This window comes from Mus musculus, chromosome 7 (genome assembly GCF_000001635.26).
Source record: "Mus musculus strain C57BL/6J chromosome 7, GRCm38.p6 C57BL/6J".
NCBI classification, from domain to species: domain Eukaryota; kingdom Metazoa; phylum Chordata; class Mammalia; order Rodentia; family Muridae; genus Mus; species Mus musculus.
Window position 1 is genome coordinate 138,088,082 of NC_000073.6, and position 72,089 is coordinate 138,160,170.

The following is a 72,089-nucleotide window of genomic DNA, read 5'->3' on the forward strand; positions in this document are numbered from 1 at the left end:
ACCTACTTCCTCCAGATATGCTCAACCTCCTCATGGTTCTGTAGCTCTCCACTCAGCACCGCCACTCTGTGGTGTTCAAACACAAGAGCCCGAAGAACTCGTTACTTCCAAACCTTAATACAAGGCTACTTGGACTCCCAGTGCTGCTTATTAGACTGCCACTTGATCAAGAAAGAGAATGTGGCATCAAGCATGTAGGGCTTGGGGTATGCTTGTCACCACATTGACCTATCTGATGATGTGGGAATTCATAAATGCACAAAGGGGAACTTTCATTTCTTCAATTCAGCTAGAACTTCACTAGAGAGCCAACTGCACAGGGAATAGTGCTGGAGCCTCCATCACTCATGATGCCAATGAAGGCTACTGTTCTCAGGTTGACAGATGTGATAGATATAGGCTATACTGAATGTTAAATAGAGGCTTTGATAGACCATTGGTAAAAGTTCTAAAATCATATTCCATTTAGTGATACACTAATAAGAGAGACAGACATTAGCCAAAATTAATTTAAATGTTAAATTTAAATTAAATACAACAAAATAATTAATATTTATAGCAAAGATCGAGGAAAGGATTGTTGCCCAAACTACACCACTACACATGTCTTAGTCTATTTGGTGCTACTATAACAAGACACCTGAGGCTGGACATTTCATCAAGGAAGAAAATGTCTTATTTCATTATAGTTCTGGAGACTGGAAGTTCAAGATGAATTGCCCCATTGATGGGCTTCTGTTCACTGATGCTTCCAGTGACCAGTTCATTCCTGCAAGATCTTATCCACTTGCTATGATGATAGGAATGACCCCCCCACACACAGTGGCACTCATGATGCCTCATTAACTTCTCTAAGTCCCACGTCTTTGAGGTCTTATAGCCTCTTACATTGCTTTAATAGAGACCAAATCTCCAACCCATGAACTTTGGAGACAAGCCACATATAGTACTGCAGTGGTCCAAGAACAGGGCCAGACCATGAAGCCAAAGGAAGCACATGTAATTATTATATAAGTTGGATAGGGGAGGACTCTGCCATGATGAGCCCAAGGCAGAGGCTCTGCCTTGGTGCAGACTTTCCTCTGGCCTAGGATGGCTACAGAGTATTTGTTGCTGAAAACAACCAGGACTTTTAACAGCAAGGTCTTCCAAAGCCTTGACAAATGCTTACTAGCAAAATAGATTACTGTTTGCTATGCACAGAGCTGCACCTCCGGGAACACAGCTTCTTGTTGCAGTATCTCATTTGTTATGTGATTGAAATATGGAAATCATTTTCCTTGCCTACATTGCTTCTGTATATTGATATTAACTATAAACAACAAATTCCTTCCACAGGCCAAACAAGCAGATGGGTTTTAAACACTTTAGGAATATAAAGAGGTCACTTAGTGTGTGATAACTCAGCTAAGTATTGAGGCATCGTGGAGGATCCTCCTTCCCAGCCTGCCTTCCTGGGTATAACACCTGGAGCCATCCTGTAATCTGTCACATGTGCTCTCCTGGGGCAGTGGTTTTTATACTAGACCAAGCTTTCAGCTCCTGCTGAAACAGCCTGCTGCTTTGATCTGGAGGGTCTGAGCCCTCAGGTCTGGTTGGGTCCATAAAGCTAAGTTTTGTGAGGACACGGTGAAACCGCAGCAGCCCTGGCTTGATCTGCTGAAGCTCCAGCCATCCCTCCTTAAGAACCCCTGCCTTTGAATTGCATCTTTCTTCACAACTTGACTAAAGCCCATAGAGCAAGTTTGAGAGGTCTGCAGTCCTATAGTAATTAAAGCAATGCACACGGCCCCTTTGTTATATTCCTTTGTCAGATCTGGCAAGCTGGACTATTTCACCCCATAAATAAGGCTTCTTTGATATATTGACTTGTTTGCATCTGAGAATATCCTGTGAGCTTATGAGTAAAGAATTATACTGTTGGGACACATCATATAGGTCATCCAAAACAGTGTGCCTTTGCTTTTGAAAAATCTGATGAAAGGGATGAGTTTCTGTCTTCTCCTAGTAGACACATACCCATAGCCACTTACCCACACTGAGGTAAGGAATAAAAATACTCCTAGGTTAGAGCAGTAATGTTCCCCAGGAAGAAAGAGTTCACTGAGCTTGCATCATGAGGGCTCTGCTGTGGAGCCTGGCAGTAAATATGGACAGAAGTCTGCAGGTTGATAGATGGTCCAGAAGTGGACCCTTAGTTGCTAGGACAAACAGGTATATCTGAAGGCTCAGGGACACTGCAGTTTGTTCTGGGACTTTGTGACATCAAGAGAAAAGAGCTATATTCCTTATTTTTCATTGTCTGTGTCCTGAGAACCTGTCTGTCCACTTCCAGCAATACCTTTGTTTTCAGGATATTTCCCTTTGCAGGTCAGGGGGATGACTTCCAGGGTAATCAGAACTTGTCTAAAGTCACAAGGGAAAGTCCACCCAAGACTCAACCTCTATGCCCCCAATCACATTTTTCCAGTCTGCCCAACTTATCAAAGCCATATGCTTCTCTATCTGCCTCTCCCTCACTCTATTCTGTTCTTAGCCCCTCTGAGAACACAGATGCCTGCTCCCTTGGGTTGACAAAAGGAAGTTGCCCTGCCTGCTCTCCTGTCCCAGATGGCCATAAGAGGCCCCAGTACACAGCTTTCTAGTTTCTGCCTTGTCCCATGCTTTTGAGAATAGATGGGCCATGTGCATGGCTAGTTGTCTTTCTGCATGCCTGTCCTGTCCACCTTTGGAGAACAGTAACAGTGTCATTTCTGTGCACATGTAAAATCAGCCATGGCTTTAACAGGTTCCTCAAAAGGACCTGACTCTGCAAATCAGGAGCCATACAGAGATGGGGAGTTACTTTTCCCTTGTAGGTGTGAGAAACTGGAACAAGCTCCTCCCCTCACTCCATGGGAATAGTTAGCATGATGAAATAAAAATTGCTCAGGTCACTGACCAAGGACACAGTAGGTACTTAATATATGCCCCCTATGCTATGTAGTTTTATGTCAACTTGACACGTGTGGAAGTCATCTGAGGAGGAAACCTCAACTAAGAAAATGCCTCTGGGTGTGGGTAGGAGGACTGGCCCTACCCATTGGTAACATCTCCAGCTCTGGTTGTGGCCTAGGCTGATCAACTCAGCTACCACCCAGGCCCACACCCAGGGCTTTAGGTTGGTCCACTCCAAGATCCAATTCATTGATGCACTGCTGAGCATGTGGAAATAGAACTGAATGTTCTCCATGACTCTGGGCAACACCAGGACATCCAAAAGGAGTCTTAGCAAGGACCAGGTCCAGTGTTGATTGTGTGGCAGAAGCCAGAGGTCTGAACTAGACCAACATCTTATTGCCACGAACAATTGCATGTAAAGCTATTTGTGCAGGATATACTATGTAACACACTGCTGTTTCCAGTACTACTACAAGAAACTAATATGTGATAGAGAGGGGGAAGAGATGGAAGAGCAGAGCAGTGCAATGGAACTGGAGATGTGACAGCTGTGACCAGTGTGGGAGAAGGCTGTGGTTGATGGAGGAACCAACTGTTACCCAGTAAGGGGAGCAGGATGGTGTGCAGCAGCTGGAGCTTGCATGGACTGAGCCACCAAACAAGTTTTCCAGCCACACAATAGCCCTGGTCCTGAATAGCAACAGGAAGTCAAGATGAGGAAGAGTCTATATACTGGATTGGACCTCCTTGAAAGACCTCCATGGTCCCTACTTCTCTCCTGAATGCCATGCTGATCCATGGCTTATGCTTTGAAAGAAGGCCATGTTGATGTCACTCACTGGCCATAGTGTCAGCAGAGACCAAGCAGAGGTCCTTGGCACATGCTAATGTTGGAGATCATGTGGATGTTTGTGGTCTCTGCTGCTGCCAGAAGCCACTTTATTCACTGACTGTAAAGGGCAAGGAAGCTATTCTTTTTGTTTGTTTGTTTGTTTGTTTGTTTGTTTTTGGTGTTTTTGAGACAGGGTTCCCCTTGTAGCCTTGGCCGTTCTGGAACTCACTCTGTAGACCAGGCTGGCCTTGAACTCAGAAATCCGCCTGCCTCTGCCTCCCAAGTGTTGGGATTAAAGGCGTGCACCACCACGCCCTGGCTCAAGGAAGCTATTCTTGAGGAGGTATCAACGATTGCAGATTTACAGTTGAGAAAGACAAATGTGGAAGGCTTGTGTGACCTCCAAACTCACCCAAAAGTAACAGCTTAAAAAGCAAGTCATTAAAAGAACTTTTAAAATTTTTGATAAGAATCCTGAAGTGGAGCTCTCCACAGTTGATGGCTTCTGGTGTGGGTGCCGGTGGAGAAGGACTCAGTTTTCCTTAGTGGGCTGCCTACTTGGAGTTTGGCCATGTTCCAGTAAGTATACAGACAATACAAAATTGATGTTTCCCCCTTCTTTCTTCTTTGTTCTTTGTGGGGGAGGTCACAAGGGCTTGGGCACAGACATGATAGTACTGGGAAGTAAGTGTGATTAGGGTGCATGATGTGAAATTTCCAAATAATAAATAAAAATATTATGTCTGGAAAATCAGAAAAGAGAGAGTGCTTCCATAAGATCAGGCTATAGGCAAGCCTGTGGGACTTTTTCTTAATTATTGATTGATGGGGGAGGGCCAAGCCCATTGTAGGTGATGCCATCACTAGAGTGATGGTCCTGTGTTCTATAAGAAAGCAGGTTAAATAAGCCAGAGAGAGCAAGCCAATATGCAGCCCTCCTTTGTGGCCGCTGCATCAGCATCTGCCTCCTGGTTCTGGCCCTGCTTAAGATGCCCCCTTCACTGCCTTGTTTGATGATGAACTGTTATAAGGAAGTGTGAGCAATATAAACCCCTTCCTCTCCAAGTTGCTCTTGAACATCACAACAGTAGTAACCCTAACTAGGACACCCCTTAACCCCTTTGCTTCTTCCCTCTTCCACTGCTTGGAATGAAGGGAAACCACTCAGCCCTTACCCGCAGCATATGGAGGCTCCAAGACCCATCATAAAACTGTCAACCAGGATGCATACAGTAGCTTGAATTAAAATATTTCCAGGCGCTTGCATTCTTTGTGCCAGAGGCACACTTGGTTGACATATGTCCACAGCACATTCGCAAGTAGGAATGACACTTTAAAAAACTACGGAATAGATGTTTTGCTTTTTCATTACTACACAGGATGAATGGCCCGTTCTGCTGTCTGCTGTTCCTTCTTGCATTGGCCTGGGGCATGCCAGGGGCACCATTACACGGTGTGAGCCCTTGGGTTACTGTAGACAGTGCCTCATTCATCTCAAAGCAGGGAAGAGCATCCTGAGGGCCTCGAGATCACTTAGAGGGAGAGCAGGAGGTTGAACAGTGGAAAAAGAGCTGGGGTTCCTCAGAAGAGCCCATGTTAAGGAAACAGCTGCTGTAAGTTTAGCTCTGAGTAGCACTGGGCCTGGTGTGACTCTGAGGTGACATAGTGTCTGGCCTTGAGTTCATAGTCCCTGTGGAAGAAAAACCCCAGATTAAGAGCCTGTCTCCTCATTCTCTCTCAGACTCCCACCGTTCTCTCAATTACACCTCTCTCCAGTTCACGACATTAGGGATATTCATGGAGGCCACTGTTTCTGTGAGCAGTTGGACCAGTTGGTGGTGGGGAATCCTAGAAGAGAATTGATGGTGTCGGCATGGATCAAGCAAAGCACAGTGAAGGTTAGAGGCTTCGGTTGTCACACAGGCAGCAGGCTGTGCAAGGCCGCCTGGTTCTGCTCCAGGTTTGGGACCTGAAGTGCCTGGATGAGGACGGAGTTAAGTTGATACAGGAGAGCTGAGAGATTTACTAGAGGCCACCACAACAAACCTGAACTGACACTTCCAACACATTCTCAATGTCACTGTCATGACTGAACTGCAGATCCTTTGTCATGGACCAGAGCTCTAATGTCACTCATTGGCCAGCTCACTAGTTTTTTCTTAACCATTTCATGGAGAGAGAAGACTTAGTGAGTCATAACTTCAAAAGTTTACAGCAAAATTAAGCAAACCAAGGAGAGCCATTTGACACAGGGAGGAAACAAGGGTAAAGAAGTCTTCCTTAGGTAGAGACTGTATTGAAAGATTTGGGATGAAAAGCTAATATAAAGAGACTGAGTCTTGAAAACAGGCAAGAAATGAATAATGACCAGGATAACTGAAAGTGTGACAGTGGTAAAACAGGAAAAAAAAAATGAGTGTACATCCAACTGTAGAGCCCAGTGAGAGGATCACAAGGTAATTGCAAGATTGATCTGTCTGTCTCTTTCTATCTATATAAATATATGTATAGTTATATGATATATAATTGCATTACATAATATATTAATATTGTGATACATTATATATAGATATACATATATAAATTGTATAAAATTATATATAGAGAGATTCATGAATATATGCATATATTCATTTTGACACAGATAGTATATTATATACCTAGGCTAGCCTCAAATTCATGATGTAGTTAAGAATGATCTTAAACATATGATTCCCATGCCTCCATCTCCTGAATGCTGGGAGTGCTGACATGCAGCACAATACCTGGTCTAAGCAATGCTGAAGATCAACCCCAGATGATTTCACACCTGCTGGTTCAGCACTCTACCAACTGAGCTATCTCTCTATCTCAGAAGTAATAGTTAAAGATACAATCCTCATCTCAGGGTAGGGCCTTGTGAGGCTTTGCCCATCTACATTGCCATGTCAACTGGTGTTGTTCTTGTGCTGGTCTTATCTAGGCAGCTATACTGTTGCGATTGCATGGATGCAAACTCCCTGTGGCATACAGTAAACAGTATCTTACAGCAGATGTCCTGCTTCTCTGGCTCTTACAGACTTTTAGTCTCATCTTTAGTGATGTTCCCTGAGCTACAGGTAATAGATGGCAGCTGAGAGAGGAACATCCAGTCTTCTCCAGGTACTAGACTCCTGACAGGTTATCCAGTAGCAAGTGGTGAGCCCCAAACACATATGCATATGAGCAACACTAAATGGACTCCTCAGGTTGTTTTTATATACACACATATGTGCATGTGACAATTATAATTTGAGAAAATGTCATGAATCTGAGAGGCAGTGGGGGGGTGCTCAGGAGGCGTTTGATTGGGAAGGAGAGGGTGGAAATTATATAAACCTAGTGCTCATGTATGAAATTTAAAATACCTGCTCTCTGTGCCCATTCTCCCACCTCTGGTTCAAGTTCCTTCCAAGGTAAAATCTCATGTCTAAAAAGGCTCCTTGGGAAGGTTGGTGGGAGAAACGTTTAAGTTAAATTAAAATTTAAATTAAAACTAAAGACATGATCTGAAAACGTGTTTTCTGTTAGCAAAAAAAGGCTGCTGTGCTCCAAAACACTGACCTGGGCTGAGCAGCTCTGTGGTGTATCAGTTAACGCATGAGATTTTAAAAGAATTATCAAGCCATGGTAGAGACAGAAAACCAGAGAGAGTCTTCAAGCATGACAAGGAGTCTTACAAGTAAAAATAACTCAACACTAGTAGATGCCTCAATAGGAAGACAGAAGAGGACTAGTGCCTTCAGAAGACGGGGCAGCTGCAGAACCAGCTCCACTCAAACATGAAGATGGGAAGTGGGCAGGAGAACAGGCATCCACAGCCTTGAAACATTGCGCAGCAAGAGCAATAATATACAAATGTTACATGTTCTGACAAGAACTAGGAATAACAGAGGTAGGGGCTGGGGCAATGGCGCAGTGGGTAACATGGTTGCTAGATAAGTTCTAGGGCCTGCCTGAGTACAGATAAAGCTGAATGTAGTGGTGAAATCTATGACCCAACACACTTAAGAAAAATGACAGGTAGAAATGGGAGGAACCAGGAAGTGCTTCAATCAGCTAGCTTGGTCTCTGTACAATAGAGAACAGCAAAGAGACTTTGTCTCAAACAAGTGACCCCAAACTGCAATACCCTGGAAGTCACTACCCGGGCAGGGCACAGGTGTCCACATGTAATCCCATAACTTGGGAGACAGAGACAGGGGAATGCTGGGTTTCATGTCAGCCTGGGTGATAGAGTGGGGGAGGTTTCTGTGGAAAGGAAGGAAGGAAGGAAGGAAGGAAGGAAGGAAGGAAGGAAGGAAGGAAGGAAGGAAGGAAGGAGGGAGGGAGGGAGGGAGGGAGGGAGGGAGGGAGGGAGGGAGGGAAGAAAGGAGAGAGAGAGAGAGAGAAGAAGAAGAAGGAAAGAAGGAAAGAAGGAAGGACAGAGGAAAGAAAGGACTGATATGCCTTTATGAATCCCATAACTATGTACAGTGAATACATACTGATTGAAATTTATATTAAAAATAAATTTAAAAAAAATGAGGACTAGGTAGGGATGTGCCCACCATGGGGTAACAAGCATGGAGAAGCCAATCATTTTAGGGAAATTCCATATATCATCCTTACTCTGAGAAATCAGATGGATAAAGAGCAAGTGAGAACTTTAAAAGGAAAAGAGACTCACAAGGAAGAGTTCATAACACTCAACACAAGCTTCAACTTAGTAGCACTTGGGACAGTCATTAAAACCAGCCATGTGGGGCTGGAGAGGTGGCTCAGAGGTTAAGAGCTCCTCCTGCTCTGGGGATCCAAGTTAGTGCAGTTCCCAGCACCCATGTTGGCTGGCTCAAAACTGCCTGTAATTCCAGCCCCAGGTGATCAGATACTCTCTTCTAGCCTCTCGGGTAAGTACACACATGTGGACAAAGTCCCGCACATGCACATCCACATTAATTAAAATAATTAGTCATGTGTTAGGTTCCAAAGAGAGTGGCAAATATTTCCTTAGAAGGAAAATCTGCTGACACCAAGCCCAGACATGACTGCTGATGCCAAGAAGTGCACAAAGACAGGACCCAGGGATAGATGGCAGAACCTGACCAATACAGATGCGGATATACACAGCCAAATATTGGACTAAGTGTGAGGACCCTAGTGGGGAAGTTAGGGCAAAGACTGTAGGAGCTGAAGGGGTTTGCAACCTCATAGGAAGAACAACAATATCAACCAACCAGACCCCTAAAAGCTCCCAGGGACTAAACCACCAACCAAAGAGTACACATGTAGAGACCCATGGCTCCAGCTGGATATGTAGCAGAGGATGGCCTTATTTGGCATCACTGGGAACAGAGCCCCTTGGTCCTGTGGAGGCTTGATGACCCAGGATAGGGGAATGCTAGGCTGCTAAGGTAGGAGTGGGTGGGTGGTTGGGGAAGCACCCTCATAGAGGCAGTGGAGGGAGGAGGCAATAGAAGGCTTATGGAGGGGAAACTGGGATAACATTTGAAATGTAAATAACTAAAATAGCCAATAAAAAATAAAAACTAAAAAATCTATTTTCAATAAAAAATAACACTCTAAAATAAAACATTCCAATACACACAAAAAACCCAAAATAACATGAATATTTACTGACCACAGAGCAATCACAGCAGTAGTTTATGATCCACCTGATGGACAGATGCTTTCTTCCAGGTGCTGAAGTGTGTCTACAAAACAGCTCTTCATGCAAGGGAACTATAGTCCCAAAATTAGAGAAATTCTGAAAAATAAGGATTGAAATATGATATTGTGACAGTGCAGGGTTTCCTCCAGCTTGTAGTCTTCCTGAAGCTATTTTATGTTTAACTAAAATGTAATCTCCTTGATAGAGAATCCCATGGAAAATTTCCCAGCTGCCTCTTGCTCTAAATGCCTGGGACTGCATTTAGGTTCTCGGTCCCTGAGTATATTCTCAGCTGTCTGGAATAAAGACTTTCAACTGGCTATAAACTAACTGTGTCTGAATGGTCATCTCTAGTGGGCTCCCTGGAATGGGATGCTGAACTATATACAACGTAAAACAGTTTGATGCAATGAAGCACACGATCAAAAGCAAATTCACATTCCCTGATATGAATAAAAATAAAATATAAATCACCAACTCAAGAGGCTGGAAATAAGAGCATAAGATTTGCATAAGAAGGAAATGGAGATAAAAGGAGAAATCAATGAGAAATTTAAAAAGTGTGAAATAAAATTAATAAGTAAAATTCTAAATAATCAAAATAAACAGGCAAACCAACTAGACGAAATACATATTAGCACTACTTGATATGGAAACATTTGAAGGTTTTTTAATGAAAAAGCCAAAGTCTTAGGAAACTATAATTTACCAAAACTGACTTCAGAAGAAAAAGAAAAATTAAGCAGATCATTTTACCAAACACAGAGAAACTTGCCAGGCCCTAGCCACAGAGGCTCAGGAAACTTCTTTAAACTCCTCAAAGAGTAAAGAGTAAAATTTTTTTGTTTGTTTGTTTTTTGAGGCAAGGTTTCTCTGTATAGCCCTGATTGTCCTGGAACTCACTCTGTAGACCAGGCTGGCCTCAAACTCAGAAATCCGCCTGCCTCTGCCTCCCAAGTACTGGGATTAAAAGCACCACCACGCCTGGCAAGAGTAAATTAATAAAAGAAAAACAAAAACGGAAAAAGGAAATCTTCTAAATCATGTTCACTGGAGAACACATGCCGGGGGCAGTCACGCCTGGTAAAAACAGAACAAGACATAAAGCAGGAGAGTGAGATTATGGAAGCCAAATGAAAACCATGAGCTGCTAACTGACACACTCAAAACTTCTCTTTATTTACTTCACTTACCTTTCAAATGCTATCCCGAAAGTCCCCTATACACCCCACCCCTGCTCTCCTACCCACCCACTCCCACTTCTTGGCCCTGGTGTTTCCCCTGTACTGGGGCATATAAAGTTTGCAAGACCAAGGGGCCTCTCTTCCCAATGATGGCCGACTAGGCCATCTTCTGCTATAAATGCAGCTAGAGACACGAGCTCTGGGGATACTGGTTAGTTCATATTGTTGTTCCACCTATAGGGTTGCAGACCCCTTTAGCTTTTTGGGTACTTTCTCTAGCTCCTCCATTGGGGGCCCTGTGTGCTATCCAAGAGATGACTGTGAGCATCCATTTCTGTGTTTGCTAGGCACTGGCATAGCCTCAGAAGAGACAGCTACATCAGGGTCCTTTCAGCAAGATCTTGCTGGTGTATGCAATAGTGCCTACGTTTGGTGGCTGATTATTGGATGGACCTCTGGGTGGGGCAGTCTCTGGATGGTCCATCCTTTCATCTCAGCTCCAAACTTTGTCTCTGTAACTCCTTCCATGGGTGTTTTGTTCCCAATACTTAGAAGGGGCAAAGTGTCCACACTTTGCTCTTCCTTTTTCTTGAGTTTCATGTCATTTGCAAATTATATCTTGGGTATTCTAAGTTTCTGGGTTAATATCCACTTATCAGTGAGTGCATATCATATGAGTTCTTTTGTGATTGGGTTACTTCACTCAAGATGATACCTTCCAGATCCATCCATTTGCCTAGGAATTTCATAAATTCATTCTTTTTAATAGCTGAGTAGTACTCCATTGTGTAAATGTACCACATTTTCTATAACCATTCTTCTGTTGAGGAACATCTGGGTTCTTTCCAGCTTCTGGCTATCATAAATAAGGCTGCTATGAACATAGTGAATCATGTGTTCTTATTACCAGTTGGAACATCTTCTGGGTATATGCTCAGGAGAGGTATTGTTGGATCCTCCGGTAGTACTATGTCCAATTTTCTGAGGAACCACCAGACTGATTTCCAGAATAGCTGTACAAGCTTGCAATCCCACCAACAACGGAAGCATATTCTTCTTTCTCCACATCTTTGCCAGCATCTGCTATCACCTGGATTTTTGATCTTAGCCATTCTGACTGGTGTGAGGTGGAATCTCAGGGTTGTTTTGATTTGCATTTCCCTGATGATTAAGGATGTTGAACATTTTTTAGGGGCTTCTCAGCCATTCGATATTCTTCAGTTGAGAATTCTTTGTTTAGCTCTGTGCCCCATTTTTAATGGGGTTATTTGGTTTTCTGGAGTCCATCTTCTTGAGTTCTTTATATATCTTGGATGTTAGTCCCCTATCTGATTTAGGATTGTGTAAAGATCCTTTCCCAATCTGTTGGTGGTCTTTTTGTCTTATTGACAGTGTCTTTTTCCTTACAGAAGCTTTGCAATTTTATGAGGTCCCATGTGTCAATTCTCGATCTTACAGCACAAGCTTTTGCTGTTCTATTCAGGAATTTTCCCCCTGTGCCCATATCTTCAAGGTTTTTCCCCACTTTCTCCTCTATAAGTTTCAGTGTCTCTGGTTTTATGTGGAGTTGCTTGATCCACTTAGACTTGACCTTAGTACAAGGAGATAAGAATAGATCAATTCGCATGTTAACCGTCAGTTGTGCCAGCACCATTTGTTGAAAATGCTGTCTTGTTTCCACTGGATGGGTTTAGCTCCCTTGTCAAAGATCAATTGACCATCAATTGACCAGGTGTGTGGGTTCTTTTCTGGGTCTTCAATTCTATTCCATTGGTCTACCTGTCTGTCGCTATACCAGTACTATGCAGTTTTTATCACAATTGCTCTGTAGTACAGCTTTAGGTCAGGCATGGTGATTCCAGCAGAGATTCTTTTATCATTGAGAAGAGTTTTTGCAATCCTAAGTTTTTTGTTATTCCAGATGAATTTGCAAATTGCCCTTTCTAACTCAGTGAAGAGTTGAGTTGGAATTTTGATGGGGATTGCATTGAATCTGTAGATTGCTTTTGGCAAGATAGCCATTTTCACTATATTGATCCTGCTAATCCATGAGCATGGGAGATCTTTCCATTTTCTGAGAGCTTCTTTGATTTCTTTCTTCAGAGACTTGAAGTTCTTATCATACAGATCTTTCACTTCCTTAGTTAGAGTCACGCCAAGGTATTTTATATTATTTGTGACTATTGTGAAAGATGTTGTTTCCCTAATTTCTTTCTCAGCCTGTTTATCCTTTGTGTAGAGAAAGGCCACTGATTTGTTTGAGTTAATTTTATATCCAGCTACTGCACTGAAGCTGTTTATCAGGTTTAGGAGTTCTCTGGTGGAATTTTTAGGGTCACTTATATATACTATCATATCATCTGTAAATAGTGATATTTTGACTTCTTCCTTTCCAATTTGTATCCCCTTGATCTCCTTTTGTTGTCAAATTGCTCTGGCTAGGACTTCAAGTGCTATATTGAATAGTACTTGAAGAGGGTAGAAGAGAAAGTGGGCAGTCTTGTCTAGTCCCTGATTTTAGTGGGATTGCTTATAGCTTCTCTCCATTTACTTTGGTGTTGGCTACGGGTTTTCTGTAGATTGCTTATATTATGTTTAGGTATGGGCCTTGAATTCCTGATCTTTCCTATGAACTTTTCCAAGACTTTTATCATGAATGGGTGTTTGATTAGTGAGATGATCATGTGTTTTTTGTCTTTGAGTTTGTTTATATAGTGGATTATGTTGAAAAATATGGAATGCTTCACGAATTTGGGTGTCATCCTTGCACAGGGGCCATGCTAATGTTCTCTGTATCATTCTAATTTTAGTATATGTGCTCCCGAAGCAAGCACCAAAACTTCTATTCATAACCTATTTTAACTATGGGGAATTTCTTCCAACACTACAATGAGGGCTCAAGCTTGGGAAACCTAGTAACACGCTCTTCATAGGGACCCAGAGAGAAAAAAAATGTCCATTGCTGTCTGTCTTCCCAGGTCTGTGATAGCGTTTGAGTAACTGAAGTACCCTCAGTCCCAGTGCTGTCCTCAGTGAAGGGCAGGCACTCACTGGATCAACCCTGAGACCTAGGGTGAACCTGAGGGCACCAAGGGCTTAGCCCCAAGGACAGGAAACCACCAAGGGCTCTTAGACCATGTATTATGGTGTGCAAGACACAAAGCAATCCCACCACAAAGAGAAACAGTTTAAATATAAGTTTAAGAGAAAAGAAGTAAAGCCCCACTTGGAGACCTGGGGAAAACAAGACCCAAGGAAACAAATCCAGGGTCTTAGTTCACTGACATAGCAGGACCCAGTGGATACCCAAAGTAAGACCCTTCATATGGAATGATAATATGAGAACAATGGAAGCCTCTACCACCCACAATGAGGAAAACAGGCGAGATTATCGACATTGCTGCTAAGAATCTGTAACAAGAGATGGATGAGTAGTAACGGTGCAATAATGAAAAGCAACAGAAAGAACGGCCGTAAGCTTTGCCTGGGGGAAGACATTGATAATCACACCTAGGGTCACAGAGTGGACCTGTGCAATGGAACGCACAGCCACATGTTGGTGTGGATGTGGGCGGGAGCACTGCCTTTAGTTAATTTTATTTGTTTATCCTGCGGTTCCCATTTTGAAGTTTACACAGAAAAGTTGAACATGTTATCACAGCAGGGAAAGCCTGCAAAGTAACAGCTAGAGAAGCCATCTGTGACTCTAGTTAGAATACACTGGGGGTAGGGAGGCTGAGAAGATGGCTCAGATGTTAAGTGTGCTTATTGCATTTGCAGGTTTGTAGAGGATCCAGCTGTTTGGTGTAGAGCACCTATATCTGGTGGCTCACAACTACCTGTAACTCCAGCCTCAGGGGATCCAGTGTCCTCTAGTATCTGAGGGTACCTGAGCAAACATAGCATACATCCACCAAAATATACATACACTTACATAATGTAAAAATATGTTTTCTCAAAAATGATTAGGATTGACTCAATGACAGATGAGTGGGGCACAGAGAAATCCAGGATGGGAGCTATCCTTGGGGATTAGAGGTACTGCCTGTGACACACAGTATCTTTGTCCATGAGCCCCAACATCTCTGTCCACCAGGGAAAGAAGGGGCATTTTGTAGATGCTGTAGATCAATGGAAGAACCACTGGATAAGCTGAAACATTGCACGCACACACATAACATCACTAAATGTGCACAAGAAATGTTATCGAATACTACACAAAGCCTAGAAGCTTGCTAGCCACACTTTCAAATGCAGATGCAGTAAAACCCAAAGGACGTGACAGTGCAATAGTAAAAGCTACAGAAAGAACGGCCATAAATCTTGCCTGAAGGAAGGCATTTCTTAGCCATATACTAGGCTTCTTTTTTTTATTATTATTATTATTTAAAGTTTGTTAGAGATACATGGTTAGTTTTCCATAGAACTCTTGGTACTTGAAGAAAATGAAGACCAAGTATCTGATATAATGGAAGCAGAAGCAGAGAGCATGGTTTCGACTGGCCCTCAGACATACAAAGAGTGCTTGCCTTTCCTTCTGATCACAGGAGCACAAAGGGAGATGCCCATCCTGCAGGTGGCTGCTATGGTCCAGGTGATTCTCTTCGCAGCAGAGCAGTGTGTCTGCACCTGTGTCCTGGAAGAACCGAAGCTCCCCATGAAGGACCAAGGAGGAAGCACTGAGAACTGGACAGTGGAGTATCAATAAGGTAATCCTGACTACACCTAGTTAGACATGAATAACCTAGGGGGCAACTGGTTCCAACCCAGCAACAAAGGAAGAAGGGAGGAAGCCACACCATAGGCACCCAGCTACTGTGTAGAAAGAGTTAGAAAGACTCTGTGTGATAATTGACAAGGACAAGAGCCAGCAGTGGAGAGTGAGATCAACTCATACAACCATATCAATGGTCACTCCCTAGTTATGGAGTAATTTGAAATTATGAAGAAAATCCTCCTCCAAACCCAATGATGGAACACACATGGCCAACAAAGCAGCACAATGAATGGTGATGTTATTTCCAGGAAAACCATGACATCACCACCCTGTACATTTGTGCACCCTCAATCTACTTCTGAGATAAAGATCAGACAAACCTAGGGTACTGCAAAGTCTACAGGATGACCATACAGATAGATCTTCAAAACCCAATGCCACCACCTCCACCAAGAGGAACTATGGGATGTCATGGTGATACTCTAGAGTTGATGTTCTAAAGGAAATCACAACACATGGTACCTAAACTAATATCTGAAATAGGAATTTTAAATTTTAAAAGGCATACAGCAAGACAAAAACAAACAAGTTAGACCAAAGCATATTGTCTACCACAGCATAAAATTGAGGATGAAGTGCAGATCTTTGTACTACAAACAAGCTCAATACTTGCTTTCCAGAAATCCACCTAGACCTCATGAGACCATGTGCCTCAGCTCCTGGACAATATCCAGCTTCTAGGCCCTATGTCCTGCTGCATTCTATGGATGAATCCCAGATGGCAGCCTCTGCACTTCTGCCTGGAGTATGATAAAGGGCACTGAGGTTAGGATGAGCCTGACCTTTTTCATAAGATAAAACTGTGTTCTCAAAAGATAAAGTAGTGTGCTACAACAAAGTGTTACTTTAAAATTATTCAGAAAATAGCAAACATAAACTATGTTCAACAAAATTATATACTATGTGTCTACATGTACAAATAGAGAAGAAAGGTAGGCTGGCCTGGTGGTGCAGTTCTGTAATCTCAGCTACATGGGAGGCTGAGGCAGGAGAACTTCTAGTTTGATGCCTGTCTGGGCTACAGAATGAGCTGGACGCCATCCTGAATTCCTTAGGAACACCATGCCTGTGGAACTAAAGAGGACTGGCTACAGAGTCCAGTATAGATTTCTTGTTTTTTATAGATTAGGTTGATGGGATAAAAACAAGAGAAGAGAAGAGAAGAGAAGAGAAGAGGAGAGGAGAGGAGAGGAGAGGAGAGGAGAGGAGAGGAGAGGAGAGGAGAGGAGAGGAGAGGAGAGGAGAGGAGAGGAGAGGAGAGAAGAGAAGAGGAGACAAGAAGGCAGGCCTAATCTAGTAAAATAATCAAATATCAAGACTAGAAAAATATGTGTGAACTGTATATTATCACATAGTTTTTCTCAAGATTTTCTGTAGACATAGTAGTTACTTGGACACAATTCCTTGTTCCATGGCTCTTCTGCAGCCTCAGAGGTATAGATGCTTCATTGCATGGCTGACCATAACCAGCAGCTCTGACATTGCCCCAGGAAGTATGAACTGGGTAGGCCAGCCCTCTGCTCCTGATTTGCATAGCCACACAGTGCCATCTCATACAGAAGAAGATAGTTCTCCACACACTTCATGTTTATAACAGCTATGCTTTAGAATAGACCATCAAGTATAGATCCTTGGCTTGGATGGGGGAATCTGTCTGTCCATGTGTCTGTGTGCCTGTCTATCTATATGTCTGTGTGTCTATCTGTCTATCTTATTTGTTTGTTTGTTTATTGTGAACATGTATGTACCACATGTTTTGGAAATGCCCTCAGAGGGCAGAAGAGCATCAGCTTCCCCTGAGACTGGAATTACAGGCAATTGTGAACCTTTGAATATAGACATGTGCTGGAAAGCAACCCAGGTTCTCTTCAGGAGCAGTAAGTGAGCCATTTTTCCGGCTTCTATTGCTCCATTTTTAAAAGCGTTACAATATTTTTGAAACTTTCATGGGATAAATGCAGCTAGCGTATGCACAGAGTGAGAGAAGGCTCTTTGATAAATTGCCCTTTAATATTTTCTTGGATTTCCTAGGATCATAGAAAGAGGCACTGCAATTATAGCTACTTGCTGGGTAACAACTGAATATTATCTTTCTACTAGAGAAGCAATTAACCCACTCTAATAAGAACATGATCTTCAGGTTTTTGGTGTACAGCACTCTTTCTGTGTTTCTGGTCACTGGAGCATGTCGAGTCCCTGAGGGAAGTGGTGATGGCAGGCACATAGAAATGCCCCAGGCATTCTGAAGTCAGAGGACAAATGTCAAATGCAGCTCTACCAGTAATCAGCCAATTGGTATAAGGGACTGTGTCTAAACCATCTATACTACAGCCCTGCAGTAAAAAGGACAGGGGCTTTGTTCTCTAAATGTGTTTTTTCCCCTCTGGGCTTCTGGAACTCTTCAAACCTCACATCAGGTTTGGAGGAAGAGCTATGGGTCAGATTAAATTTTCTGTTTTGTAATTCCAAGATTTAAGCTTTGAGCTCAGCAGGCATCTATAGGACTTCAGGTTCCATTTGAAGTCTTCAGAGAGATGCACAGTTCAAGTTAGGATAGTTATAGCAATTAGCAAACTTCTTCCCAACAATAGACTTAAGTGGAAATAGTCTTAATGCTTTAATTAAAAGATGCAAACTAGTTGATTGAACTTAAAAAAACCAGTTTCCTACTGTCAGAGGTACAGACTGTGAGTAAAAGTATGGAGGCCAATTTTCCAAACAGTCCTAAAACAAGTCCTAAAACATAGCTATTCTGATAACTGGTCAGGAGAATTCAACCTAACATTAGTCAGGAGGGATAAAGAAGGCCACTATATATTAATAAAAGGAATAACCCATCAAGATGGTGGAACAGTTGACTACATGTATGTCCTAAGCTTTGGAGCTTCTGACTTCAAACATGAGTAACACACACACACACAAATGGACATGAAGGACCAGATGGGCCCTGATACAGTAATAGTGGGTAACTTCAATTTTCCACTTCACTAAGAGGTCAGTTGTCAAGACTAAAAGATCAGTGAAGAAACTTCAGAGTTAATTTGCATCATAGATCAAATGAACTTACAGATATTGACAGGGTATTACATGCTATGCCTTTAGGATACACATTCTTCCCAGCAGCCCATAGAACCTTCTTTTAAAATTTTAGGTTATAAGACAAATTTTAACAAGTAAGCAAATAATGTAAATAATTTATTGTGCCTCATATGGCTATCATGGAGTAAAACTAATTGAAATAATAACAAGAGAACTCATCAGCCCCTTCAGAATACAATAGATGCATGCTGGACACTCCATGGTAATGATAACTTATATAAGAGACTCAGAGAAATCTCAAATAAATAGCTTTACTAAGGGTCAGCCCTCATACAAAACAAGCATCATGCCAAACCCGGTGGAGCTGAGAGGATCAAACAGTAACTACCTGGATGGCAAATAGTGTTACAGAGATTACAAATGCAGAGTATGAAGAATCAATGGGACAGAGTTGGTTCTTAAAGGAGAGAGAGAAGACTCAAATTAATAAAATTAGAGATGAAAAAGAATGCAGCAAATCCCGATGAAATCCACATTATGACTGGGTCATGTTTTTAGGAGCTATTTTGTAAACTTGAACTGTAAAATCCTGTAAATTTCAGAAGAAATGGATCCATTCCTAGATATGAGCGACTCATATTAAATCAAGAGGATTTGAACAACACACATGGATCAGAAACAGGAAACAAGAGTGGATCATTAACAAATAGTCTCCCAACAAAGAAAAGCCTGGAACCAGATTCACTGCCAAACTCTGCCAGACCTTTAAAGAAGAGCTAACAGCTAAGTTCCTGGAAATTCTGCCCAGGAGTCCGGGCCCACATCAACAGTGGTCTTTCCTCCATGCTCCTCTGTTCCCATTAGGATGGCCAAGCACACTGCTGTTTGAAGTCACCATTCTGCCTATCACAGCCTGAGCTCTGTATCAGATTCATCACTGCACTAGAATTCAGGACAGCAGAAGGCCTTCCTGTTTGCTTCAGGACTGTGAGAAGCCACCTCTGGGTGTTTCCCTGCAAGCCCTGAGTGGGGATGCCTCATTGTCAATTTGAAACAGTGCATGCAAAACCTGAGAAATAAATCACGTGCCTTCTACCAGAAAGGTGAGGCCAGATGGTGGCATGAGGGGGGCGCTTGGTAGGGACCTGGCCATGTGCTGCTGGAAGGATCTGCTCCTGGCTGCTTCCCAGACTTGTCCTTCCAGTCCCTTCCAAGCCTTTCTGCCTTTCTGCTTCTGCATTTCCATCTCTCACACTCCTGTCCCAGGGGCATGTTTGTCACCAAAGAAAGGTCTGATGCTTCCATCTGCCTCTCTTGTCAGACCTTCCAAATTTGCCTTCAGTTGCTTTATGCTGATTTAAAATTTTTATTGATTCCTCGATTCTCTTCCTTGAGTTGTGGCTCCACCCACCATTCTCAAGGCTCCTGTCACACACATTCAGATTCGCAATGGCCTTCCTGCCTTAGCTATCCTTGGGCTGCGATTGCAGACATTGGCCACTACATTTGGCTGAAAGGATGCTGCCTTAGGAGAGGCCAGTAAGTGAGCCAAAAGACAGTGTACTCTGGAGATCGAGGCAGGAGGATTACTGTGAACTGAAGACCAGTGTAGACTAGGTGCCAACCTGATTTAGAGGGTAACGTCCTGCCTCTAATGAATTAATTAAAAACAGCAGCAGCAACAGTGAAAAGCAGCAGCTGCTGCATCCAATGCTTGCCCTCAGTACAGAGCAGAGGCTCAACATGAGGGAACATCCCAAGCCTGAGTCCAGGAGAGAACAGTTGATTTTATCACCCCAGCTTGGGCCATCCATGGGTGGGAGGACAGTAATATGATGTGGGCAGGAACAGAGGAAGCGGGTCCCTCACATCCAGGCGCTGATAAAAACAGAAGACAGAGCCCATGTCTGGGTGGGATGCCTGCGAAGATAGACTTCTCAGGTTTGAAGAGGTGATCTTTATTTATTTTTATTTTTTAGAATTAATTGTTTTTATTAGGTATTTTCCTCATTTACATTTCCAATGCTATCCAAAAAGTCCCCAATACACCCCCCCCCACTCCCCTACCCACCCACTCCCACTTTTTGGCCCTGGCGTTCCCCTGTACTGGGGCATATAAAGTTTGCAAGTCCAATGGGCCTCTCTTTCCAGTGATGGCCGACTAGGCCATCTTTTGATACATATGCAGCTAGAGTCAAGAGCTCCGGGGTACTGGTTGGTTCATATTGTTGTTCTACCTATAGGGTTGCAGTTCCCTTTAGTTCCTTGGGTACTTTCTCTAGCTCCTCCATTGGGGGCCCTGTGATCCATCCAATAGCTGACTGTGAGCATCCACTTCTGTATTTGCTAGGCCCCGGCATAGCCTCACAAGAGACAGCTATATCTGGGTCCTTTCAGCAAAATCTTGCTAGTGTATGCAATGGTGTCAGCGTTTGGAAGCTGATTATGGGATGGATCCCTGGATATGGCAGTCTCTAGGTGGTCCATCCTTTGGTCACAGCTCCAAACTTTGTCTCTGTAACTCCTTCCATGGATGTTTTGTTCCCAATTCTAAGAAGGGGCAAAGTGTCCACACTTTGGTCTTCGTTCTCTTAAGTTTCATGCATTTAACAAATTGTATCTTACATCTTGGGTATCCTAAGTTTCTGGGCTAATATCCACTTCTCAGTGAGTACATACTGTGTGAGTTGGAATTTCTCTGCTGACGCGTTGTCTTGGTCTCAGTGTTTGAACAGATGCTTTTCAATCAAAAGTGCTTTAATGAACGTCCTTCAGCGCAGGCATGTTTCTGAGAAACACCAGAACTGGTTACACCGTTGTATTTATGCAAAGGGCTTTACTTACAGGAAAACAGGAGACACAAGATGAAGTACTCCACGACCAGGAAGGACGGACTTTGTTCACACCGTGAGCAGCAGAGCTCTTGTTTTTACATCATCCTCTTCAAAAATAACTTCATCTTACTTTATGTGTAAGGAGAAGGAATAGACATTACCCAGCCCCGAAACACATTTGTGTTCTTGGTAAATCGTAAAGAATGGTGACTCTCACTTGTACCTCACGAAACAAGGAATATGAAGAATTTGTCTCTATACTCACATGGAGAACAACCAGGGACGAGGACCTGAGTTTCAGCCTCTGGCATTGGCCTCACCAAGTCCTGTTTTTGCAGGAAGGAAGTGAAATCTGCCTGTGTCTTATATTCACATCTCTCTCCTCCTCCTCCCTCAAACTCTCAGCCTTTTCCTCTTTCTATGTTGTCGCTCTGATGGGTACTGAACAAGGATGCCCTGACCCGGGCGTGAGTCTTCTTTTTATTATTGTTGGTTATTTTATTTATTTAAATTTCAAATGTCATGCTTCACTATGTTCATAGCAGCCTTATTTATAACAGTCAGAAGCTGGAAAGAGCCCAGATGTCCCTCAACAGAGGAATGGATACAGAAAATGTGGTACATTTACACAATGGAGTACTACTCAGCTATTAAAAAGAATGAATTTATGAAATTCCTAGACAAATGGATGGACCCAGAGGGCATCATCCTGAGTGAGGTAACCCAATCACAAAAGAACTCACATGATATGTACTCACTGATAAGTGGATATTAGCCCAGAAATTTAGAATACCCAAGATACAATTTGCAAAACACATGAAACTCAAGAAGAACAAAGACCAAAGTATGGACACTTTGCCCCTTCTTAGAATTGGGAACAAAACATCCATGGAAGGAGTTACAGAGACAAAGTTTGGAGCTGTGACCAAAGGATGGACCATCTAGAGACTGCCATATACAGGGATCCATCCCATAATCAGCCTCCAAACACTGACATCATTGCATACACTAGCAAGATTTTGCTGAAAGGACCCAGATATAGCTGTCTCTTGTGAGGCTATGCCGGGGCCTAGCAAACACAGAAGTGGATGCTCACAGTCAGCTATTGGATGATCACAGGGCCCCCAATGGAGGAGCTAGAGAAAGTACCCAAGGAGCTGAAGGGGTCTGCAACCCTATAGGTGGAACAACAATATGAACTAATCAGTAACACCCCCCCCCCCCGGAGCTCGTGTCTCTAGCTGCATATGTATCAGAAGATGGCCTATTCGGACATCATTGGAAAGAGAGGCCCATTGGTCTTGCATACTTTATATGCCTTAGTACAGGGGAATGCCAGGGCCAAGAAGTGGGAGTAGGTGGGTAGGGGAGTGGGAGGGAGGGTATGGGGGACTTTTGGGATAGCATTGGAAATGTAAATGAAGAAAATACCTAATAAATTAAAAATACAAAAAAATAATAAAATAAAAATATTTCTTAAAAAAAAACAAATAAATTTTAAATGTTATGCCTCTCCCCAGTTTCTCCTCTGCAAACTCCCTATCCCATCCTCCTGCCTCTGCTTCTGTGAGGATGCTATCCCACTCACCCACCCACTCCTGCCTCACTGCCATAGCATTTCCCTATTCTGAGGCATCAAGCCTTCACAGGACAAAAGGGCCTCTCCTCTCACTGATGCCTGACAAGGCCATCCTCTGCCACATATGCAACTGGAGCCATGGAGTTCTCCATATCTTTGGTTGGTGGTTTAGTCCTTGGGAGCTCTGGGGTGTCCAGTTGGTTGATATTGTTGTTCTTCCTATGGGGTTGCAGACACCTCCAGCTCCTTCAGTCTTTCCCCTAACTCCTCCATTGGGGACTCTGTGCTCAATCTGGTGGTTGGCTGAGAGCATCCACATCTATATTGGTCAAGCTCTGGCAGAGCCTCTCAGGGGACAGCCATACCAGGCTCCTGTCAGCAAGTGCTTCTTGGCATCAGCAACAGTGTCAGGATTTGGTGCCTGCAGATGGGATGGATCCCCAGGTGGGGCAGTCTCTGGATGGCCTTTCTAATCAGTGCTCTAAGGAGCCGATCCTAGACTCCTGTGCAGACACAGATACACCAGCCACAGGCAAGACATTGCATAAAGCTTCGGGGAAGAATCACATTTGAGCTGTACTCAGCGGGGCACGTGGATTTGAGGAGGAGAAAGAGAAAGAGCCGACGTACTAGTGAAGCTCAGGCATGCTAAGTGATCTGCAAGGCTGGCTCTAACAGTTGTTCCTTACCACAAGCATCAAGCCACGCTGTCTGGTCAATCATTACTATCAGTGACAGTCATTCCTGGCTGTGGCTCATTTCCCAGCTGGTTCCTTCAAGGCCCACTCCCACATACCACCAAGGTCACCTCACCACGTTCTTTCTATTTAAGGAGAGACAGGCCTGGGCTATAGGGTATTGGAGCAGAGATTTGGAACCTGATGACCTTGGAGGAAAACCCACACCCTTTCTTTCCTCCAATGTAGCTTGAGAAGTTAAGAAGCAGGAAAACTCTAGATTAGAGCACCCAGGATATGTGAAGGAAGCCTATCCTGGGGAGGGGCCTATCCTGGACACCGGACTAGAACGTCCGATGTGTCCTGTTATTACTCACACAGAACATTTTAGACTTTGTCACTCAGAGAGACCTAGCAACTTCTGTACTGCCAAAGATGCTGAACTTAATTCCTTAATAGAAACTCATAGAAAGGGCTTTAGTCCACTGAGTATGAGCCAAATATGATGAAGTTTGTTTTCACCAGGGAAACAGTCATCAACATCCTGGATCCCAATGCCTACATGCAAGTCTATCCCCAGGCCGTGCCAGTCAGACACAGTATCCCCAGTGACCAGGAAGGAACCACTGAAGGCCTCAGGATAAAGAGCTCCAGAGAGAAAGCCAAGGAAGCTCCAACCCTGTTTCTCAGCCCCACAGAGCTGAGAGGAGAGAGGAGGCTGTTCTCTCTGGAGCCTGTGACTCCCAGTGGAAATGACAGGGAAGAGAATGTCCCCTGAATTTAAGGAAGAATATTCTAGTAACTCTCAGAACTGTTTCTGTCAATCAAGGACTTGTCTACCACCCCAGGAGGCCAAACAGAGGAGGGAAGGCCTCCTGTCTGCCAGGGTTGCCTGCAAGGAGCTGCCTTCTTCATAGGAGGATGGCTCAACAAACCCGAAGCACACTTCCTCAGACCCTTGAGATGATTAGGGATTAATGTTAAACAAGTGCAAATGTTCACAAGCCACCAACAGAGAGTAAGCAAAGTGTGAAGAGACTGAAGTGGCCTGGTCAGGCCTGATTGTAGCCTGGTCAACTTTGCCAGTGCTGAGTCTTGGTCTCCCACTCCTCAGTAAATTTCTGATGAAATATTGAAAGTGACACCTCACAGTCCTCAGTGAATAAAGCCTTACCCAGTCTGGAATCACTGCGAATCCACCATCTGCACTACTCCTAACAGCTGATGAGAATCCCAGAGCTGTCTCCATACTGGACAGTGAGAGGCACAAGTTGGTCCCACCTTCCAGTACTTTGTTCTCTCGTGCAACTGCAGGTTGGATGGCCTTGTTTTACAAAGCCTCGAAGATATTGGCACAGGGGAAAAATTCCTGAATAGAACAGCAATGGCTTGTGCTGTAAGATCGAGAATTGACAAATGGGACCTCATGAAACTGCAAAGCTTCTGTAAGGCAAAAGACACCATCAATAAGACAATAAGGCCACCAACAGATTGGGAAAGGATCTTTACCTATCCTAAATCAGATAGAGGACTAATATCCAATATATATAAAGAACTCAAGAAGGTGGACTCCAGAAAATCAAATAACCCCATTAAAAATGGGGCTCAGAGCTAAACAAAGAATTCTCACCTGAGGAATACCGAATGGCAGAGAAGCACCTGAAAAAATGTTCAGCATCTTTAATCATCAGGGAAATGCAAATCAAAACAACCCTGAGATTCCACCTCACACCAGTCAGAATGGCTAAGATCAAGAATTCAGGTGACAGCAGATGCTGGCGAGGATGTGGAGAAAGAGGAAGACTCCTCCATTGTTGATGGGATTGCAAGCTTGTGCAACCACTCTGGAAATCAGTCTGGCGGTTCTTCAGAAAATTGGACATGGTACTACCGGAGGATCCCGCAATACCTCTCCTAGGCATATATCCAGAAGATGTTCCAACTAGTAAGAAAGAAACATGCTCCACTATGTTCATAGCAGCCTTATTTATAATAACCAGAAGCTGGAAAGAACCCAGATGCCCATCAACAGAGGAATAAATACAAAAAAATGTGGTACATTTACACAATGGAGTACTACTCAGCTATTAAAAAGAATACATTTATGAAATTCCTAGACAAATGGTTGAATCTGGAGGGCATCATCCTGAGTGAGGTAACCCAATCACAAAAGAACTCAAATGATATGTACTCACTGATAAGTGGATATTAGCCCAGAAACTTAGAATACCCAAGATATAAGTTAAAATTTGCAAAACACATGAGACTCAAGAAGAACGAAGACCAAAGTGTGGACACTTTGCCCCTTCTTAGAATTGGGAACAAAACACCCATGGAAGAAGTTACAGAGACAAAGTTTGGAGGCGCAACAAAAGTATGGACCATCTAGAGACTGCCATATCCAGGGATCCATCCCATAATCAGCCTCCAAACGCTGACACCATTGCATACAGTAGCAAGATTTTGCTGAAAGGACCCTGATATAGCTGTCTCTTGTGAAACTAGACCGGGGCCTAGCAAACACAGAAGTGGATGCTCACAGTCAGCTAGTGGATGGATCACAGGGCTCCCAATGGAGGAGCTAGAGAAAGTACCCAAGGAGCTAAAGGGATCTGAAACCCTATGGGGTTATGAACTAACCAGTACCCCGGAGCTCTTGACTCTAGCTGCATGTGTATCAAAAGGTGGCCTAGTCAGCCATCACTGGAAAGAGAGGCCCATTGGACTTGCAAACTTTATATGCCCCAGTACAGGGGAACGCCAGGGCCAAAAAGTGGGAATGGGGGGGTAGGGGATTGGGGGAGGGTATGGGGGACTTTTGGGATAGTATTGGAAATGTAAATGAGGAAAATACCTAATTAAAAAATGTAGAAAAGCTAAAAAAAATCAAACAAATCTGAATACCTATATAAAATGTGTGTGTGTGTGTGTGTGTGTGTGTGTGTGAGAGAGAGAGAGGAGGGAGAGAGAGGAGGGAGAGGGAGAGGGAGAGGGAGAGGGAGAGGGAGAGGGAGAGAGAGAGAGAGAGAGAAAGGAAAAGGAGGAGGGAGAGGGAGAGGGAGAGGGAGAGGGAGAGGGAGAGGGAGAGAGAGAGTTCACTCACTCTTCGGGCAGGTTTCCTGTGAAGAACATACCCCTCAGTGGTAATTGCTTCTCATACTTCAGATTCTCCTCTGGCACACCTGCATCTGGCACAGTTGCAACCCTGACCTATGACCTGCTTCTCTTTCCTACCCTGTATCCACCATTCTGCATCCCGCTCCTCCGATTTATACATGGAAATCATATATAAGTGAGATCCTCGATATATTTTGAGCACCTCACGGAGACAGCTGCCCTCCTGTACACTCCTTGATGCATTATTCACAGTAGCCGAGATTCAGAAAGAGCCTCGTTGTTTTTGACAGGCAGCAGATAGAGAAATCATGATATAACTCTGCTATCATGGCACCCAGTATGCATTTCTACATATACAACACTTTGGGGCACACACACACACACACACCTACACACATGTGCACACAAACATGCTATAAAAGTAGCTGTACTCACTGCTCACTTGCTTGTCTGTAATACCCCCTTCATTAGCCTCTTGTGCATCCAAGCATCATGTGGACACAAACTATTTCCAGTAAAAGTAAAACGATACATTTCTTTTTAAAGGGCCTTCACAAATGTCTATCTCCATACTGTATTTTGAAAGTAAAATGTCCCCACAGGCTCATTGAACTCTAGGCTCCTAGTTGGCAAGGAGGTTGTCGAGCCCTTAGGAGGTGGAGCCCTGCTGGATAAAAAAATGTGTCACTGGGATGGGATTTGAGGCTTTCATGTCCCATTCCCCTCTCTTTCCTCTGCTTCCTGGGTATGGATGCAACATGAGCAGCCAGCCAGCAAGCTCCTGCTGCCACTCCTTCTCTGCCTGATGTTTGTCTTCTCGGCATGGTGGACCATATTCCCCTGGAATTGTGAGCCTAAATAGCCCTCTTCCCCTTAAGTGACCCCTCTCAGGGTCTTTTAGTTAAAGCAAAAGGAAAGGAAGTGTCTCAACACAGGTTTACTCACCCTATCATGAAAAATGCAAACTCCAAAATGTTCCAAAATCTAAAAGTATCTTAGCATTGATATAAAGCCATGATGGAAAATGCCACATCAAATCTTATGAGACAGGTCACAGTCAAAATATAAATATACAAAAAAAATGTGCTATTGAATTACTCCCACCATGTGTATAAATGGTAGATAAAAACCAAGTGAATTCTATGTTGACCTCAAAAAGTCTCATTATATAAATTATATGCAGAATCTTAAAATGAATCAGGAATAAGAATATCTTGGGTGCCAAACTTTTTGGATAAGGAACACTCACCCTAGGCATGTTTTTGAGTTTTGACTGTGAGTTTATTTGAGTCTATGACTGTGTGAGTTGGGCTTCTAGCCATGGAACAAAATTATTAAGCCTATGGTGGCTGCAGTCAGAAGCTTTGGTGCCCGGTTACAGGGCTTGGCCCCTTGGAGTTTGTTAAGGTAGAATATCATGGCAGATGCATTTGGAGAAGGGAGTTGCTGTCTTGAGGTAGCCAAGGAGCAAAGAGGGAAGGGGAAGAAAGTCAGGGCCTCGAATCCTCTTCAAAGTCATTGTCCAAACCTCTTTCCACTAGACTCCACCTCTTCAAACAGTGCCACAGGCTGGGGACCATGCCTTTAATACACACATTCTTGTCACATATACCTTTAAGGGCCATTTAAAATCTGGGCCACAACTGCCTTGCCAAATTATCAACTTTGTTTTTAAAGTGGGGGAATAAATAAAGCTTGTTCCTGGTAGAATAATGATGTCAGTGTCATAAATCCGAGGCACTGTGTGGTGATGGTGAATTTGACTTTGACCTTTGTTCTAGTTAGTTTGCTCTTGCTGTGGTAAACACCATAACCAAAAGCAACTTACAGGAAGAAAGAGCTTATTCCACCTTACAGCTCAAAGTCTATCAAAGAGGGGAGTCTGGGCAAGAACTCTGGATAGGAACTTGAAATCAGAAACTGAAGCAGAGGCCAAGGATAAATTGCTACCTAGTAGCTTGATCATTGGTATGTGCTTAGCTATCTTTCTTCTATAGCCCAGGCTTGCCTGCCTAGGGGTGCCACTCCCACATCAATAATCAATCAAGACCACCTCTCACAGGCATGGCCATAGTTCACTCCCATCTGGACAATTCTTCAATTGAGGGTCATTCTCCCCAAACGATTCTAGGATGTGTCAAGTTGGCAAAGCTTAACCAATATAGTCTTCAAGCACTGCTTGTAGCAGCAAATGGGTTGCTTACCTTTTATCGTTGGGAGACAGCTCAGGCCCCATCCCACTCCCAATGGCTCCCAAGCCAAACATCATGATAGGGCTCTTGAAACCTTTCAGCTAGTTGTGACAATGAAGTCACAAGCTAATCTGTGTAAAAAGGTATGTGCATCCTACTAAGTCTCACCAAGGTCTAGAGCCTCAACACAATGTTCAATGCAGCCTCATAATGTCCCCTGAACAAGTCTGAATACTCAGGTGCTCGTAGATGGCTCTGTGTGGGTCCCAGGAGTATCCCACTTACTACTTGGGCGGTGAAGCAGTCAACTATAAAACAGGGAAACCTACAGAATATGTTGTGCCATAATTCCAGCATTTTGAGGTGCTCTCTGTTACAACTTCCAAATAAAACCAAACTTGGATCAAAATTTATTTTGTGTCAGAATTTTATCCTAGTTATAAACCCTATCAGGGCATTGAAAGCACCACGGCATTGGATTTATTCGCACCGCCAGACAGAACATCAGGGAGGGCCTGCCCCACATTTGTTGGTTTTTATTTTACCACCACTGCATGGAAAAGTTAAATGGCCCCTGCTTCCTAAGTACGCCAGAATACATGTTTAATTGGGTCCATTGCCTGGGACCACCACTGAAACTAAGCATCTCCCTCCAGGCTCTTTTGGAGGCACCATTTGATGGCCCACCCTTTTCTTGGTTTAACTATGCTTCCTTGATCTGAATAGAAATGCAAAGGCCTTGATAAGCAACAGAAATGGCTGCAGGCATAGCCATTGACAGCTACCCTGGGAGCAGCACCCCTCAATGCATGGGGGCTTTTAAAACTCTTACAGTGCAACTCATCCCTGAGCCTTCTCAGCAGGTACCAAGCCTGATGATTTAAAACAGGGTCTCCCAAGTGATTCATCTATCCATGGAGGGTCTATAACCTGACAAACTCCTCAGCCAGGACTCCCAGAAGGCAGTGAGCAGACATGTTACTGGGGATACATCCAAGTTCAGGATGCTCAAGATCAGGGCCCTTGATGTCTGTCCTGACAACACCCCAAAGATGTGGTAAACAGAGAACACTCTGTGTTGGAAACTGAAGTCTCTCAGAAGAGGACTTGTCACACTCCCTGAGAGCACTAATAGCCATCTAAGGCTTTCCCTTAAAGAGAGCAGCTCTCGCCTCTGAGATGTAGCATGTACTTCCTTCTGAAGGTTCCTCTCCCTTGGCTAGAATGTCACTGTGGGACAGAGAATGGAAAGGAAAGTCCCCACCCGCCTCTCAGGCTCTGCATCTCACAATGTGTGCTGCTGAACCTTCCAGCTTCCGGTCAGCTAGGGTGCACGCATGCCTAGAGCCTGAGGCAGGTGCAGGATGTGGCACAGGTGGATGCTGCCCCCAGTCGCACTGTATGTGTGCACACACTGCCCTCAGTTCATGCCCAACACAAGCACCTCACAGAGACTGTCACACTCCACACAAAGGAAGCTTTCTAGGCTAATGAGCATCTAGAAGGCCAGCCTTGAGCCTGTGATAAGAAAATTACATCCTAGAACGCTTTGCCCAGCACACAATTACAGTATATTTAACAACTCAGTGGTGTCGAAACAAGCTAGAGCCAGGAAGCCAGTTAAACCACCCTGTGAGGGTGAAGGTGCCAGGCACCATTGTAGAAAGAAAGAGAATGCTTTGCAGCCTCACATTGCCTTCAACCCTTAGAACATTAAATGGTCTCAGGGATATGCCCTGTGAGATGGAGAGGGGGTGCTAAGAGTGGGGCACATCCTAAGTGCCTTCGCACATCTGCTGACCAAAAGACAGAATGGTACTGGACATGAGGTAGACTCTGTGTGGGGTTATCTCCAGCCCCAATTAACTAAGGAGCTTGTATGTGAGACTACCCCACTGTCACGATTCTGGTCACAGTTCAAAGTGACTTTCCTGATGCTCCAGCCTGTGGGGCTCCTAAAATAAGGAGACCTTTATGGTCACATAGGGTCCCCACAGCTTCCTTTTATCAGTAAAAAGAACTCCAGTCAGAGACTCTAAAGGCACATTGATACTTAAGTTAGGGTCTTATAAGTTTGGGCTGATTTAAGAGCTCCAAGTTGTTGTTGTTGTTGTTGTTGAAGTATAAAATAGAGTTTATTTAGGGCATGGGGAGGAGAGGTAAGAGAGTAGCAGAGGAAGAAAGAAGGAGAGAGTAGAGAAGTAGGGGCTGGCCATGGCCACGTGGAAAGATGGGGAAAGGGAATGGGGAGCAAGGAGCAAAGAGGCAAGAGAGAGGCAAGAGAGTAAGAGGGTAAGAGCCAAGTTTGTTTTAATTGAGAAAGTTTGCATTTTATTTCAATGTTGACAAATGATTACCAAAAATATAAATGAAATTTAAAAAAAACTATCTATACACAAAGGTCACTGAAAAAAATTATAGTTTTATTGCTTTCTTAATCAGAGACTAGGAAAGACAGTGGCTGGCTGGCTTCTCTATTTCCCTGGCCCTTCCAAGATTCATTATGCATGTGGTTTGCAGGTACATTCATAAGGGCAGCAGCATAGGGGAGGCACGAAGACCAGCAGGCTACTCCCAGGTTTAGGGAAGGGTAAACTCATTGAAAGCAGCAGCAAGCACCAACCTTAAAGTCCGGAGTCAGCCCAGAGCGACTGGTGCTCCAGTCATGCACAGAGAAATTTTTATAAGCTGAATGCAGGTCCCTTCCTCCCTTTCCTCACTGGCTAAGTAATCAGGGGGGTACAATCTTACAGGCCATTTGGGCCTCATCATTCCCTCCGCCATTTAACGAAGTGGTACTTGTGAATTTTCTCTGTTTTACATCCTGTTTAGTTCAAGCGCACAACCTTGTGACATCTGCAGGTCATCAGGCAAGCATGGCTATTGGTAATTATCATCTCTACGGTTTTATTTTCAGTGTAGGAGGGGGAATGTAGCAGAGTTTACTAGCCAGTCAGGCTGCCCACAGCAGACTAGTCTTTCCTGTTCATATGTCCCTGGGCTTAATTGACTCAAGGTACATTTGTCTTGAAAATGAATCATTATATTTTAGTTCATACACAAATACCTAGAAGTAGAACTGATAGGCCAGTTGCGCTCTCTCTCTCTCTCTCTCTCTCTCTCTCTCTCTCTCTCTCTCTCTCTCTCTCTCTCTTTCTCTCTCTCTCTCTCTCTCTCTCTCTCTCTCTCTCTCTGTGTGTGTGTGTGTGTGTGTGTGTGTGTGTACATTAAGGAAAACTAATAATGGTTTCCTGTGTGTCCCAGCAATGATGTATGCTAGTTCTTTTGAGGCGGTATCCCAGACTAAACTGACCTTAAACTTGAACTTCTAATCCTCCTTCCTCTACCTCACAAGTGCTCTTATTAGAGCTATGCATGGTTCCTGCGGTGCTTGAGGTCAAACCCTGAGCCTTGAGCATCCTAGGCAAGCACTCTACCAACTGAGCCGCATCCCTAGCCCATGGTGTGATGGCTCTGATTGTTCCACACCCCATCCGACACTTGTTATTGCCAATCTTTTAAATGTTATCTTTTCTGGTGGGAGTGTAGCATCTCAGTTCAATCTCCATTGTGAGTGTTTTAAAAACTGCATGTGATCAGAGAACCACACTCACTAACCTCAAAACATCTTGGTGGCCAAGAAAAGCCAAGAGTTCCAGCAAACACACCTTGGGTGCACAAGATAAGCAGGCTTTGCCACCTGCTTGAGATCTAAGAACAAGGCAGGAGTTGGGTTGGCCTGCAGACTGAGCTAGTACGTGCTCTGTGAGAGATGCTAGCACCCATGCTCTCTGTGTGGCTCTTGTTACTGGCAGCTACTCAGATCTGAGCTCTGGCCATTTTAGACAAAGCAGAGATCTGACCAACACAACCTGGGCTCAAGAAGCAGAGAACTTCCTCCCGTCTCTCTTGGTTATGTTCCCTAAACCATTTGGATTTCCTCTACAGCTTTAGACATAATGGCCTTGCATGGATTGACTCTTACTACCACTCTGTCTGTGAAGTCCTGTCACCAGGATGAATCACCACAGTTTCAACTGGTGACTGGACAGAAAGGCTGTTCAGTTGTGATGTGTAGAATCAATAACGAGATGGTGAGGCGAGACTTGGCAATGCCAGCCAGTGAGCAGTGGCCTGCAAATGCCATTGATCCAGGATCACCAGATTGTGCTAATGCCCAAAACAATCTTTAGTCTAACCACAACGCTAATGGAGTGAAACGCTAACCACAGGTATACAGGGGATGGAGAAATCTTCAATTTTCTAGGCTGGCAATGGCTCTCATTGTCAACATTCCACACGGTGCTCAGAGCTGTCTCCCACTCAAATACCACATCTTGGCTATTTGTAATCAACGCTAAATACTGGTTGTATCCAAAGTTCAACTTCATGAACCACACAATGCTCAGCAGGCGTGCCCCAGAAGCTTTTCAGTTCCCACCCAAACAACTGGAGGCAAGAAAAAGACACATTCCCTTAAAAACAAATCAGTCAAAAGAAAATGGCAAGAGCTGTTTTGTATTCAGAGAGGATGCTGCTGGCTTTTAAAAATAGACTGTTTTCTGTAATAAGAACAATGACTATTTTACAAAGGTTAGTAACTCTAGGCCCATAAATCCAGGGAACATCTAAATGTACCAGGCAAGGGCTCCTCCTTCTAATCCAAGCCCTCCATTTCCCCATTAAGCTGCTAACTAGGTCATTAGCAAGGGACTGCAGCAGCTCCCATCAGCCCACGCCTGCTTGCTTACCAGCTGGATCCGGAGTGGGAAGCTGGGAGTGATGGATAGCAGGCCTGCTGGGGACTCATCTTCTTTCCTGGGGCACGTCCTGAGGACAGCACTGCACGGGACTGTCTGGGATGACAGTAAATAAGCACTGGGTAATTTTCTTTGGAGAGATGGATGGAGTCTCTGCCCATATAGTTAGTGGGGTTTTACAGCATGTGATGCCACAGGAGTCAGTCACACCAGGAGCCCAGATCAAAGGATAGAGATTGTGCTAATGCCCAATTAGAGCAGCAAGGAGAAATTCGATTATTATGACAATTATTGAACACTGGCATATGTTCTAATCTGTATGTATGTTTATACACACACACACACACACACACACACACACACACACACACACACAGTTACACTGTACACACGCTACAGTTGCCAGGGGAACAAAAGACATTGAAACTAGACATTGAAACTCACATCTCTCTGTTTCTGGGCTATGGTCTAAGGCAAGAAGCTGACAGGCATGAGGTGCTGTCAAAGAATCCAAGCTTGGCCATCCAAAACCAGGAGTGAGCAGGGCTCCTTCTGAACAAAGATATTCAGCATCAGTGTGCATCAGCTGGGGTGGTATGCTCAGCAAGCCCCTCCTGCTGTGACCCCAAATCACTCACTGCCTGGAGGTAGTGGGAGTGAGTGTTGGGGAGCCAGTTTTTCTGGTCAGACTTCACTTCTAGCTAGAGTGGATGACTCTCATTGACAGCCTGCAAGCAGCTTAAACCCATCAAGACTAGCATTGATAGTCTTCCCCACTCTGTCTTCTTCCCTGTCCCCTGCCTGTCCCTATGGTTGTTGCTACACCCTTCCTGCAGTGTTCCTCACCTAGTGGTCCAGGACTCAAAGCTGGAGTTTGCCTTTATCCCTGCACTCACTTAAAATTAACCAGATACCAAGTTCTGCAAGTTCTACAGCAGGAGGAAACATCAGCCACTCCCTCTTCAAAATGGAATCCTGTCTTTTTGGTTACAGAAATCGGTTTTACTCAGGAGCCAACACGACGGCACTAAAACAAGAGGCTGGAATTGCGCCTCTCCAACAGGTTCCTGGTGAGTATCAGAGAAACAGAATGCCTGCGTATGGATCACCATGTGGTTATTAGAGTAACTGGCAGCTTTTTAAGTCAGCTCAAATGTTGGTGCAGAAAGGTATGCACTGTTAGGCTGACAACCATCCAGTGAGATGTGTACTACTATGATGTCAGTCCTCCAGTGGGGTGTGTACCACCAGTCTGACAACCTTCCAGCAGGATGGGAATCAAAATCTAAGGCTCTAAGGACATCATTGCTCCCCACATCAAGACTACTCTTTCCCCTATAGCCCACCTGGTTGGCCTGTTCACCTCTACCAATCTCAGTCCTTCCAATGGCCTGCTTCATGCTTGGTCTTAGGCCTCTGCATCCAAAGCCTTGGACCCTTTGTTCTGATGTCTGCCTCTGTCTGTTTCCAGAACTTACCCATGTGCTTTGGATCCTGACTGAACCACCTCTCCCTTCAGGAAGCCTTCCTGTATCTGGGCCAAGGGTACTACTTGGCATTTTCCTTCATTGATCCAGCCGCTGTGTAGGATTGCTCATTTGTCTCCTGGTGGATAAAGAACACCTCATTGAAGCATTGTTTTAAAATGTTATCATTGCGGCATCTGTACTAGCTACTTTTATGTGATGAGCAGCCGTGGCAAAAGCTAGCATCTCCAGGGAAGACATGACCACGACTGAGAGAAGATTGGATGTTAGTGAGAGACCAGCTAGTTCACATTCCTTCTTCCAGAAACTTCTACTGTGCTTAGAATGTGGGGTTGTATCACCTACCTGAGAAGCAGCTGAGTCTCTTCACTAGGAGATGTTGGGCCACCTGGGACTGTGGCTGTGGGTCTGTTCCTTGTCCCAGGGTGGAAACGGTGCAGGGTATGATATATCTACAACAAAAATCGACAGGCTATAAACCAAGACATTTTGCTATAGCTCAAGGTCTTGTTCTGAGGTCTGTTCTCTATGCTGCATGATTCTTTGTGCCTTGTCCTCGGGGGACCTGCTTCCAGAGGTCAGGCACAGGAAGACATAGCTGTCCTTCTCCAGGAAGTCAGAACCAAACTTAAGCATTGTTAACTCCCTATGTGATGGCTGCTCTGACATTGGTAGCAGGTCCAAATCACTAAAGTTGACCTTCATCTGTAGCTCCCAACTCCTTCTCAGAAGTGTATACCATCACAGATGCTATACTGGGTGTTTATGTCTTTGAGGGAGATCACATAGAACATCATCCTTTTAAAGTTTAAAGGATAGAAGGCAGGGCATGCTTGACGAGTTTCATGCCCAGCATTTCAATACTCATAAAGTTGGGAGGCACACTGCTCTTGCCCTTGGGCTTGGGCAGCCATTAATAATGAGTTTGGTTTCTCTCTAACCTTCACCCTTTCCCATATCTCTCAGTTGGTGTGAGACCCACTCTGCATCTGTCCAAATCCCAGTCAGCATGTTTTCCACAGAAGTGGTCAACGCTGACCAGCAAAACTTGTTGAACTCTCTGTCTCTATTCTATTCCTGCCCTTAAGGTATTTGGTGGGGTCAGCAAGGGCTTCTTTCCTGGATCTGACACCAGCTGTGCATCTAACTTTTTTTCCTGAGGCAGCAAGTAAGGTTGGAGACATAGGAGATACATGAGATCAACTTAAAGTTTCCTAGCCATACAAGTCCAGAGGTTTTGGTGAGCAAAAGTCTGCAGAGGAAGCTACAACTTGTTCTCTTGCATCATGGGAAATGTGGACTAAACCCAGGTATTTAGATGCTCTTGGCAGAAGATTACCCACAGTGATATTTGGAAGACATGTCACAACATCAACAGTAGATCCTGGTCATTTGCAATCTGTCTAGGGGAACTCAGCTCAAAGAAGAAATGAAAACATGTCCAGGAGTAGATGATTGAGTCTACAGATTTCCCCAAAGACGATTGAGTATGTGTGCCTGGGGAACACTGGGCAGGGACAAGAGAGACCCCTGGAGGAGCAGAGCTCAGAGGCAGGAAGCTCAGCCATCTACAGCCATCACAAAACTGGTGGAGACTCCTGGCAATCACCTTCATCAGCTGCCATCTTCAACATGAGATTCTAAGACAAAGCTTAGATGGACGTTCTGATTTAGAAACAGAAAGCAGGCCGATTCCTTTTTCCATGTCCTGTCCACTCAGTATGTCTCCACTCCTCCCTGTCTCCTCCCTGTCTTCCATTCTCCACTCACAGGCTGAGTAGCCGTGCTTTTTGTCCTGGCTCATTCATTAGTACTCTATCATTTGTGCAAATGAAGAACCTGTTTGACTTCTTCCAACCCTCCTGCTGTCCATAGCCCATGCTGCTTTGTCTAGAGTCCCCTTGATCTCTAGCACTGGGTCTCTCTTTCTTAGTATTGTAGGAGGAAGAGGAACCAGCAAGCTACGTGGTCAGGAATAAGATAGACAGCAAGGTCCTACTCTGAAGGAGCCACAGCCCCCACACATGCATTTCCTCCTGCAGATTCACAGCCAGGGTGAGGGTCATGTGGAGAGGCAGAGGACCTAACATCACTGCACCACCATCCAGCTGTTCCTCTGTGGCTGTTTCATGCTGGGGAAGCTTCAGTGAGCAATGCCATAGTGGGGAAGAAGATGCTGCAGCCACACATGCTTTGGAAATCATAGTCACATCAATGCAATGAGCTTGCGTGATCTCAAGGCAGAATTTATTTCAGAACACTGTCAGATACTCTAGGATGCCGGATACGCCACTGTGGTGCGTCATCTTTGTGATGTGTTTGTCATTTGAATGGGTCTGTCGCTGTTTCCCCTAGGCTGGGCAGGCCCAGGAGGAGACAGAAATAAATCAGCAGGACATTATATATTTTCTACAGTGTCAAGTGATGTTCCCCATGGTGGATCTGGGAGGAAATTGATTTGCCTCCTTTCTCAAGCAGCAGATGGAAAAGTGTGCCTCTGAGCTTGCTGGGAGACCAGTACTCAGATTGTGACAATGCCTCCTGTCCTGGGGCTTCTACTTGAGGGGTGCCTTCCTCCAGCTCTTCCCAGGCCCAGAGAACTTCTGAGGAAATGGCTTGAAGCTCATGCTACACCATGAAAAAATATATGGGAACCTCAGAGACCCCCTGATGGACCCCATAATTAAACCCCAAGTGCCACCAGCCATCTTTCACCCTCTCTGTAAACCACGTGACTAGGTCTTTTCTTTATTCACCCTGATTATATAACTTGATTCAGCCCCCCCTTTTCAATTTTAAGCACAACGATATAGAAATATGTCGCCAAAGGAGGATTTTACATCCTTTAGTAAAGTCGCTTAGGTCTGAGCTTCGGAAGGTCATGCCTAGGGCCAGTGGATCCCCTGGGAGAGATAATTTGGAAGCATTTGCCCTGCTCACCTTGTCCATGTGGAATCAGAGACGGTTTGGTTGAATCTACAGCAAACCATAAGGGTAATGTCACCTTCTATAAGTTGAAATAACTCCTGCATGTACCGCATCTTTCAAAGGGTAGATCATCTGGTTGCTCTGCTTGAACTCTATTGATAGCTGCCAATGTGATCTACCACATCTGAACCCACTGACCCTGAGTTGCCTCATCCACTTTCAAACTACGTGTCTGGGCCATGCTTTATTTTGGCCCTTATTGTTAGTGTCTTGGACACCAAGGGACCTGAAGAAGTCCTGAACTATAAAAGGCTTAACCTTCTTTTGAAAATCTCCCTTCACTCCATGGAATTAATGTATCTAGTGATCAAATAGCAGCCATTGCCTGACGGTGTGGAGTCCTCAAGGAGGTATGTAGCCACTTTATGTCTCTACTTGGCTTTATTTAGATGATATTCAAGAACAATTTTCACATTAGCTTATCTTGGCTATGGCTATGGAGACGAGAGGCATGGCCAGGCAAGTAGAAGTTCCTGCTGTGGCAGCATGAAGACTGGAGTTTGAATCTCAGCATCCAGGTAAGATTCATGTGGCCTTGGGACTGAAGGAGGGGAGAAATGAAGAAGAAGACTAGTGAAGTTCCCAGTTGCCAGCCTAGCTGAAAAAACATAAGCCCGATAATCATGTAGAAGCCCCACCTCAAAGAATAACAGTGAAAAATGATCAAGAAAGACACCCAACACCCACCTGCCTTTGACTTCCACATGCATGTACAGGCATGCACATCTGTGAACTCACATGCTCATACAGCTCTCTCTATATATATATGTATGTGTATATATGTGTGTATGTATATATTAATATGTGTTTGTGTCAATGTACACAATAATCCCAACACCTCCTCCATTCTTCTGCACCTGTGAAGTGCTGTGGGAAAGACAGAATAACGTGGGAACCGTCAAGTTACCATTTCCTGCTTCTCAGCCAGAACTGCCTGTGAACACGAAGTTTCCTTCAGTGTGGACACTGGGTTTCTCCTTTGACCTTCTTGCCTTGGAGTGTTGCACACATTTGGGAAATTGCACTGAAAGCACCAACGATCAAATAAGCACTGTCATAAGCAGTAACGTACATGACCTTGCTTATAGAACAGACACTCAGATGACACCAAGGCTGAACTGTTCTCCCTCTCTCTGGCCCTTGGATTTCCTGCATACATGTTGTGCTATGTGTTGCACGTCTGTTGCTGTAAATGACTTTTTAATAAAACCATAACCAGCACCACTAACAGAAGGAAGGGTTAATTTGGGCCTATGGTTCCACAGGGATAAGATTCCATAGGGGTAGGGAAATATGGCAGCAGGCAGCAGGCATGACTGCTGAATCAAGAAACTGAGTTCTCGCAACCTTTGTCATAAGCACAAAGCAGAGAGAGTGAGCTGGAAATGACATAAGCCTTCAAACTCTTAAAGCCCACCTCCAGTGACACCCTCTCTCAAACAGGCTATACTTCCCAAAGCTCCCCAAACAGCACCAAAAAATGGGGACTAAATACGTGAATCTATGAGGGACATTCTCATGCAAGCCACTATATTCATCTAGAAGGAAAACAGTATTGATAATTTTATGGTTTAAAATAACACTGAATAGAGAGCCAGTCTCAGACTAAGTACACTTTGTATAAGAGCATAGACCTTGAGGCCATTAAATAAGAATCCATCACAGTGCATCTCTACTTGCTTCAAAAGGTGTCCTCCTCCCTGACTGGCCACAGAGCATGTCCCTTTGCCCCATACGTACCACAGAGTGTATCCCCGGTCCACTGAATGCTGTAGAGTATGCCCCCTGTTCCCTTAATGCTACAGAGGGTGTCCTTCCTGCCTCCTTCCCCACATACCACAGAGGGTGTCCCTCATGCTTCAGAGCACATTCTTGGACGCAGGGCTGGGACTCTGCTGGCTCTTCCTGCTGGAGCAGTGTTCTTGCCTGCACTGGAGTTTTACAACTGTGATATTTCATTCTCCTAATGTGGCTCGAGCACTTTTTTTTGTGCTTGGTTCTTTTTCAAGAGTGGATTAGCTATTCTTAGCCCTCTGTTTTTCTGTATTAATTTTAGATTTATCTTGTAAAGTTCCATGAAAAACCCTGTTGAGATTTTGATTAGAATTGTATTGAAGAATTAGACCAATCTGGGGAGCATTCTTGGGTTTGCAATATTTAGTTTTATGGTCTATGAGCCTGACATCTCTCTCCACTTAATTCTGCCTCATCTAATGCCTTCAATGAAGCGTAATAATTTTCTCATAACAGATGATTCACTTCTTTGGTGAAATGTTACTTTGTTAGTGACATTGTAAATAGTGTGTGCATCAGTCAGGGAAGGACCTGTCATGCCATAGTAACAAATAGCTCCCCAAACCTCTGGAGTTAAAATACTCACTTGGCACTTCAGGCTGCAGAATACTTTGGGGCTCTGCTTTCTGAAGTCATGAGGTGAACCTGCAGTTCTGTAGAGGACTCCTGGGCCTCTTAATCCTGGTATTCCATCATGGGATGACACCACACTCATTCTGACTCAAAGCTTCAGAAGTTGGAGTAGCAACAGCAGTGGGAATTTGATGCTGAGGTCCTGAGAAGCCAGCCACTTCTGTAGATTTTTGTCTCCAGAGCACTAAAGGAGAAGGTGCCTCATCTCCTGTGTGTCAGAGAGAGTGTTCCTGGGGTCTGGTGCTGGACAGGCATTCCTTACTGTGTGTCTACGCTAAAACTGCTATCACTGTGGGTGAAACTTGTTTGAGTAGAAGGTCTCTCCTGCTTTTTTGTGTGGACACAAGGTCTAGATATTCCACGGGAAACAAAAACAGAAGGATTGGGCTTGACTGTGCTGTGATCAGACAGAGCAAAGGTTTCACCCCAACGCCAGCACAAGGTTCCTAGATCACCTGCTGAGAAGCCTAAGGACCCTGGTCTGTCATGGGCTTATTTAGAATGACTGGCAAAGACCCTTAGGGTCTCCTAGAAATGGATGGGACCCTGGTCTGAGGAGGGAACGGTCTCCAGAGACACCAGTTTGTCCTGAGAGGGTTAGGACACTTGTCCTGTCCCTGATACCAGTGGGCCTTGACTAAAACCCACAGAAACCCAAAGGATACACAATTAAATTTAAAGGCAAACTGACCACATGACCCAAATACTGCACACCTTGTTCTCCGCCAATGAAAGACAAAAAGACACACAGGAATTTCATGGCTACCTATTTCTTCCAGATCTCAGAACCGGAAAGCCACAGGTCCATTTTTCTGGATGCTGACATGGAAATGCCCTATGTCTACAACATGAAACTCAGTTTAGCAAACAAAATGAACCTGCAGACATGTGCTACAATGTGGGTAAACATCCAAACTCAGTGAGCCAAAGATACCAGAAGTACCACACACTGAGTCCAAGAGAGATGAACCGATAGGGGCAGACAATGGACCAATAACAGCTTGTGACATGTACGTTTAGGGTTTAGAAGTGAGCATCAGGGAGTTTGGTGTGGGTGGGTTGGGGGGGAGGCATGCTAAATGGGGATTGTGGCAGTGGCAGTCAACTCTAAATATTTGAGCAAAATACATTTAAAACTGCTCTTTGCATTTTATTGTAGATACTCTAAGCCTTAGGAAAGCTGTTGTATATATAAATCTAAACTTGTTGAGCATCCATATATGCATATGTACATCATACAGTTCATCAGCCTCACTTCTAGGAGTTTATTGTCCAGAAGAAATCAAACAGACGTTCCCCCTCCCCCACAACCTGCTTTAGAGCCTGTGGCAGCTTAGCTCACTCACGACTGCCAAAAATTGGAAGTCACACAAATGCCTGCTACAAGGAAAAGGATAAGTGACCACACAATGGAATAGTAGTCTGCAATAAAAAGAAAAAGCCTTCTGATGGATGGCCCACTTTTATGCTGGGAAGAATCAAAGCACAAAATGTCACACAATTCAGGGCATTATCAAAGACATGTTATAGGAACAGCTCTCAGATCAGTGGTCCCTGAGGCTGGGGTAAGGTTTGCACAGAAAAGGGAGATTGTGGGGACTTGGGAACATTCTATAACCAGTCACTGGTGGTGACTTCAGAGCTCATGCATTTGTACAAATGCACCAGAGAATGCATGCACATTCAAAGGGCAGCTTGTGCAAGCTATGGACTAACTTTGAAAGCAGAATCAAAGGGCATTCCGACCATAACGCTGGCTCTGTTGGTTTCCAGGTTGAGGCAAACGCAGTGAGGTCTGCAGGAGCTGAGCCCAGAGGAGACAACATTAGTCACCAACCAGTGTCTTCATGTCACATCTGTAACTGTCCCCTGTTTCCTGGATCCTTAGCTCCTCACTTTGATGCGGTCCATTATTCAGAGGTGTCTTCATAATCATCCCAGAACAGCGAAGAACAGTCCATGTAGACTGACTCGGCCTTAATCAAAGGCTCTGGGAAGTCTGTCATTGTGAAGGTTTAGCAATGGGTGGAGAGAAGCAGTGGTAGGGGACTGAGTTGGTGAACACATGGTTCTCAGTGGCTGCTCCATGTGCCACAGGGCCTGAGAACTTCACCTGGGTCCCACCTGGCTGAGACTTTCATGGAAGGTGGATCAAGTGGGAAGGTCAAAGTGGCAGTTAGGACAGTGAGCTCACCTAAGAACTTGGAGAGATTGGAGAAGGAGCTGGTGGCGCGGGACACTGACGTGGCTGCCTGGCATCTCAAACCAGCCCCTTGGAGGTCAGATGTTGCACCGGATGAGAATGTCTGTACTCCTCCCCTACTCCTCTTTGTTGCTGATAGCTCCCATCATGTATGGGCACACTGCACATCTTTACTCAGTCCTCAGCCTCTTTGGTTCATTTCGAACTTTGGCTCCTGTGACTAGTGGGGCTGTCAGCTATGAGGACTATGTGCTCATTTCTATGTGTGTCTAAATTGTTCTAGAGTGGAATAGCAAGGTCATCTGGTTACTGGTTAGGTGGGTTTTTGAAGAAAGGCAGTGTTTTCCAAAGCTATGGAAATACTTTACCCTTGGCCAGCAACAGATGAGTATGCTAAGATCTGTCTGCATATCCTAACACCAGTTTCTGCCCACAAAGCTGATAGTCATTCAATAGGAAGTAATATCACGAGGTTCTGATTTGTGCCTTAATAATCATTAAGATTGCTGGGGAGAGTTTAAATGCATATTGTCTTTTTATCTGTTTTGCTAGGGAAATGTGTTTAAATGTGTGTTCCCACCATTGAGTTTTCAGAGCTCATTACATGTGGTAGCTATAAGCCCTTTATCAGTGATGTGATTGTCAAGTTGTCTCCTAGACCCTGGGCTGTGAGCTTGCTTTCTAGACGATGCCATCATCATTACAGAGGCTTCTTTTATTTGAAAGAAGCCTAATTTTCCTATTTGTCTCTCTGTCTGTCTCTGTCTCTCTGTCTGTCTCTGTCTCTCTCTCTCATTTCTTATGATTTGGTGGCTCTTACATTTTCATAGACATCTCCATAGAAATATGCTGTTCAATTGCTACCAAACAAAGACACTACCTAGCTAGGCACCCTGAGAGAAGCTGTGTTGGATTTTTTTCAGCCAGTTTGAAAATCACTTCTTAACAATTTTAAATATTTTGATCCATGAACATTGGGCATCTCACTATTAACTGAGAAATTTAACTCATTTTGGCAACATTTTATGGAGTATAATAACTGAATTTCTTTTTTAGTGTATTTATATTTATAGGCATTTTATTATTATTTTGAAACTTTCCTAAATGTTCTTTTTAATTAAATTCATTTTAACTGCTTAAGGTTATTGACTAGAAATTTTAAAAAATGAGTTTTATATAATTGATCTTGGATCCAGCAATGTTGGTGTATTTTTTAATTACCTCTAATAGATTTTATGTCTAGATTCTGTGGAAGTTTCTATATCCAACTTTCTATGTGAAATAGAGTTAGTTTTCTCGTTTTCACTTTGCATATGGACAGGTTTATTTCGTCTTCCTATGTAATTCTCTTGCCTAGAAACTTCAGTACAGCAGAGTAGCGTAGGCCAAGCAAAAGCAGACCTTCCTACCTTGTCTAATGATGAGGAGTAAGACTTGGGGTAAGATTTCTTCATGTACACTTTTATCTCTAGGATCTCCAGGAGCGCACACTCTTCTAGTTCCATTCTGGTGAGTAGGAGAGCCTCTGAAACGCGTGACCACAGGACTTCTTCAAGTACATCCTACCCAACATTCAGATGGCCATGGGCATTTGTCCTTAAGTCTTTTGACATGAGTTATTTCCAGGTGTGGCACGGATGTATGTAATCTTAGTACTTTGGAGTTAACAGGAAGATTTTTAAGTTTGCAATCAGTCTGTTTTAAAGAAAGAAAAGGAAAGAGTGGGAGTGGGATGGGAAGGAGGGAAACAGAACAATAAGCACACTGACATGAGGTGTTGTAAGGACTGACATTCAACACTGATCCAGCCTTGAATTCCAGACAAGAATCCCACTCAGTCACGGTATCTAGTCTTGTTATATCAATGGACTGTTTTCTGTCTCTTCCCTGAAGACTCTAGCATTGACGTCCATAAGACACACTAATAGAGATTTTGCATCCCTTGGCAAAAGTGTGCCTGGTTTGACCTAAGGAATGACTTAGGGGAAGAAACTTCCTTTCTATCCTGAAAAGAGTAAATATTGAGTCTTTTCTAATTGTTGGAAGAAACCGAACCAGCAAGTCTGTCATCCGGGCCAATGCTTTCTGTTCTAGGCAGCTTTCTGCTGCTGATTCGGTTGCTTGACTTGTTACAAGGCTGCTGGGCTTTCTCATTCCTGCTCCAGTTACCTGGGCAGTCGAGTCCCTCCAGGCATGTCTCTGATTCATCTAAATTACCTAATCTGTTGAGATCATTTTCTCCTTATAATCGCTTTCAGGAGTGTGAAATCTAATACCATCTTGTGGGTTCAGCCCTGACTTCTTGATTGTACACACTCAATAGAATTTGGTCACGCTGAGAGAAGGAAGAGAAGGGAAGAGCTGGTGTAAACTCAACTCGGATTCCAGAGACTCTCACTGTTCTAACAGGAGCTTAGCGGATTGTTCTTCACTTCTCTCAGGGGAAGATTCTCAGAGATAAATGTCACTGTTCTGTGCATTTCGTTAGTTAAATGAAGTCTTCACGGAGGAGAGAATATGTTCTGGAAGTGAGCCAAGTTCCAGCCATCATCCTCCCCTACCCGTGTCCACAAGGACACCCAAAGATCCACAGCTTACACACTGTGCAGCACCCCACATGTAGAACATGTCTCCCCTTTCTGATGAATGCTGGACTTGAAGTAACTCCTCTTTCACGACAGTGGTCCAAATATCCCTCTCTGACTTTCAGGTACTTCCATGAATATATTATTAAAAAGAAACAGGTAGCTCTTTTTAAAGGGTCCACTTTCCTTTGAGTTTTGTGTGTGCCTATGGATCTGTGCGCAGGCCTGTGCTCCTGAGTGCAGTACCTGTGGAGGTCAGAGGTGGCGCTGGAGTTACTGGTGGTTATGAGTCTCCGAATGTGGATGCTGAGACCCTGAGCAATGGTCCTTTGCAGAGCAACTCTCCAGCCCTGGAGAAATTTCCTGAAGATGAAACTTTAGGCTAGACAGAATTGCATCTTTAACTTTGTTAGATACCGCCCAATCGATTACACCAATTTAAGCTCCAGCTACCAACATTGCTTTAGGATCTCATCAATATTTAGCACGGTTGGGTATTAGAGTCTGCCAATCTAGTGCTAGGCTAATCCTTTTCCACTTTACCTTTTTTCCCTCTCTTTCTTATCACTAATGATGCTGAGAATCATATCATCCTACTGAGCCTTTAGGTTTCCTTTCATATAATTTTCTCTACTATATTCTTGTCTTTCTTCCCCGTTGGGTTGGTTCTCTCTGTGTAGACAAGTATTGACTTGTATAAGTGATCTGCATGAATTCTTTTACCCCATGGGCTTGAATGTATAGCCTGCCATTTTTTTTCCAATACAGGACTTTAAAGGTTTTGACAGAACTTAATCTTTTTCAAAGTTATTTTTCTCTTTGAGCTTTATTCGGGATCTTTACTACCCCCAAATCTTAATGGGGTTCTACACGTTCTAGTAATACATTTGAAGTTTTGATTCTCACAGCTAGTCTTTAATTTACCTGGAGTTTATTTGCTTATTGCCTCTGAATCATCCACTGAACTGATTCCTCTCCTGCCTCAACTTTTCATCTCCTGATGGCCCCTCTGCTTGTTAATCTCTCTTTTCAGCTTGAAGGGATGTAGAATCAGTGTAGAGACAAGCCTCTGAACACAACTGTTTCTAGATCAGGTAAATATAGGTGGAAGGATCCACTTTAAATGTTGACCGAATCATTCCATAGACTAGGGTCCTGGACTGAACCAAAAGGACACAGCCAGCTAAGTGCCAGTATCCACCTCTCTCTGCTCTCCAACTGTGGACACAGCATCACCAGATGCCTTGCACTTCTTCCACCATGCTTTGCCCGCTATGATGGACTGTACTCTCAAACTGTGAGCCAAAGAAACCCTAACTCCTTAAGGTACTAGCCAACATGGACATCTGCAAACAAATCTGTGTTTTAGACCTTAGCTATATCCGCATGGTCCACTGATCTAATGCCAGCACCCATAGCTCATGGCATAATCATTATTGCTTGTCAGTGAAGCTAGCCCTTCCAGAATAATGTTCTCACCTCTACCATTCTACCTTGGGTCTGCATGTGAGGGTATAGTTGTATTGTCTTAAGATTGGCATCTCTAACCTTAAAGCAGAATTTCATATTATTTAAAGAACTGATTTTTTTTCTGTAAGCGTTCCTTTTTCTATGCTTATGATTAGTTGCTTTATTATCTGATGTGTTGCCTTGCAGCCTGATCTCCTTTCAAATTACATTTCTGCTAATTGTCACCCTTCTCGGAGAACTTTGGGTCCCTGTATTCTATCTCAGATCTCTCAACCTACAAAGTCTATGCCAGGAGCTCTTCTATCGGCTGTGTTAGCAGTTCTATTTCTTTCTTCTACTTAACTAACTGCTCTTTTCTTGTTTCAGTTTCCGATCAAGAGCACTACCATGAGGAAGAGGGGCATTCAGTGAACATAAACTCTCTCATCTGGTCCAGAACCTTCTGCTCTGGCAACATGGTTTTCAGAGTGGTTGTAGGTGTCAGGTGTCACATCACTGACAGTGTCACAGGTGGGTTCTTCGGTAGTTGCAGAGATTGGAGTGAAAGATTATTGATTATTGATTATTGATTATTGTAAGTTCATCCTGCTGCTGTGATAAAACCCTTTGACCTAAAACAATTTAGGGGAGGAAAGGGTTTGATTGACTTATAATTCCAAGTTCTTGTCCTTCATTGAAGGAAACCAGGCAAGAAATTCAATCAGGAACATAAATGTAGGCCTGTTTATGATTCCACACAGCATTTCCTCTAAGAAGGGACTCATTCATAGGTAGAGAAGTACAGCAGACGCCATGGAGGAATGTGTCTTGAAGCCTTATTTGCAGATTCATGCTTAGTTAGCATTCTTATATAGCCTGGGACACCTGCCTTTGGATAGCCACTTGTGGCCTGGGCCCGCCAGGATCAATTAGTGATGGAGACAATCCCCCACAGATGTTCCTACAAGATAATCTGATATGGGTAACACCTCCATTAGGCTCTCTTCTCAGATGATCTCAGGCTGTGTCAAGTTGACAGTTAAAGCAAACTAGGACAAGGGTCTTAACCTATGAAGAAGATGGTCTGGGCAAAGAGGAATATGGAGTGCCAACAGCCCCATCAAAACTCAGATGGCCTAGTGAGAAAATCTGGGGCAAAGTGCACAGCAGAAGTGGCCTCCAGTGAAACATGTAGCAGTGGCTGCCTGTCACACCCTGGAGCTTTCCCTAGGAGCTTCTACAAGTGACCTTGCTCTGACATCTCCCTGCACCCACTTTCTTTCTCTAGAGGGCTTTTCTTACCACTACCCCTACCCCCACCAAGGACAACTGGGGACTGGCAGTATTGTGTGTGTGTGGGGGGGGGGGATGAGCCTCATCTCATTTAGTATAGCTTTGCTAGTGGCTTGCTTTTAGACTAGAATTCAATGTCCATCTCATTCCATCCCAGCTTTCCCAAAGCTTTTAATTACACAAAGAGTTGTAGGATCTGATGCTCTGATAAGTACATCTTTGAGGATCTCAGACTCCAAGTCTGACATCGCAGCTGAGTATTGCATCAGGAAAGTAGCGACCTCTAACATCTGGAGCATCCCTTTTCTGCACTTGAACTTTTGTGGGAAGCATTGTGAGGGAGTCCTCCATCAGACTCCATCGTCCACCAGGGGAGTACTATGGGGGAAGGACAGAGAGCTGGCCTCAGTGGTTCTAGAAATCAGGTCTGCTTTCTCTTTAATATGCAAGCCCACACCATACCAAGTAAGTATCCACGTGGAGAACAGCCTCAGTCATTGGCTTCTTCTCTCCTCATGTCTCTCGGGCGATGATAGATGGCTTTTGAATCCTTGGCTGAAGTAACAGGGACTCTTCTGAGGTGTTTTGTTTTGTTTTGTTTTGTTTTGTTTTGTTTTGTTTTGGGGGGGGGTGTGGGAGAGAGGAATGTCTGTTGGCCTGTATAGCTGGGTATCAGAGCCAAGAGATAATGAGTCTCTGATACTAGGCAGGTGGGCTGGGTCAGCAGCTTCACAGGAAGGGGGCTGATTATATTTTGTCATTTACAGGATGCCAGGAGAAAACATGACCCATACTGGTACTGAAATGGGCAGGACAAAGCATTCAATCTGTCATCTCAGTCCCTCCTAATTAGCATTTTCAACTGTCTTCCAGCCCACCATTCTCTTCCTAGAGCAGGATGTTTGCAAAACAAAACCTCCCCTTTCTCTGCCCTGGTAGATAGTTGGGCAGAACAGAGCCTACAAAGTATTGGGTATATAGGAGAGTTACTCCCAAGTCATTATTGCTTTTATGATCCTGGCTGGTGCCCACAGAGTAGAGAATTCTGTGACAGAGGCTCATGTGTACATACTGCCTGGTCTGACTGAGTATGGACAGAGTGAGTTAGGCCTTTCACCTATGGAGTCAAGATCATTCACTAGTAATTTCTTCCCGACTCTACTGTTAACAGGGAAAAGCACCTGCCTCGATCTCATCGCTGGAACACTTGATTTGAGAACTAGCAGGGAGCCCCCAAGGCTTTTGTAGAAGAGGATAGACCACAGCCTCTGAGCCTAGAGTAAGAAGGCCACCTTGCACCTTCTGGTATTATCCATGCTAACACGCCTAAAGGCAAGGAGGGACTTCACAAAAGCCTCTCCTGATTCTGAGAAGTGTCTTTCTTACAAGCTACAAAAGCTCTCCCTACCCCTGTGATAGGCTCTGCTATTTGGTATCAGACAGAGTGTTGCCCTTTTGCACTATGTTGGCAGAAAAGAACTGGGAAATTCTCTTTCTTCCATATTTTTACCTTTAGGGAAGTAATAGGAAGACCTGATCTTAGGTCTGCTGAAGAGGGGAGGGTGCTAGGATTCAGTCTGCACGTAAAGAGGTGAAGAGGGCAGTGAATGGATCTGTTCAATTCCACACCCTAAGAGCACCCCTCCCCCCAAATTCTAGGCTTCTTCTGCACCAGCCTCATGATCCTCTTTACTTGGAATTGTGCTCCTGTGATGCCCATACACTCTGTCACCCCGATTCCTTCCCTGCCTGGCCCATTCTTCTGGTTGATCTTCAGTGTGAGAAAGCAGAGAAATTTTTTCCTAAGGAAAATGATCCGTATATCCCAATACTCATTAATGTGCTCCCTGCCCCTTCAGAGATCAGCAGTGGCACTGTCAACTAAAGGCTGGTAGCAAGTCCTGGCCCTACATGGCTCCCAAGCAGCAGTGGGGCTGGCACAGTGTTCAGAGGTGTGTGGAGAGCAGAACGGCTCTGGGGCTCTGCTGTCCCTCTGTCTGCCCCTCTACCTTCAGCTCTGAAACACTCTGGTTGTCATGGAAACAGTGGAGTCCTACAAGCTAGCTCAAGGTAGCCCACAAAGATAGATTTCTTGCATATTTAAGAGGCCAGGCAAAAGAGGCTTGGCCCCTTCACTACTTTGGAGCTGAATTGTGGCTGCTTAGAGACACCAGCAGGCTGCAATGCAAAGGAGATTCTCCTATGATCCTAGTGTCTCCAGCGTGTTAGATGGTGTAGGTGTGGTAGCCATATACCCCAGATTCATTTCCAACAGGGTCCCAGCTGCCTCCTAACCATGCCTTACAGGCTCCAATAGACTTGCTTCCTATAACCCAGACTTAGCTCCCCGCATGAGTCTGTCTGCCTTAGATGAATGTCCCTGTTTGCTCTCCCTGAATCTTCATGGGCCCCAGTCCCTAGCTGTTCTCCCAACAGTTCTGATATATGGCTGAGACTGGTTTAGTCAGCTAGGGCACAGTACACAAATCCAGGGCTCCCTGGCATGGTTTTGCTCTTCCTGTCTTGACCATCTTGACATCTCTGTATACTCTGGCTTTGGGTTTTCTCTGACTGTGGTACCTCGGTATTTGACATACTGATCTGCTGTGTTTCTTGCACATTGTATGCCAAAGATCCTCTCTGAGTCCCCAGAGCCAGGCAAGTTTATGATGTTGTTCACTCACCTACTGAGTTTTTGTTTCTTCCTGATCCTCCATTTCTACCACAGAGGAGGACCTACTCCAATCCATATCCCATGACCACACCCTCTCTTCTCTGCCCCAGGAAGGCTGTCACATGTTAACTCCTGTCCCTGATACTCTTCAATGACTTTGAACAAGAATGAGGCAAAGTTAACTTCTATGTCCTGTGACCTCTGGGCAGAGAGCCTTGCCAAATCAGGATAGTACAGGACATCAGCCAGCCTCAGGGATTCCTGTCCTACAGTGGCCTTCACCTCCCAGCCATAGACAGGGGTCCAGTATACATTTCATGGCTTTGGGGAGGACATACAAAAATACATCTGCTAAACATTCTCCATAGTTGTGGGGTGTGTGTGTGTGTGTGTGTACATAGTATAACTTACACATTCAGTAAGAGACGGTTTCTGAGCCATACTCTGCTACTGAGATCTGGTACCAAAGGTTCATAGGGGTGTCTTGTGGCAGATGGGACCCGGTAGCCCAGGAGTCACAGATAAGCTATCCAGGATGCATCCCCAGTGTTATAGCCACTGATTCATTTGAGGCAGGTGAGTAGGGTTGAGTGACACCTGGCCTGCTGAGTTCCTGCAGAGGACAAGAAAGCATAGCCATGGAGACATACCAGGTCAGCTCAGCACATGCCTGCTTTTGCTATCACTTTCAGATGCCCTTGGCTGGATTTACCTTCATCTTTTCTGTTTTCTCCTTTCTCTTTTCTCTTGTCAAGGCCCGAGAGTAAACCAAACTTTCCTATGAGCTGAAGTCTAGCCTTCTTGGAAGACCATCCAGGAGAGTCGTGTGCTTCATCTGAAACAATCAGTGGCTGCTTCCCTCATCCACTGACTGCACTGGTCCAGAGTTAAGAGTTGAAGAATGCTGGGCAGACAAGGACCATTAGGCTGGCAGCTAGAGCAGACAGAATCCAGCTTCCCCACAGCCTTGGTCAAGCCAAGAGTTGATCTTGATGTCTCTATCAAGACCCTACTCATGGGGCCCTGGAGTGCTTGCTACACTTACAACTTCTGCATCTATAGTTTCACCACGGGCTGGAATCTGGACCAACCAAACCCGGAACAAGCTGTTGAGCGGGACAGGCAAGCTGCTAGCAGCCACTGTGGCTCCCTCGGCAGGCAGGGAAACCATTGGCTTCCAAGTTTTGGACTTGGATGGAAACACCAGCTGCTGCCTTTCCAACTAGTGCTAATTGCATGTGCCTGAGCAGTGAAGAGTGACAGTTCAGGGGCACCAAAAGCCCTGCTCAGGCTGGAGTTTCCCACATGCCTGTCCTCCTCCTGACTCGGCTTCTCTCTTTTCTCTTCTCCCCATTCTACCCAGCACAGAACTGATCAACATGTCTCTGGTCCTATGAGACATGTGCAGAATATTTTCACATGTGGCAAGCTGTTTATCCAAACACCCGAGTCCCAGGGTCTCTCAGCTTTAATTAAAAACATTTGTAAACAACCCGATGGTTACCACAAACGTCCCATCTACTGAACAATAAGAACAAAAAACAATCAGCCAAACATATAACTGGGAAATTGTTTTCCTTTGAACTTTCCAGATGGGACCCGGATCCATAGTTTAATAGACAATTACAGACTGTGTTAACAGGTTGAACATGAGAATCTCTGCCTCCTAGATTCCGAAGGCACGATGGGGAACCACAGTTCAATGCCTCACATCAGGATCCAGCTCCAACCAATAGACAAGCCGATTAATGCTGGACACATTTGAAAAACAAATACCAGCCAGCCACCTGCTTTCTGATGACAGCTTTATGCCATCTCTCTGGTTTATAAGCAAGCCAGCAGAGCGTCTCTACATTCCTGCACAGGTGGTTTTAAAGACAAGACCAGTTCATTATCCTGTTGTCCAGGGGAATTCCCTCACCAGATACTCATACAGGCCTATTGAGTCTCAGCAAGGGCTATCCTAAAACTTGGGCAATTCATAGAAACTTCCAGAATCATTCCTTCCCAGTAGGCAGAGAGAATTTTCCAGAAAACAAAACTAGACTCAAAAGATCTTTAATATGAAAAAGAAACCACAATATGCCTGAGGCGTCTATAGTAGAAGCCACAGTGATACTGAAGTTTTAAGTCTTTACAAAGGGCAGGTGATTAATGTGGCCCCACTCAGGATGTGTCTTGAACCTTACTGTTCTATTCAACACTTACCCTAAAGGGTAAAGATTTCTGTCATCTAGATAGAGATGAATACTTGAAACATCGATAGCAGTTGCGACTAAGTCAATTGCAACCTCCAGAGCAAAAGGGGTGACTTTCACCACAGCCCAGCATGACCAGAAGGGTCCATCAGCACATGGATAGGATAGATCTCAGGCTGAATAACAGTAATGATTCCACCCATGTAAACAGGGGGGGGGAGTCCAAATCCCAGGATTATCAAGTGCTTAACCCTGGGTCTCTGCAACAGATTATAACAAAGGATGCATCTATGTTCCCTCTTCTCACACCTGTTGCTCAACAAAGTGAGAGACCAAGCTCTAGGAGGTGACTTTTCTCACTGGGACTGGGACCTGCCTGAATGTCACATACAGAGCTGGTGGCATCTTCATAAATGATATTGATCAACATTTCAATATAGATTTTACAGTGGGCAATTTCTTTCCTTTGTACAATTGGATAAGACATTGTGATTTTTTTTTTGGTATGCTACTCATGATTGTTTTGATGCAGGAAAAGAATACCATAGCAGATAAGAAGCACACTGGTGTGGACCCTCTGAGCGTGACACAGCCACAGTTGTTAGTGCCATCAGAAGATCCCAAACAAGATTGGGCTGAGGACATTCCCTCATAGAACAAGGGAGCAAGAGCTTGAGGTTCTAGCCACTCTGTCATGTATGCCCCTAGCCATATATGATTGGTCCTCCACTATATGTGATCTTAGGAAGTACTAGAGTACACAGCAAGTGGAAAGGTAACTGAAGAAGGGGATCTATTTTGCGGTTAAAGAAGCCGTCATTCATGCTTAGGTAGAACTTTCCAGATAAATGTATTTGGAGTGATCATCCACAGTCCTGTAAGATGCCCTCCACCATGCACCTGTAAGTTCAGTGGTTCCCCAAGATAGACTCAAGGCAGAATTGCTTCTTTGGTCTACCATTGGTAATTTATCTTGGACAGATAGATGCTTGTTCCTGTATTTCCAGGAAAAGTCACACAGTGTTCACATGCAGTTCTGCTACTTACAGAAAGCTGGGGAGCGGATGGGCTATGGTGCAACTAGCTTCCTAAGTGATCCCAGGTATGATGAGACAAGACAGGGAGGGAAGCCACACACTGTGGCTTACAACATTCTTTCTGGGAACTATTGGGGCTGCCTCAGCTCCAGGACAGTCCCACTCCCCCCACTTCTCTAGTCTCCCACAGAATGTTATATCATAATGAGGTGCTGAACCTGTGAGTGCAGACATCCATGGAGTGCTGACATTGAGAGGGAGAGAGAGAGAGAGAGAGAGAGAGAGAGAGAGAGAGAGAGAGAGACAGAGAGCGAGCATATATGGCTGGACTATGTCTCTGGGCTGATTCTCTTTCATGGTGTGCTGGTTGGTTTTTTTTTTTTTTTTTTTTTTTGTCAGTTTGATCCAAATTTAGATATATTTATACATTTTGGAAGAAAACCTATAGGCAAGTCTGTAAGACATTTTCTTGATTAATAATTGATGTGGGAGGGCCAGGTCTTTGGAGGGTAGTGCCACCTCTGTGTAGGTGGTCATGAGCCATATAAAAAGCTAGCAGAGCAAGCCATGGGGAGCAAGGCAGTAGAGAACACTGCTCCATGGCCTCTGCTTCAGTTTCTGTCTTTAGGTTCCTGACTTTAGTTCCTGGCTTGACTTCCTTTGATGTGGAAGTTTGAACAAAATAAACACTTCTTTCCCCAAGTTGCTGTTAGCCGTAGTATTTTATCACAAGAATAGAAACTGTAAGACACCTGGGTTCCAACACATATAATCTCAGCAGCTAGTGATGTTGGACACAGGACATCCTTTGGTATTCTTGGGTTTTCTCTTCTGGTTCTCCAGAAGAGATGCATAGTATTTCTGTTCCCCTACAGCATTGCTTTCCACCTCTGGAAAAGCAGAATGCTGGAGAGACTCTCTGTGTTGTGGCAAAGCTCTTAGACCTTGCATCCTAATGTGATTTTACCCTGGATTAGCAGATTTACAGACATGGGTTGAAGTGGGGGGGGGGGTGTCAAAACACTTCAGAACTAGAAGACCTGGGTGAGCCTGTAGAAAACAAATGACCCTAGAGATGAGCAGATGTCCCCAGCATTATCTAGCATATGGACACTGAGTCAGGACCAGCCTCCAGGCCAAAATGCCCTGCCCAACCCTGGGGTGTGAAGAGCAAACTGGGTACCACAATCTCTCTAGGTAAATAGCAGCTGAAATGTCATCTGAATGGTTGGGAGAGGCTGAAGTTTCAGCTTACAACATAGGGGCAACACCTATTAGGGGTTTCCTATGGCTGTCCTCAAGGAGTACAACATGCTTGGGAAAGCAACAGGAATTCAACATGCAACTTTGGAAGCCAGTGCTGTTGGTTTGTGCCTCCTGAGCCTCCTGAGAACTCCTAAGGAAGTCTGTCCAGTTTCCCTCTCCCTCCCCCTCCCCCTCTCTCTCCCCCTCCCCCCTCCCCCTCTCTCTCCCCCCTCCTCCTCTCTCTCCCCCTCCCCCCTCCCCCTCTCCCTCCCCCTCCCCCTCCCCTCCCCATCCCCCTCCTCCCTCCGTCTCCCTCCCTCCCCACCCCCTTCCCCCTCCCCCTCCCTTCAGGTGACTTCTGACAATCCTTGGCTTATAGGTCCAACACTTTAATCCTCTGTCTCCCCTGTGTCTGTCTGAATCTCTAAATTCTTTCATAAGGATTTTAGCCCTTAGATTTTAGGGTTACCCTGAATTTTGTCTCAGGGTGCTTTTTTCTCAAGACCCTCAATTTAATGACATCTATAAGGTCTTTATCTCCAAATAAGGTACCAGTCAAGGTACAGGTTAGGTTGTAGACACATGGTTTGGGGGGAAACTGTTGAGTGTATGTTAGTGCCCATGACTGTGATTCCTGAAATGTTGCCATGCAATGCCGAGTGCCTGGCTGTGCCCCTCATCCAGGAAAGAGGGATCATGGGATATGTAGAGAGCTCAAAGACCCATAGAGAGGAGCAACTTTCAGTCACATGAGACCAGAGTTTATGCCTAGATGTAAGTGAGGGGTGTCGTGGGTGGGATATAGGAAGTGTGCTCTTCCTGACTGCTGTGTGACTGTCATGATAGACAGGTGAGTTTCCTGTGTCCAGCATCAGTTTTGCTGTATTGAAACCCAAGTGTTTTTAGGGTTTCTAATGTTGTGATAAACATCCTGAACAAAAGCAACTTGGGGAGTAAAGAAAAGGAAGCCTTACCCCCAGTGAGGACAGTGACAGTTTCCCCCTCCATGTGGTGACATTGTACAGGCCCAGACTGCCTGGCCCATTACCTCCAAGGAATGAATGAGCTGAAAAGCAGGGAAACGAAGTGAATAATTTAGACTCTTAGGGTTTCAATATTCCACTCAGTATTCTATTTGCTAAATTTTAAAATGAGAACAAAACACCAGAAATAAGCCAATTTTCTGATTCTAACCACACATCTGCATTCCTCCGTCTGCCCTCCCATTAATGCAGAATATGCTGTTATATTGAAAAATCAAATAATACAGTACAGGTTATAGGGCTCAGAGTGAAGCGTCCAGGAAGGAGAATAAACCCAGAATATTAAAGTCAAGTGCATGGTGTGTTGAGATTTGGGACTGCATGGAGATTTTCAGGCACCAATTTTCCACAGCTAGGCTGAAGGACCTGGGGTAGGCCAGGGACACATCTGTCCACAAAGCCTGAACAATACTGAATCCACATTCTGTCCCAGTGAGTCTGAGAGCAAGTGATATCATTGGGAACACATGGCGAGTACTGGGTACTTGCTGGAAACACCTCTCCTACGAGATAGGAGAGAAGACCAGCGTAAGGACTGATGGAGGCTCCCTCATATGCAGGAGCAGTTGATATCTCCTGGAGGACTTAGCATTGGCCTCACTTCTATCTGTGGTCTAGCCACTCACGTGCTGAGCTCTGTCTGTTTCTCCATTTAATTCTTCTGACTTCTGAAGCTGTGTTTTCTGTGTCTCTCTGTCTCTGTCTCTGTCTCTGTCTCTGTCTGTCTGTCTATCTGTCTCTGTCTGTCTGTCTGTCTCTCTCTTTCTCTCTCTCTCTCTCTCTCTCTCTCTCTCTCACACACACACACACACACACACACACTAATTGTTATGCAACCTGGTGTCCCCACTTCTTTAACTGTTCATTTTCTTTTAGCTGTTCTTTTGGAGCTAAGGTCTGCTCCGCAGTGTTAAGTGTTAAGTGTTACGTGTACGCTGGTTCCTGCCAGGTCAGAATACCTGTGTGCCTTCCTGGTCTTCCTGCCACACACATTTACCCCCACATTCCCAGTTCACAGCATTGTGTCGACTTGTCTTTGCTTGGGTCATGACCGCGGTGTTCTTCACCCGGATCACTGTCATCTTTCCACGTCCTAACAAAGCTGTTTGTAGCAGTTGGATTCTGACAAACCCTTTCACTGCTTTTATTTACGTAAAAGAATGTATTCCATCTCCGCTTTCGAAAGGACATTTCTCTGAAGAAGAAATTCTACCTCTGACTTTTCTGCCATCTGTACTGCAAAGATGCCATTTTTTTTTGTCTTGCAACCATGGCGTGTCTCCTCATGGGAGCTGCCTCGCGTCTGCATATCTTTCCTTATAGTGGATGCAGTGTGCTACCCTGGATTTTTTAGCTCTTTATATTCTTAGGAAGACAGGTGGATTGACATGAGACTGCGCTGCTGTCTCTGCATTCACTCTGCTCCCCTTGCTAAGCTCCTGGACCTGTGCACTGTCCTTCCCCACTTTGGAATGTTCTGGCTACTTTTCCTTTTTCCTGCCCTTTCTGATTCTCCCTTATTAGATTTCTGAATCTCTAGAAACCCAGATGCACGCCTATTTGCTATTTCCAACACGTCTTTAAGACTCAACTTTTACATTTTTAACTTCTTTTTCTTTTCTTCTGTTTTCCACCCCCCCCCCCCCCAAGACTGGATCATTTCTATCGATCTACTGCCAGGTCTGCTGACTCTTTATTTCTGTCTCAAATCTTCTATGAAACTCACCTAGTGAGTTTCTTACTTGATTTTCCAACTTTTAAATACTCCCCTGGTTCATGTCTACAGGTCTACATTTGTGTGCTGATCCCCATCTGTTTAGATGTTGTGTTTATGTTTTCCTTTAAGTCATCACGACTTGGAACCACTGTGCAGTATCTACAGCATGGGTGTTCTTTCTATCTCAATCTCTACCAGCTATTAGTCTTTCCTGACTTTGGCTTATAGTTTTCTATTTTTAAACCTTTATTTTAATGATTCTAAATTTAGGGTTTTTTTGTTTGTTTGTTTTTTTGTTTTTTTGAGAGAGAGGAGATATAATTATGTTGCCCTGGCTGGCCTAAAACTTACTTTTTTTAGACCAGGCTGTCCTTGAACTCAGAGATCTGCCTGCTCTTCAATTGCTGGGTCTGAAGGTGCACACTGCATCTGGCTAATTTTTTTTTAATCAAGAAAAATAAATATTTAAATCTGTGCAAGAGATAACCTTTTATATAATCATTTAAGCTATGTCTATATAGGTTTTTATTTTCCAGTTTTCTCTTTGTAGCTGTGAAGATGAGGAGGAAGCAGAAGGGAGGGGAGGAAGAAGAGAGGAAAAAGGAGAAAGGGAAATGAGGGGAGGAAGGAAGCAGTGTGGGTTTTGACTGTGTGCATCCCATGCTGCAGATCTCCTGGCCTTGGCTGTGTTATGCTGAAGAGTGATTTTTGTTTTGCAAGTAATTTCCCTGAAATCAAGCTGCAGCCTATTTCTACAATGAGGAGAAAAATAAAATATCATCTCAGTGATTTCTATTTTCAGCCTAGCTTTTCTGCCAGCTCTTGTGTGCTGTGATTTGGATCAAAGTGTCACCTAAAACACCCTGTGTTGTAGGCTGGACATTGTCCAAAGGAAAGGACGTGGAGAAGAAATTGGATTATAGGGGCTCCAGCTTCATTAAAGGGTTAATCCACTGACTGAGTCCCAGCTTGAAGGGTTATTGAGAAGTTGTGGAAATGATAGGATGTGGGGACAATTTGGAGTGGGCCAGTGCGGTATGTGTTTGAAGTCTGTGACACCCTCCCTCCCTCCCATTCTCTCTCCATCTTTCTCTCTATGTCTTTCTCTCTGTGTCTTTCTCTCTCTCCATCTTCTCTTAATCCCTCTATTCCTTTTCCTCTTTCTCCCTCTGTCTCTTTCTTTCTTTTTCCTCAGTCTCTTTCTTTCTTCCCTCTTTCTCCTTCCCAGTGTCCATAAACTAAGCAACTTCTCTCTGCCACAGGCTCCCACCATCATGCTCTCCCCAGTCCCAGCCCCAAGAAGAATGCAGCCAAGTGACTGAAACATCAGCCAAATAATAATTTCTCTTGCTCTTAGGCATTTTGTCACCATGAAGAAAGGCAATGCATGGCTCTTCCAGGGGTATGACATTTCAGGGACTATCCTGAGAGTCTCCAGGTCTTCCTGTTGCGGCTTACACTGTCAGAGACTCCCTCTACCACAGCTGCCTAGCCAGATCCATTTAATGCACAAAGCCATGTCCCCTCCCTGACTATTAGCATGGGTTTTTCTGCCTCTCATCTGCAGTGGGAGCCCTCAGCCACCTTGGATGAAGTTAAGTTTAAGCTTCCATTCGCCAAGCTTCTGTTTGCTTTGGGTCTTCCTCCAGCAGCTATGAAGAGTCACATTTTAAAAATAACTACATCTGGATTTGTAATTTTTACCTATCAGAGTTCATTAGTTATACATACCCATGGATTGGAATAAGCAGGGCTGACTCTGGATTCTTTTTTTTTTTTTTTACAAATATGTATTATTTTTTATGGGTATATGGGTATGCCTGAGTGTATGTTTGTGTGTGTGTGTGTGTGTGTGTGTGTGTGTAACATGTGCCTGGAGCCTGTAAAGGTCAAAAGAATACATTGGATCCTCTCAAACTGGAGTTCCAGGTGGTTATGAATAGCCATGTGAGCGCTATGAATTGAACCTGGGCCTTTTGCAAAAGCTCTAAGCATGCTTAACTGCTGAGCCATCTCTTCAGTGCTTGATTCTGGATTCTTAAGAGAGAACCCTTGAACAGGCACAGCACAGCTTTCCAGAGGTTAACAATTCAATGCCATGGTCGCAATAGCCTACATCATTTAAACCACTTGTCACTTTAAACATCATTTTGTGACTAAATTATGAGGTACTAAAATCAGCGTATAATTATTGACTCCCAAAAGATTGCTGGGAGGTTTCTGTACAGTTCCCTGGGTTTCGATCGAATGGTGTCAGACATCATTCTGTCAATTACTATGGTACTCACACTCCTTAATCTCTGCTACCTAATGAGCTGGTAGATGGCTCCTAGGTCCTGCATACTGCCTGACACTCAGGAAGCATGGAGCAAGGATAAATTGTGAGTGCCTGTGGCTCCCTCCTGGGAGGACATCCACTCTGAGGGAAATGGACAGATGAACATCTATCGGCCTTTGAGTTGCTACATGGGCATCGTCAGATACTGCCACCCAACCCACTTTAGGCTGGAGGCCTGGGTGCACCTCCCCAGAATGATGCTCTTGTCCAACTGGAAATGCAGTCCATCTGAGTGTGGACGGAACTGGGCTCCTAGCTCCCCCTTTACCCTAAACCTCAATCTTGCACAGCTGAGTATGACAAGATGTTGGTCTAGCCTAGGCATACCCTTCCTTCTCTGTGGCTAAGCTTGCTCTTCCTCTCTGATCCACATAGCACTCCTCTGGGGCCCTGGAAACCTGGCTGTATTCCATTTCATACCTAATCCCTGCCTGATGCCTAGATTTTTTTTTCTGCCATCCATCACTCAGTGAAGTGAGATGCCTCAATCAGTGTCCTCAAGTAGTGGAGGCATTTTGTACATCTACACTCAAGCAAGGCACCACAGACACTAGGGACAGCTTTCCAGTTGCCACTTACTGGAAAAGAGCAAGAGACCCATGGTACAGGGCAGAGGGTCATACCCAATGGCCTCACAACACCTTCTTCCACTTCATGGGAGAAGCCATGCATTATCCATGACCATGCCACCTTAGATCATGGCACATTATGTCACAAGACTCTGATAAACCAAGGCCTTGCTAGGCATTTAGGCCCATCCAGAAGCATGGGAAACCCCAATTCCCAGCAGGGGAGGCTCACTCATCTGAAAATGCTCTGCAATGGTAGTTGCCAGGTGATTTTACAGTGTACTTCATCAAATCTGACCCACTGGAGAAACAAATGAACAAAAGAAGGCAACACCTCTTTCTAGAACATGGCCACTGGAGGATTACCTAGGCTGTGAGGCTGCTCCAATCTCCCCTTGTCCTGATATTGGCCTGAGCCAATGAAGATGCTATGTGGACCTTATAATAGGATTTGGATCCTTGGATGGTTTTCCCTACCCCCTCTCATATCTTCCCAGTTGTGCTAAGCAGTCAGTCACCAGAGCGGAAGTAAAGGTGCAGGGCTGGGAAAGGACACTGGGTGTGGCAGATGATGCCTCCAACTTACAATGCTTGGGTAGAGGAACAGGACATGCCCTGTGACATACTATAGATGGTCTTATAAGGGAATTTCTTCAAAGTACAGGGTAAGGAAGCCTTGGCCCAGACCAAGGCACAAAAGAGGAGGTGGCTCCCTAGCCATAAACTGTCCTTGGTGAAAGTCTGGGGAAACAGGAACTGTGCCTGGCTAAACCATGCTTCCGTGCTGTCACCCAGATAGCCCCTGAAAGAGAAGCAGATCTGAGAGCCGTGGAGCTGAAGGAAGGAGAGATCTCCTTTGCCTCTATGTCCACTCACAGAAGAGAAAATGAGCAAAAATAATGAAAGACACAGAAGCAAGTTCCCCAAAGCAGTGAGTGACCTTAACCAAAGGAAAGGAACTGACACCCCAGAAAACCAGCAGCCATCTGACTGTATAATGTTGATGACCAGGACCAAAAGGTGAAGTTTAAAACTCTCTGGCACCACCCTCAAGTCCCGGCAAAGAAGCGAAAGGGGACACACACACACACACCAAAGGAAATGTAGATCTTTCATGGGGAAAAAAAAGACAAAAATGAGAAAAGAAAAAATGATTCTGTAGGGAGAAGGAGAGAGGACAGGAATCTGGTTACGTCTGCAGATACAGCTGTACCAGACTAGCAAGATACGCCCTGCATGGGTGGCCATGAAGGAGAGCTGTGACAGTTAACTAGGAAGCCAAGGAGGTCCAGGTCATGTGGAGACAGCTTTCTTAGCACACAGGAAGAGGCTGGAGGCCCAGCTGGCTAGGTGTGTGCTGCTGCTCTGAGCATGCTCCCAGCTGGTCTGGTGTTCCAGGTCTTTGTGCTGTCTTCTTGTGCTCATCACTTTTTTGGTAACTTCCAAGTGTAAGAGGGCCACAGAGGACCTTCCTGAGACACCAAGGTAAATGTAAACAAGTGCCTCTGGGCCTTAATGGATGATATGTGAAACAAGAAATAGGTGGGTGAGAAGGTGCCAGCTGTTTTAGCCCACCTGTGGAGCAGATTCCCCTGTGCCCACACAGAGCCAGCAGGCACCCTCAGGCTCTCTGCACATATGTCTCCTGGCTCCACTATGGACTGAATATCACTGGACTCCTTGGTGACACCTCTACAGAGTAGCCCTGCCCTCCTATGGCTCGCAGTATCTATGACTGACAGCCTACTAACACAGAGAAATTGTCATATCACAAGGGAGCAACATATCCTGAGTGCAGAAAGACCCGGGTTTGTATGATGAATTTTCATGGTAGAAAGAAAATTCATGAAAAGTGACTTTGACATAGAAAAATGCTCTGGTTAAAATTTTAAGTCAGAAGGAAAGAAAGAGGGGGGAAAAAGAAAGAAGAAAGCAAGCTTCCCAAATCACTAGATAGGAATTGAAATATTTATCTCAAGAATAAGCCTCAAGCAGACTGTAGAGTTTCAGTCTTCCATTCTATACTTGAAAGAAACTCAGACTTTTCACCAAATCTAGAAGAAAAAGACGCTGAGCTCCCAAACTTCAGTTTCTGGTTGATGTGCCTTATATGCATAAAAAGGGGGAACTTGGAGAAGATTCCTCCAGATGCCCCAGTGATACAAGTTACCTGACAGGGCTCTCCATATCATCGATGGCCAAAGACAGATGTGTTTCAGGCAAACTGAGTCACAAGTAAAGGACAAAGCCTGAGTCCTAGCCAGATAAAGGAGCTGGACGGCAGCCCTGGGATGCCCGTTCTCAGACCCTGGAAACCATTTGAATCACATCTGGCACTGTTGGTTGTTTCCCCACCATCATCAGGCCAGTCAGGCTCTCCAGGGGGACAGGATTGCGTGTACACTGCCCGCGGAGACTGATTGGTTGGTTATGAGAACCAGCACGAGCAATCGTGGAGGCCTGAGACTAATGAGCCCCATGATGTGCCGTCTGCAAGTTACTTGCTGCTGATGCCATACAGAGTAAGGACCAGGGAAGCACGAGTATTTGCCCTGTCCTGGGTCTCCCCAGCTTTGAGCAGAAGCTTTGTGCCAATGTGAGGAAGAGAGTAGAGGAGGTGGAGAGAATGTGGGTGTCTCAGCTCAAGCAGAGAGATGGAGAAGAGACACCTCCTCCTTCTTGCTCTTTTAAGGCCTCTGTGGTTTGGACAGTGCTGTCCACACTGCTAAAGGAAATCTTTTCACTCAGTCATGGAATTAAAGTCCAACGTCTTGTAACTTACCCCCTGTGGACATACTAAGAATTCATGTCTGACCCAATATCTGAGCACTGTGGGGTGAGTATATCCTGGAGGTTTATTTTCTAAGGCTGGGGTAGGGCTCAAGGAGTAGAGACTATCACAGGTTAGCCTAGAGGGAAGTTATAGTATCCTGGAGTCCTGACCTTCCTGCATAGACGGATGCTCAGAGAAGGTTGGGTCTCAGGAATGATTGTGTATGCATGGGCACAGATCTCTAGAAAGTATGACTACCTACAAATGGGTCCACTCTGTGAATAGCCAGTTCCCTCTGCCTTCCCACCATAATATTATTATAACGCAGCAAAGACCTCTCATCAGGTTCTGGGCACCACACCACTATGAGCCAAGTGAACTTTAGTACCCAGTACTTTAGTTACCCAGTCTCTGATATGCTGTTATAGTAACACAACATGAGCATCACTGAGAAGTTATTTCTCTGCCAGTAAAATGAACCAGTTCAATCCAGATTAAAACATATATAAGTGCAGGCTTATTGGGAAGCTGTTCTAGGGCAGATTAGTTCACTGGCCCCATGGAGGTCAGGGAAATTGCCATGAGAAAGGAAATGGAGGCAAGGGAAGAGAGAGAGAGAGAGAGAGAGAGAGAGAGAGAGAGAGAGAGAGAGAGAGAGAGAGAGAGAGAGAGAGAGAAAACCAAAATATCTGGATTACATAAGTAAGAGCCTGTCAAGGAAGGGCAGCTCAGCCCCTGGGCTGGAAAGATTGGGGGTAGAGGTGGGGTGTGCCAGGTAGAGACTGAAGGATGCTAGGAGAACCTGGATGTCAGATCTACTTTGGTATGTAAAATATGTACATTGGCCATTTGTCCTGGGTCTGAAACCCAACTATCACTTAGGCCAAAATGACATCGAATCTCCATCATGTCCAACCAGTCCCACTTGGCTTCCCTTTCACTCTCAGGCTGAGGTATTTTGCCTCGTAGGTGTCCTACCCATGATTCAAGCAGCCTAATTCTCAGTTGGCTGACCCTTAAATCCAAGCCCACCTCTACTGTCTCTCAGAATAGTTGAAGACAGACTTACCTAGACACTTAGAAAGCACCACTGCGCAGGACCTACCCCGAAGTTTCTGAAGCAATCAGTCTGGTCCAGAGCCAGGTGACTCCAAATTCAGCCGAGGCTGCCATCTGTCTCCCTTCCCCTTCTCCTGATCCAATCCCTTTTCAAAGATTCAAGACAGCCTCGAGTTAGCCTGAGCTCCCTGAACAAAATCAAAGGTATGTGTTAGTGCTGTATCCCTTGCCTTTGGGGGTCAAATTCCATCCGTGTCTACCATTCTATCACTTTACATGCTGAGAAACCCTCTTCTCAGAAACTCCTATTTCCCAATCATGGTGTTCTGCCCCAGGACGATGTGCTTCTTGCCTGTAGGGCCAGGGACTTGAGAGTGATTTAATGAATCGATCCATCCTCCACATCTCTGATTTCTGATGCCTGAAGCAAGTTCTGGGGCTATCAACTCAGAACAAGCTAGAGACACTGGTGTGGGAGGAAGGGGTTAGACAGCCTCCTTCTTCATGTTCACAGCAAGTCACTCTGTGCAGACTGGGAGGATGCCCTGATGGAACTGCCATCATCTTTTTGGGTTGTCCTGGGAGGATCCTGCAGCTGGCCTGAAGCCATTATTCACTATACAGAATATAAAATGGTGTCTTTTATCAAGTCTGTTGGAACACACACACACACACACACACACACACACACGACACATTCTCATTCTTATTTTTAAGACACCAGATTGAAACTGACAGGGAGTGAATTTTGGGGAAGATGTTGGGAGAAACATGGATTTCACCTGTTGAGCTGTCTGAGTGCAAGGAATTTATAACAATGGCTTTGTCTGCTTTCCAACCAAATGCCTTTGGAAGCCCTCCAGCTGGCCCTTTGTGTCCTGACTGAGCACAAAAAGAATCTGGTGTCACAGTGAAGACTCAAGGAAGAGTATTGAATTGCAAATGTTCTCAGCAAATCTCTTGTTTGAGCAGCACAGCACTGTGGATCTGTCTAGGGCATCCCTGAAGAGGCAATCTTGAATCCTGCAGTGGACCATAATCCTCCACTGCTGCCTTGTGCCACAGGCAAGTTCTGGATGGTTCTGGGATCTGTTTGTCAGGAGTCAGGGAGGATTCTGAATGATGAAGGGAGCACTCAGAGCATGCTTCCAGGAACACCCACAAAGTCTTGCTCGTTTCATTTGGCTGCAGAACAATGAAGAATGAGAATTGGAGTTTTATGCTAATCAGGAATCTGTATAAAAATCTCTGTCGTTAAAAAAAAAATGCCCATCAAATCTGTTCACCCTGGTTGATGATGCGTCTCTGTTCTAATGGATGTCCCAAAGTTCCCAGCATGCCCAGGTCCCTAAGATCACTGGAAGCACCCTGAGTTTCCATTATAGCTCCTAAATGATAGGGTGGCTAGTTATGAACCATGTGGGTCAAAGGCCATCTGTTAATACAGTGTAGTTCCTGCTGAATTTGTTCCCTACCAGTCTCGTAAACAGTTCTGTGCATCTGGTAGAGAGTGAAATAAGAACCTATTTTAAGAAAGATTGTTTTCTCTGTGTTAATTGCTGTGTTGTAGTGTGAATTATATGTGAATTGACCTTGAGACACTAAAACATGGAGCAAAAGGAAGTGCCCAGAGACTCAGGAAATGATACCTCTAAATCAAAAGTTCTATGATAAGTGGATACAGGGAAATTAATTTGATATTTATAAGATCGTGAGTCTTCTTTGTGTTGCCAGCTACCAAGGGGGAGGTCAGAGGATAAGACATGAGCCCCATGGAGGTCTAGAGGATATTATATTCTGAGATTACTGCATTCAGAGATGCCTAGTCACAGTGGGGAGGTGCTTCCAGGAGCACTGTCTCAGGAAGTAGAGGACTCCTACAGGACATGATCAAAGTTGCTCACAGCAAGATGGCAGTGACTTCTCCCACCCTTCACTTAAGCATAGTAAAGTAGCATTAACTCTGTCCTTCAAACCAGCCTGTTCCCAGTGATATCAAAGACAAGACTGTTTCCGGAGCTGGTTTACAGGCACTATGCTGTCCGTGGTTTCACCTGTCTGTCTGGGCACTCTCGGAGAACAGGCCCAGACATAGAAGAAAAACTGAGACTTCGGCTATTCAGAAAGCTCCTCAGGATATCAGTGGTGAGCCTGAAGCCACCACTGAAACAGAATTTTCATAGATGGTTTGAGAAATGCCTATGGAGTTTTGTCATATCCTGGGAATGACTTCATGGCTTGCACAAACTATGAGAATCTGAACTAGCTTGTGATTCTCCAAGGAACGAGAGCTACTCTGTGGATTTCTGAATGTTAGATTCCAACACAAGACTTAGCCCAAAAGTCCTACATACATATCCATTTTTATAAATTTTTAATTGTTTGTGTGTCCTGCCATGAATCCTGAAGGCTATCAGAGGCACACTGCAGATTTTCCTTTCAGGAATATGTCCTTTCTCTTTTTTAATAGACAAACCTCCCACAGTGAGCAAGTGAAGGGACACAGCGACAGGTGCTAGGAGGAGTGTTCATCTGTGGAATCTTAATCCACTGCAGGCAGGGGAGTAATTAGTATAATCACCTTGGTAAACAGTTTGACATCAGTTCCTGAAGTCAAACACACATATGTTCCACTCCACAAACATCCCACTCCCAGGTAAGTACCCAAAAGTAATTCTCACTTGTGAGTGATCAGGGGCTCACACCAATCCTTGCCAACACCATGTGCAATAAGAAAAAGCTGGAAGGAAGCTGTGTACCCACTAGAAGTAGAATGGATCAATAAACTCTGGCACAGGCACATTGCAAAATGTTTGACAGAAATAAAGATCAGTAAATGCAATGCCTCTCCCAGTATGTCCTAGTACCGGTGATGTTATGTAAGTAGAATAGTAAGAGCTGGGTCCCAAGAAGGTACATGAAAAATACACCATTTTTATGAAGTTCATATCCAATTCCCTGGTCTCGTCCTCAGCTCTGTGGCAGAACACCAGCTCTGATCCCTCTTTCTCCTGACCCTATCTCCTGTGACTCAGGAAGTAAACCTTCTTATCCAATCTTTCTTACCTCAACTCATCCCATTATCCAGCCTCTAACACCAGCAGGCATTCCCTGGGAACTCAGCAGCCATCACAGCCGGGGAAACAGGCAGGCTAACTACAGATCTTCACCTTGCCCTCCTCTATTACAAATCCAATCCCCGAGTCTCATCCCCATCTCTGTAGCAGACTATCTATTGTGGCTTCTCCTCCTCACAGTCCTCCATTCCCAGGGGCCTAGCAGATCCTCTTGGAACACCTTGTTTTTCTCTTTGCTGTGGACCTCTCCCCATCCCCAGTTTACCCTAGCCCATCGCCACTCCTAAGCGACAGCTTCCAATACCAAGAAATACATTTTACATGAAATCCCCAATGGTCACACCTGGCAGGGTGCCAGAAAAATTGCCTACCAGGCAACTATAACCACCACACCCTCCTGAGAACCACAGAAAGCAACAGAAGTTAAAGAACAAAATACCCATCCAAAAAGACAAGAGCAGATATCAGCACCTAGAGTTGCAATTATCCCAAACTCAGATGCCGAGGGGCCACAGTAAAAGTCAATAAGAATCAATGTAAGCATCAATAACAGCCAGGACAGTATGTCTCTGCTAGAGCCCAGTAGCTCTATTACAGTAGGCCCTGAGATTTGCAATATAGCTGAAGCATAAGACAAGGACTTTAAAATAGCTTTATGACTATGACAGAGGTCCTTAAAGAGGAAATGAATAAATCCCTTAAATAAATCCAGGAAAACACAAGCAAGCAGTGGAAGAAAAGGAATAAAACAGCTCAAAGCCTGGAAATGCAAATTAAATCAATAAAGAAAATCCAAACAGAGGAAAATCTGAAAATGAAAAATTTAGGAATTCAAACAGAAACTTCAGAGGCAAGCCTCGCCAACAGAATATAGAATAGGAAAGAGAATCTCAGGCATTGAAGACAGGATAGAATAAATGGATATCTCTATCAAAGAAAATGTTAAATCTTTAAAAATCTTGGCACAAAACATCCATGAAATCTGGGACAGTATGAAAGACCAAATCTAAGAATAATAGGAATAGAGGAAGAAGAGGAAACCCAGGTCAAAGGCATAGAAAATATTTTCAACAAAATTATAGAAAAAAAAAATCCTAACCTAAAAAAGGAGATACCCACTGAGGTACAAGAAGCCAAAACACCAAAATACATTGTACTAGAAAAAAATTCTCCTTAGCACACAATAATCAAAACACTAAGCATGTGTAACAAAGAAAGAGTATTTAAAATTTCAAGGGAAAAAAGACCAAGTAACAAATAAGGGCAGACAAATTAGACTAACACCTGAATTCTTAATGGAGAATCTAAAAGCCAGGAAGACCTGGTCAAATACACTACAAACTCTAAGAGACCACAGACTACTATATCCAGCAAAACTTTGAATCACCATAGATAAAGTAAGACATTCCATGATAAAAATAGAACTTTAGAAACACCTATCTACAAATCTGGCCTTCAGAAGCCACTAGAAAGAAAACTTCAATCTAAAGAAGTTAGCCATACAATACAAGTAATAAATTATTCCAGACCAGCAAGTCAAAAGGGGAGAAACACACCCAACCTACCATAACCACCAACACAAGATTAACAATAACAACAAAATTATAGGAAACAACAAACACTGTTCATTGATAACTCAATATCAATAATGACCAATAAGGGACACAGGCTAACAGAATGAATGTGAAAACAGGATCTGTCCTTCTACTGCATCTAAGCAACACAACTTACCATCAAGGATAGACATCACCTCAAAGTAAAAGGATGCAAAAAGGTTTTCCAAGAAATGGACCCAAGAAGCATATTGGTATAGTTTTTATTTTATCTTTTTATATTTTATTTTATTATACTATTATTTCTTAGAAGCTTGTTTGTTTTCAAGTGAGAAACAAAAAGGGTGGATCTGGATGGAAGGGAGACGTGGGGCAGAACTGGTGGGAGCAGAGGGAGGAGAAACTTTAACCAGGATAGAAATGAGAAAACTAGCCATTTTCAATCAAAGGTAAAAATAAAAAATAAAGGAATTTAGCCACCATAAAAATATAGGTGGAACAACAATATGAACTAACCAGTAACCCCCCAGAGTTTGTGTCTCTAGCTGCATATGTATCAGAAGATGGCCTTGTCGGCCATCATTGGAAAGAGAGGCCCATTGGTCTTGCAAACTTTAAATGCCTCAGTACAGGGGAATGCCAGGGCCAAGAAGTGGGAGTGGGAGAGTAGGGGAGTGGGGGGAAAGGGTACGGGGGACTTTTGGGATAGCATTGGAAATGTAAATGAAGACAATACCTAATAATAAATAAATAAATAAATAAATAAATAAATATTTAATAAAAGCACATTTTAGGGGGGATACATAGGAAAACAATAGCATGGGAAGCACTGATTAAGTACAACATTCACTTTGGAAGGAGTATATAGCCAAAGAGCAGATGGGGGCCTCTACAGGAGAGAAATTGATGTTTTGGTCAAGATTCTAGCTTTCGTTTTGCATGGCTGATCTAGGGTTGAGAAGAAAGCTCTCTCAGATATGAATGCGTGGAGTCCAAAGACAGTGTCTTATGATTCAAGGTAAGAGCAGTACCTCCACCCAGTTGAAACTTCTCTCTGCTCTGTGTCAGCAGACACAGCTCTTGACTTACCGTGTCCCATGCCCCTTCCCACGCCAACTCCCACCATCCCGAGCTTCCACATTGCTTGCATTGACAGCTCGATAGATGAAGAAATGCGTAGCATTTCTGGGGAGAAAATTAATTTTGAAAGTAATTAAAGATGACTAGCTTCTGGTGGAATACAAAAGAGGCTTGCTTTCTGCAGAACGTCATCCTCAGAGTTTGAAACTCCACTTCAAGGCCCAGAAAACTAAAGAAGTCTCATTCTAATTATTCTTACAGCACGTGCACGTCCTTTTCAAAGTCTCTATTGACTGTCTATGAGAGATTCTTATTATGTCAATCTCTCTTCCTTCCTTTGGCACTGACGATTCTAATAGAGGAGAAAACAAAAAAAGGCTTTGTCCTTGAAGTTCATAAACTCTCAGAACACAGACCAACATCTATCATCCTTAACATTAGTAAGCAACGGAGGTACAGTGGGAGTTCAGGTTGGGCTCTCTCTGCAGGGTGAGTGAAAGTTGACTTAAAAGCATCTTTGCCTAACATCTTCTAGACTCCTGTGGGCTGGAGGATAACCTATGACCACTGTTGCCACGTTCAAAAAGAAGCCTAGGTATATTCTTCAGGTGAAATGTTGTCCTGGGAGGGACACACAGAGGGAGTCTAGATAGAAGTCTCCTGGACTAGCCTCCTGCACACATGTCACAGGCCTCTCTAAACCCTGAGTAACTTACAGGCAGGATTATTCAAGCACATGTACTCCTTACAGCTCCCCCAACCCCTGCTCTGCTGGCCCCATAGCCTCTCCTAGTTCTTCTGGCTATACTACACAGTTATCCTGGAATTTTCAACTTGTCGATCAGCCGTAAAGCTGAGAAATACTTTAGTTTCTGCCAGAGAAGCAGACTCCACCGAATACTTCAGGCTGCTCACACCTCCCAGGTCCATAGTCAAGTTTTAACACTGACGACCAGGAACCCAGCACACCTGTCATGGTCTTCTAGTCCATCTCATTCAGCTTTAACCATACTTACAACCTGTGTGGCACAGCTCGTCACACTGCAGCCCTTTCTCAGAGCTGGCTTTCTCTCGTGCTCAGTGCAGTCCTTCACCTAGGATTCCCTTCATGAGGCCCAATGGAGATGGCCCATCCTGGCTCTATTTCTCTATAACCATGTTTTATTTTGATGGGGTTCTTAAACGCAGTAAAGCGACTGTATCCCATTTTGAATTGGGTGTTTTTCTTTTTAAATGTTGTGGAGACAGCCCTCCTCATCTTCTGGAGTCCATTTTCAGTACCTGGAGTTCTAGCCTGGCCTTCTCTTGGCCCCTCCTTCACATTCAGTCCCCATGGCTACTGTCCTTTTGTCCTGGCATGTCATGGCTTAGCAAAGCTGAGACTTAAAGGGGACTTTGTTCTTTCTATCCTGCTTTAATTTAAAATGTTTCCCCAATCTCCTGCTTTCTTGATAATTAGCTATGCTAATTAATTTTAAGCACTTCAGAGGCATTCCTCAGATTGCACAAAGGGCAAGGTGATCCCCTCCTGACAGGTCAGTGACCTACTGTGGATTGCACTCTGACCCTTAGGTCTGGTCAGGTCCATGTCTCAAGGTTCAGTGTACAAAGGCCCAGGCAAACTTGTAAGGTTAGAATTCACACTATGGCCTCTTTTCTCTGCATCCCTGGTAACAGCAGCCAGCTAGCCTCTCA

General features: G+C 44.4%; 1 long non-coding RNA gene and 1 other non-coding gene across 2 annotated transcripts; both read right to left on the minus strand.

Moving 5' to 3' along the window:
- Positions 1-9,426: 9,426 nt before the first annotated feature.
- On the minus strand, positions 9,427-35,497 carry Gm30395. The gene is made up of 4 exons (XR_378590.1): positions 35,432-35,497; positions 35,078-35,204; positions 33,591-33,695; positions 9,427-9,536 (listed from the first exon to the last, which is right to left on the minus strand). It is a non-coding gene; the product is annotated as a predicted gene, 30395 (long non-coding RNA).
- Gm25798 lies at positions 13,352-13,458 on the minus strand. The gene has a single exon (XR_003947200.1). It is a non-coding gene; the product is annotated as a U6 spliceosomal RNA (small nuclear RNA).
- Positions 35,498-72,089: the final 36,592 nt, after the last annotated feature.